The sequence below is a fragment of the Triticum urartu genome, chromosome 1A (assembly GCF_056163025.1).
Source record: "Triticum urartu cultivar PI428250 chromosome 1A, HENAU_Tu73, whole genome shotgun sequence".
NCBI lineage: Eukaryota > Viridiplantae > Streptophyta > Magnoliopsida > Poales > Poaceae > Triticum > Triticum urartu.
The window spans coordinates 146,153,154-146,225,242 of record NC_141873.1 but is presented as its reverse complement, the minus strand read 5'-3'; the positions used below and the strand labels follow the sequence as shown (position 1 = coordinate 146,225,242).

Below are 72,089 nucleotides of genomic sequence, written 5' to 3'. Positions count from 1 at the left end.
GACAGCGGGAGGGCAAAAAGAACGCCTAGGCGAGGTGCGAGTAGCAAAAGGCACCAAGAGAACATCTTGGTGCCAGGGAAGGAGCCGGAAGATGAGCCAGCGGGCCGGCAACACGCGGCGAAGGCATCGGTGCCCGCATACTCCGATTTGACGGCCGCCACTCGCCTTCTTCGCCTCCTCCGGCCCTCCTACGCCAGCCGCCTAAGGATACAACGGGGAGCACCCCGATGGAGAGCTTGACGGGGAAGGCCCTCGGCAGGCCGCACGACATGGGGCGAGGCAATGCGGTCAGCCGGAGACGAGGTCGACGTGACCCCGCTCGACTCTCTCGTCATCGTTGTCTCTGCCCTCCTCATCGCTCCCGCTTGAAGAGGAATCTTCATCATCGGGGGATCTTTCCACGCAGCACTTCAGGCGAGTTCCCAAATCTTCAAAGACCTTGATGGAGAGAAGGCTGCCCTCCGTTAACTTGAAGTAGAGGAGAAGCACCGCCGTCAAGCTATGGATGCGAGTGAACGTCTTCCATCCGCGACGGAGGTACATGACGTGAGGAGCGGGGAAGTCGACATCGACCCGCGTGCCGCCGCTCGCGCAGCCCTTCATGTGCAACCAGAGAGTCTGGGGTGGATCGAACTCCATCTCCCAAGCGAATGCAGTAAGGAGACGGAGGTGGCGATGCGGTGGCCGACGCAGCCTGATGAAGAACTCGTGGGGCTGGTCCCCGACGTGGCGCTCCATCGGGGGAGGCGTCGCTGGCGGAGGCGAGGCGATGCGCCGCCCCGTCCTCCTCTCCCCCGAGCTCCATGACGACCTCGGCCTCGCCCCCTCCCTCTTCCTCTCGTGGTCGCTCTGCCGCCACGAGCTCTTGGGGAGGAGGGACGCGCTGACGAGCGGTAACCCTCGCCACCACCGTCGAAAGGCCAGCACCTCCTCTCGCCATAGTGGGTGGAAGAAAGAAGTGGAGGTGGAAGGAGACAGAGGATGGAAGAGTGTGGAATGCCGACCCCCTCCCCTCCTTATAAAGGGGCAGAGTTGGGGCTCAGCCGCCCCACTCGAACAATCCGGTCATTGGGGGCGCAGGGAATCAGGACCGGCCCGCTGCCCCAATCAGCGGCGGCCCGGTTTCCCGCCTCCACCTCCTCCCATCTGCATGAGGAACACATGGCGAGCGAGCAGCATTAAAGGGATGGGCGAAGCGGCCGCTCCCCACCCCGTGGTCATGGGGCGCGGGCGCCTTGAAGACCACGGCCCGAGTCCATCCAAGTAAATGGGTCGTGCCTCTACGCCTCCCTCCTTTATGGGGAAGGCGTGAGCTGCCTCCTCTCCCATTAACCACGATGTGACGCATGCGTGTGGAAACCGCCCCACGCATGACCCCCATGTCACGCACGACCCTCCACATCGCACATTCAATGCGGGTCGTGGGAAAGCGCGGCAGACGAGAAGTTACTGCGGTAAAATCCGCCCCACCTGCCCGCGCACCGTTCTGGGCCTAGCCCAACAACGCGTCGTGCTTATGTATGGCCCAGGCCCGAGGGCTCCTGTCGGTGTACAAAAGTAGGGGCTCTCCTTTTGACCCCTTTACTTGTGCGCGGGCGGTCAGAGCCAAGCGTCGCGGCCACACTCAGCAGGGCAGAGGAGGGGAGCCAGAGAGAAGCCGAAGCACCAAGGCAAACAAGACAACGCCAAGGCCGAGAGCACAAAGAGCAGAGGGACGAAGCAGGTTCCCCCGGCAAGACCCTTGTCGGGGCAGCCTCAGCGGCCCCAACAAGACCCTTTCCGGGGTGGCTCGCCCAACACCAGCGGAGGGCGCCACCCTTGAGCCCACGGTCTCCAACACCATCAACCACGTTGGGACAGGGCTCGGGAGGCACCTCCATGGTGGCATGCAGATCTTTGTGAAGACAGAGAATACTCAATATCAGATGAGGACCAGAAGAAAGCAACCCTCGGCGGGATCCTAGCCGAGGAAGTCCACAAGGCCCCCGGCAAGACCCTTGCCGGGATGACAGCAAGGCCCCGGCAAGACCCTTGTCGGGGATGACGGCAACGCCACGGCAGAGACCCTTGCCGGGCCCCCGGCAAGACCCTTGCCGAGGGCATCAGCAGGGCCACTGCCAAACCCGTACCAGCCAAGGCTACCACCACCGTTCGCATGGAGCTGACAACCCAACCAGCTGGGCAGGCACCTGCGTGGCAACATGCGACTTCCAGGACAAATCAGCAGGCACCTGCGTGATGGTGTGCGGACCTTCATGAAGGCCCTACCACCATGCCACCTCAGCTGCCTGCCTGTGTACATAACACTGCATGCATCGCTAGCCTGGGCGTGTGTCGAAGCGAGGAGGAGCGGCAACGGACGGGACAGGCCTTGTTCCCGCCCCCGATAAAGCTAAGGGACACCTAAGCGATGCATTAAATGTGTCTTGTCCTGTAATACGGGCGATAAGCTCGCAGTACTATAGGCCTTTCCACCTCCTGTGTGCCACTGTGGCAGCCCCTTTCGACTATAAAAGGAGGCCTATGGTGTACTGGATGGGGGTTCGGCTCTTTTGAACGACACAGCCACCATAGCTAGTTCGAGAGCCCAAGAACACTCAATACATCCACCAAAGCAAGACTAGGGTTTTACGCATCCTCGTGGCCCGAACCTGGGTAAACGATCTTTGTGCTGACTGCTAATCCTGCTCTTCTCACGACCCCGTGCCCCGGCAACTGTAGTAGGGATTCTTGTGATCCCATAGGTGTCGTTTCCCACCGACACGCGGTGTTAGTAGTAATACAAGTAAAGCAGAACTTAATAAAAATAGGTTTACTCCACATCCACATATGCATAGAAAATTCATGCAAAATACATGATAAGGCATATTCCATGTAGCCCACATAGGCTTTAAACAAACAAAAATATCATAAGAAAATTCCACTCAGGTCAGGCTTGATATTGTCTAGGCTTAGAGTCAACAAAATATGCACCATAAAAATCATCAAGATTGTATCAGAAAGCTTCAGTCCATTACGCTACACGCGGGCACCACATTTGTGCTACACGGTGATAGTAGTAATGTGATGATGCAAAACTTCACATACATTCGTGCTACCAAAACCAAATATATCACAAAAGATGCTCAAAAGAAAACATACACATATCCTATGTGCCAAGCATAGGATAAAACCATGTCTAGCCAAGATCAACCTTCATTGTACATATAAATGAGATTGAACACGAACAAATTGTTGCATGCTAGGAAAATATATTCCCAAACATCACACATGAAATCGTGGAGGAGTATTTCCATGAAACCAAACTTCAAGTTGACCAAGAAGGAGTTCATCGTCGACCACAAAGAGGATCTCTCTTGTAGAATATTTTAATAGGCATGTGATGTAATCCTATGTAATAGATATGTTGGAATTCTTAATCAGGGGTTTTCTCTTCAGAGATGTAATTAACAGCCCTTTATGTAAATGTAAGATAATAGATATGTTGGAATTCTTAATCAGGGGTTTTCTCTTCGGAGATGTAATTAACAGCCCTTTATGTAAATGTAAGAGTTCTGGAAATAAAGTACCTGCAATGTTTGATCTCTATTTTATTTATGCATTTATGCACTTAAATTTATTAACTCTGTATCAATGATGTGGACGCGTGTTTCACGCTCATCATTTTCCCGTCATCAGATTCTGGAACGCCCGGTGGGAAATATTTCTCCCCTCATCTTCGAATTCCAACATAGGATTGCAACACATGAATTTCCATAGTACATGAAACAGAAAGTATTATGTACGTATACACGAAAAAAAGATGAAGAAAACTAATATATGGTTTTCTTTCGTTTGAAGGTATGGAACGTCGGGTGCCGCAGTCAATGAGACTCCACATTGGAGACATTTGGCTAGATGTGCCAGTTGGTCCATGTGCGACTTGAACAAATCAGCATCTGGATATTATGACTGCATCACCAACTGAACATGACCAAGGAATGGAAGTGTTCTCTCCACTCAAGTTTGGGGAAAGTATGAGGGTAGACAAAGAAGGAAAAGGGAAGACAATGCATAAACTCAACTATGAGCAACCTATGCATGGGGGCGATACCTCCTCGTTGTTTCTGCATGGAAAGGCGTCAAAGGTTCAAAATAAAGTTCAAGTTGATGCTTCAAAGCCTATTCTTTCGCTAGCCAATAAATCCATTGGAGAATGCTTTGAGATGGTTCTCAAGTTTCCCCTTGAATGCAAGAAAAAGCACCCCAATTCCCATGGCTACGAAACATGTCATGTGAATCCAACATCAATATTGTCAAGTCCCTTGTCGTCATCAACACCTATCGCATATGATTCCTCTCTGACTTCGTTTGAGTAGATGTGTCATCAACCTCAGCGAAGAAATGTTCGCCATGTCAACCTTCACAATATTAAGGTCGGCAAAGTCCGTGTCCAATTCCCCAAGAGTGTGGACAATAATCATCCAGACTGCCTTTTTCATATCAGCAAGGGTGGTATTAGAATTCATACTGCGGTGACTAGCAACCCTTCAACAGTTGTTGCCTTCATCAGGTTCATCTGGAAAAAGTATCTTAATCACACCAAGTGGTGAGTTGTTGGCCTTGACTGTGAATACACTAGATATGTCCACAGCAAAGAGCGTAAGAAGCTTTCACTTGAGCAACAAGTTGCTCTCTCCAATCAAGAGCCACAACGCGCTGCTATCTTGCAGCTTTGTGTCGGCACGCATTGCCTAATTTACCAGTTGTACCAGGCTCAAGCTAGGATTTTTATCCCTCCACTTCTCTGTGGCTTCCTTGACAATGTCACAGTTGAATTTGCGGGTACCGCCATTGGCAATGACATCGCAAAACTCAATTTCTATAACTTGGGTATCAGAAAGCCCATCGATGTGCAGGGACTGGGCATCAAGGTTCATAATCAAAAAGTTGGCAACTTGGCTTAATTGGAGAAACTAGCAAAGAAGGTTGCAAACATAAGTCTTAACAAGGACAAAAGCATCACTATCAGTCAGTGGGAGAAGTCCAACCTAGACCATGGCCAGATCAAGTATGTATGCTTGGATGCCTATGCGAGCTTCGAGGTTTATAGGCAACATTCCAACATGACCGGTTATCTTAGAACCCACTGAAATGTTTGTTTTTGGGTGAAGTATGTAACTGGTTATCTTAGAGCATGTTGAAATGTTTCTTCCCAAGTGAAGTACGTAAGAAAAGGTTGTTGAGTCTTGATCAAGGAAAATATGTACACGGCCATTGTTTCTTTATATTATGGTTATGCCTATTTTGCAAGGTGCATTTTTAATATGACGATGCAGGGAAGCAAATGTTCTTGTATCATCATCATTTTGTTCTCATAGAAGACAAGTGAATCTGAATAGAAATGACTTATATTTTGCATTAATGCTCGCAATACAAATGTTGCAACATTATGTGCACTTAATTTACAGAAAATTGTGACACACAAAAAAATTACTCCAACAACTTACGAGTATAAACTGTGATGCAAAGAAAAGAAATCATCAAGCGTACTCCATACCCTCAAGAGTATAAACTGGGGCACACCACAAAAAAATAATTACTCCACCAACTTACGAGTATAAACTGTGATGCAAAGAGAAGAAATCATCAAGCGTACTCCATACCCTTAAGAGTATAAACTGAGGCACATAAAGAAAAAAATACTCCACACCCTCATGAGTATAAACTGAGGCGCAATTTTTTACTCCAATGACTTATGAGTATAAACTGATGCAGAAAAAAAATCAAACATACTCCATACCTCATGAGTATAAACTGGGGCACAAAAAAAACTCCAACGACTTACGAGTATAAACTGTGATGAAAAAAAATCACCAAAAGAAATATATATATATATATATATATATATATATATATAACTCCATACCCTCATGAGTATAAATTGGGGCACCCAAAAACATACACTCCAATAAACTTACGAGTCTAAACTGTGATAGAAAAAAACTCCATACCCTCATGAGTATAAACTGGGGCACACAAAAAAATATTTCAACGACTTATGAGTATAAACTATGATGCAAAAAAATCATCAAACATACTCCATACCCTCATGAGTATAAACTGGGGCACAAAAAATGTATTACTCCAAAAACTTACGAGTATAAACTGTGATGCAAAAAAATCATCAAACATACTCCATACCCTCATGAGTATAAACTGGGGCTCACAGAAAAATACACTCCATACCCTCACGAGTCTAAACTGGGGCACCATAAAAAAACATATACTCCAATAAACTTACGAGTCTAAACTGTGGCATAAAAAACATATACTCCAACAAACATACGAGTATAAACTGTGATATAAAACACATAGTACTCCAATAAACTTACGAGTATAAAATGTGATATAAAACATATAGTACACCAATAAACTTACGAGTCTAAACTATGGCATAAAAACATATACTCCAATAACTTACGAGTCTAAACTGTGGATTATAACAAAAATACTCCAACAACATACGAGTCTAAATTGTGATGCAAAAAAGAAACACAAATCAAAAACTTACACCAGTACCTCACGAGTATAAACCGTGGCATAAAAAAACATATACTCCAACAAACTTATGCGTATAAACTGTGATTTAAAACATATAGTACTTCAATAAACTTACGAGTATAAAATGTGATATAAAACATATATTACTCCAATAACTTATGAGTATAAACTGTGATGCCAAAGAAAATATCATCAAACGTACTCCATGTCCGCACGAGTCTAAACTGGGGCACCCGATATATATATATATATATATATAGAGAGAGAGAGAGAGAGAGAGAGAACGGCTTTGCTACCATCACTAGCAGCAGAGAGTGCTATCGGCACCCTTGGTTTGCATCAAGATCCGAACTTCTAGTTGGATAAGGTTCTAAATTGTTGCATTATTGGAGCTCGCATTTACAAAAGAGGAAAGCATGTGAGGAGGCTTTACTGGACTGTGGATGGAAATGGCAAGCTAGAGTCTGAAAAGTCAGATTTATAAGTGGAATGGGAGCAGCTACTTTCCAGCATTGATCAGCTAGTGTGCTCTATTTATAGAAGGCCTACTGTCTAGCTTTTGTTGCTTTGCTAGTAGTGAAAGGTTCCATACATCTCGGTTTATTTATAATAGCTTTTAGTATGAAGGTGTAACGCCCTCGATGCGGCTATATCTCCCACGTGTCGAAGCACGACTTAGAGGCATAACCGCATTGAAAGCAATGTTGCAAGTGAGGTAATATTCGCAAACAACCCATGTAATATCATAAGGGAAAAGATACATAGTTGGCTTACAATCGCCACTTCACACAAATACATGAATAAAGCATTACAACATCCAAATACAATCAAGGTCCGACTACCGAACCAAAATAAAAGAAGAACCCCAAATGCGACAAGGTCCCCGATCGACCCCAACTGGGATCCACTACTGATCAACTAGAACGAAACAACACAAAGGACAAGATCTTCATCGAGCTCCTCCTTGAGCTTGGTTGCGTCACCTGCACGGTTCAACGGCACCTGCAAGCTGGTTTTGGAAGTATCTGTGAGTCACGGGGACTCAGCAATCTCACACCCTCGCGATCAAGACTATTTAAGCTTATGGGTAAGGTAAAGGTATGAGGTGGAGCTGCAGCAAGCGACTAGCATATATGGTGGCTAACCTATTCGCAAAAGAGAGCGAGAAGAGAAGGCAAAAGCACGGTCGAACAACTATGATCCATAAGTGATCCTAGAACAACCTACGTCAAGCATAACTCCAACACCGTGTTCACTTCCCGGACTCCGCCGGAAAGAGACCATCACGGTAACACATGCGGTTGATTCATTTTAATTAAGTTAAGGTTCAAGTTATCTACAACCGGACATTAACAAAATCCCATCTGCCCATAACCGCGGGCACGGCTTTCAAAAATTCAAATCCCTGCAGGGGTGTCCCAACTTAGCCCATCACAAGCTCTCACGGTCAACGAAGGATATTCCTTCTAGCGGGAAAACCCGATCAGACTCGGAATCCCGGTTACAAGACATTTCGACAATGATAAAACAAATCCAGCAACACCGCCCGAATGTGCCGACAAATCCCGATAGGAGCTGCACATATCTCATTCTCAGGGCACACTCGGATGAGACTAGCTATGAGTAAAACCAAACCTCAAGTTGCCCCGAGGTGGCCCCGCAGGCAGCTCAGTTCGGACCAACACTCAGAGGAGCACTGGCCTGGGGGGGTTAAAATAATGATGACCCTCAGGAGTGCGACTCCCAAGGGAAAAGAAAAGGCTAGGTGGAGAATGGTAAAACCAATGTTGGGCATTGCTGGAGGAGTTTTATTCAAGGAGAACTGTCAAGGGGTTCCCATTATAACCCAACCGCGTAAGGAACGCAAAATCCGGGAACATAACACCGATATGACGGAAACTAGGGCAGCAAGAGTGGAACAAAACACCAGGCATAAGGCCGAGCCTTCCACCCTTTATCAAGTATATAGATGCATTAATTAAAATAATAGATATTGTGATATCCCAACAAATAAACATGTTCCAACCAGGAACAACATCTCCATGTTCCAATAAGGAACAAACTTCAATCTTCACCTGCAACTAACAATGCTATAAGAGGGGCTGAGCAAAGCGGTAACATAGCCAATCAACGGTTTGCTAGGACAAGGTGGGCTAGAGGCTTGGTTCAATAATATGGGAGGCATGATAAGCAAGTGGTAGGTATCGCAGCATAGGCATAGCAAAAGAGCGAGCAACTAGCAAGCAAATATAGAAGTGATTTCGAGGGTATGGTCATCTTGCCTGAGATCCCGCAAGGGAGAAGAACGAGTCCAAGAAGAAGACAAACGGGCGTAGTCGAACGGGTCCTCACAAAAGCGACGTTATCGGGACCAACCCGAAGAAGCAACACCGGAAAGAAGCACACAACATAGTAAACAACTATCACATGATCATGGCATGATGCACAATCAAGTATGATGCATGTCCGGTTTAATGAAGCATGGCATGGCAACATGCACAAACAGTCCTACAAATTAAGTGGAGCTCAATATGCAACGAGTTGCATATTGACAAAACACCACGTGACTTATTTAGTTCGATCTTGTTTATGTACCCAACAATATTAAATGTTGTTAAACATGGCAAGAGGGTGAAACATAATAAAACTACCTATCTAGGCAAACTTAAATGAGGCCGGAAGCAACCAACAACAATTCCGGTAAATCCCCATATGCATATATTAGGTTTGGTACTGTTCTGCCCTAAACACAATTTTGGAGTTGTTAAACATGCAAAGTGATGCCACCATGTTAAACTAGGCATTTTTCCACCCCATTTACATATAAAGTTTATTAAATTCGGAGTTATGGTCATTTAGTTATGAAATAAAGCATTTTAACATGGCATAGGAGTAAATTTAACCAAACAGCATTTTAAACATTTTAAACATAGATGAAAGTTGCATATTATGAAACTAGACAAAATTCTGAGTAACTTTCATATTAAGTTTGATTAATTCCGATACACGGTTAATTAGTTATTAAATGCATGAATGCTGAGGGTTTTTCTGCAAAACAGGCAAACTCTGGAAATTAGAAAAATTCGCAGCGGGAAAAAAAGACACCTCGGGCCGAATCTGTTGGCCCAACAACAGGAAAAAAACAGAGGGGCTTCGGCGGGGTGGCCTCACCATGGGCTCGGCCCGGTCAGTGGAACAGGTCGGCAGATCTGGTGGCCCACGACGACGGCAAAACAGAGGAGGGCGCTGGGCCTCGAACGCGAAGAGGAAGCAGGGGAGCGATGCGGTCAACGGGTGCGGCGAGGCGCTCATCTCCCTCGCATGAACGAAGCAGGCGGGAGCGACGCAGGGACTTGGCGCAAGGAGGCCCGGCAGCGGGCACCCGAGGTGGATCCGGCGGGGTCTAGCTATGGAGGCGCTAGGTGGCTCGGCGCGGCGGTTCCAGGGACTTGGCGGGGCTCCAGAATGGTGCGGCGGCGGGTCCGGGCAGTCGAGGCGTGGCGGCGCTGCAGTTCGCGAGGCAGGCGCACGGGCGGAGCTGGAGGCCATGGCGGCGGCGACCGGAGCACCAACGGCGGCGAGGACGAAGCAGGGGAGTACCGAGGTCGCAGGTGATCCGGGCGGTGCAAGGGCTTGCGGCTCGGCGCGGGGCTCACCCATCCATGGCGGCGGCGTCCTGGTGGCTTCCTGTAGAGAGAGGCGAGAGGGAGTAGATGGTGAGGAGTGAGGATGGGGAAGAACAGAAAGGAGGGAGCACGGGGAGCAGGGAGAGGGCAACGGCCTGGCGGTGGTGCTGGTCTCCTGCGGCGCACGGGGAAGCCGATGCACGGAGCTTGGTGGCGAGGACGATGCAGGGGGTGCGCGCGAGGTGCTCGCATTCCATTCGGGATCATGCCGAGGAGGGAGAGGAGGCACGGAGGCAGATCGGGAGGAGGGAGTGGCTGGTTGGTGGGTGGAGGAAAAACAAGGAGGGGGATCCCGAGGTGGATCTGGTCTGGTGGCGGGGTGGAGGGATTTTAGGGAGTTGGTCTAGGGTTTGTCCAAATAGACATGTGGGTGGACTATTTATATAGGGAAAGGAGAGAGTTTGGACCTTCTGAACAAAAACACACAGACGAGAATAAATAGTCTAGGGAGTCCAATAAATAAAACAATGATATTTTGTAGATGTTTGGGGATGTTCCGGACCCAGCGGTAACGACTATCCGGGTCGGGTTCGGGACAATTTTTTGGACGCGTGCGCGAGGTTGGTTTGATGCACTAAGCAGAGAGGGTTTCGGACCGTGCGATCGCATCGGACAACTCCGGAAGCGAAGAGGGGAAAGAGGATGGACTAGGTGGGCTGAGAAGAGAGAGGGGGAAAGCAACCCGACAACTATTTCCGGAGACCGGAAACGTCCGACGTTTGACCGGCTATACTGCTGCTATAGTTTAACGGTTAGGCTATCAAACGAACTCCGAACGCGATGAAACTTGGCGGGCGGTCTACTGACAACAAAACAACACCACACGCCAACTTTCATGCAATTCCGAGAACATTTTCCGGCCACTTATAAAGTAACATTTCGGACGTGCCGCGGGCGCGTGCAAGTGTGTCTGGGCTCAGAACGGATAACGGACGGAACGAGGAGACCGGGACGGATGCAAGTTTTAAAACATGATGATGCAATGCACATGATGACATGACAAGATGCAACACGCAAGCGAATGACATGGCAAAGACAGCGAATAGCTGGAAGACACCTAGCACATTGGTTTCGGGGTGTCACAAAAGGTCCCATTCATCTAATGCATAAGCTACCAAGGGTTCTGCACCTTTTCAACATACGGTGGTGGAAAGTGCTGCATTTGTTCCTGCTGTCTTGCAAACTTTGTTTGGCACTGCCCGCTATGCATCCCAAAAGGGTCATCGAATTCTCACCCAAAATAAGTTTGTATTCAAACTGATCATTTATTTTGTGTTGCTGCGCCAACCGGTTGCCATTACTGCATCATTTAGTTGGACAGCTCCAATCTCCAATATATACCGCGTGAGTCGTTCGTTGGATTTGAACAAGCTTCTTTCTCTAATATGGCAGGGCTGGGTGATGGAAAAACAACCATGGGAGGTTCATCCAGCAGCACTTGTAAGCTTGAAGATCATTTTGGAGAGGGCATCATGCCCTCTCTGTGATGTTAGTGTTGCTGGAGGAGGCAATGTTGTCCAGTGCAGCGACGTTCAGGTATAGATCATCTACATCTTTGGCATTTTGGTTGGACTTGGTACTAAACAGATGGATTAATGCAACACCTTGATCTCCCTAACAATCTTGTTCCTCTGACGGTGAAACAATTAACACCACTCACTCCTTCAACGCAATATGGAGGTGCACTGAGTCTCTATGGGATGCCTATTAGCACTTTAAGAAAAACATACACCACTAGCTTGCTCTGTTCAGTTAGAAACTGAAACTATGTATAACAATGTCGTTTCTTAATGAAGAGGCATTTTGTTGGTGTGATGCAGAATCATCGTGACTTGGACAGCGAAATTATATTTGACTTCGACGACGGTACTGGCAGGGTTAAGGCCAGGATATGGTATTCACTTGAGCTATATTTTTTCTGTGTCAAAAGATAGTAGCTTCCCTGTTCTAATCTGGTAAAAAATGTTGCTTTCAGGACAGTAGAGTCGGAGTTCATGAGTTCGATGGACACTGCTAAGTAATTTTTTTGACTGACTACAGTTTTTTTTGAGGGATACAGTTTTTGTTCTTGCTATTATCATCGATGGCACATTTACATGATTTGTTGTTTACTTTTCACAATCTCAGAGATGGTGACTATATTGTTTTGAATGGTGGTACCCACATCCAGGGTGGTACTTATGACGTGCACATACACGTATATCCCGTCAGGTACGGTTCTTTTAGTAAGTTGTGACCACTTAGGCGGTAATTCACTCAAAATGTAGTTCATTCAGCTGCTCGTGTGTAATGAAAATGATATTTCAGGATTGTCACTAACTACAACGACATCACACACCACTTCCTTTCTTGCATCTAGGTTCACTTGGATCTGAGAAAGCAGGCGAGTGTGCGTAAATGTATTTCATGTTCGACATGTTAAACCCAGTATGGATGTTTCATAATTGATTCTCTGATGTGTATTCAGGCTAGACTACGTCAAACAGATAGGGATCGGCGAGAGGCTGCTTCTGTTGTTACAGAGCACTGTATTTCAGTGCATAGTGGCGGCAACTCTCTGTTTAACTCTGTGCTTCAGGTCTTCTGTCGCCCTGGGATAATGTAGGAGTAATTGACACAAGAGCCACAGATATCCACTAATCTAATTACCGATATATTTTTTGTTTTGTTATCTGACCCCTTGGTTGCTAACAAATACAACTTCAAAACAGCGCATCGTTTTCTCTAATAAGGTCTGAAACCGGTGCCGACGAAGATCAACTTCGATACTTGCCTAATTATGTGACCATCTATTGCCGTCAATGTACCACGTCAATGTCATGACATCTGACCTCCCGTTCGGCGTAGGGCTGTCATTGGAGCTCATGTCGCTATTGGGAATCTCTTCACCACCATCGACGAAGATCACTTCAAGTGCTCATTCAACGGCTAGTGCTCCTTTCTGTCATGGCACGAGAACCATTTCCGGATCACCATGAACCGGGATTTAGTCTGTCCTTCCTATTTCGATCATTTATGTTAAGCGACTTTGCTTCTTGCTTATGAAGACGAGGAGCCGACAACTCTGTAATGATAGAATAATGTACTAGTCGCCATCCCGGCGGTCCATCTAGCCTCGTCGTAGGGCGTGTGGAGGGCAATCCCAGCGGCACGCCTTCTACTCGCTCAAGTGGTCATAGCAGTCGCTTTTTGATCTATGCATATGGATGTAACGTTCACTTCTCGTGTTCTTTTAACTGCCTTCACTATCAATGAATAGACGGATCTTTTCTCGTAATATCAAAAATAAAACAATGCAAATGGTTGTTTGTTTGCTATTTTCGTAGGGAAATGGGGCGGATACTACAACGGAGGAAGTGTTTGGCGTTGATTGTGCTTATTAATGGGTTAGTGCATATTTTTGCACATCTCAAAAAATAAATCACGATTGAAATGTTATACATCATTCAGTCATGAAATCTCGCATTACAAATATTCCATTAAAAAAAGTACATGGTAAAAAAGCTTAATTCCTGCTAAATAGTTCCTAAGGTTGAACATTAATTAGATAGCATTACAAGTCGAGAAGAAAAATAATTAATTCTGAATGATAACAGACAATAAGAAAGTGCATAACTTGATAAAGCACATGTCACCCCCTGATTCTACCTCTCCATGAAGTGACGTGCATGCTGATGACAAACTCGTTTCTTGCGCTTGTATGTTGTTTGCCCCCCGCATGTTGTTTCATAGTGACCTCCAAGCTTACATTTTGTGCATGTAACCTCTTTAGGTGGGATCAATCGCCCAGAACCACCGACCAGCGAGCTCTGAAGGTTGTCATCCACTGCTCGGAGAGTTACGGGGCGTTCCTCTCGCGTCGCTTTCCCCGTGGGCGATTCGGGAGGGCTCAGCTGCCGCCGCCGCCGCCTAGTCCCTCAAGCGCCCTTCTCCCCCTCCGCCGCTGTCGATGGTCGGCGCCAGGCAAGCCCGTGCGTGCGACGGCGGCGGCGGAGGGTCTCTCCTCCCGTTCCCGGATCCACAGCGGTGCGGGCGTCCTGATCCGCGGGGTGCGGCCCTCCCGACGGTATGGCGAATCTCGGAGACGGCGGAGTCGCGGCGGTGCACGGGTGCCTAGATCCATGGGTGTAGGACTCCCAGCAGCGTACAGGCTCCTGGCGGCGGCGGGATCGATCAACGGCGGGCTTGGGCAATGGTGTCGGCCGCGCGGTGCCGGATCTCGTCGCTCGTGGCGGATCTCGCCACTCCGGCCTTCATGGAGGAACCTGAACCAAGGGCGGCGGCGCCGTTAGGCGCGGGGGGTGGATGGACGATGTCTTGACCGCGTGGGCGGTGAGTCGCCGATGGATCTCCTCCGCGCTGCAAGCTCTCTCCCGCTGCACTTGGTGGCTTACGATCGCGGTCGTCGGCCTCGGTGCGTTCGCGGGGGCTAGTAGAGGTGACATCGGATCGGAGGAAACTCTGGGTGACTCGTTCATCCTAACGGTGGCGACGACCAGGGTCGTCATTCTCCTCCTTGCAGGCGCCGTCGAGGTCTCTGCCCTCCACCCCGACCTCATCCCAGGTGAAAACCCTAAACCTTAGATTGGGCGGTGGCGGCACTGCGTGTGTCGTACCCTTCTTGGAGGTGCCGCCTGGGGCTTTTGGGTGCTCGGTTTGAGGAACTGCAGACAGGGGGGATGGGACCAGTGGCAGCAGGTGGTGTTTCACGTCGGAGGAGCGGCGTGGCATCTGGCACGTCGACAACGGCGGGTCTCAGCAGCATGGAGCAGGGGGGGTCTCGCCGGTGGGCGTGTGATGATGGACGAGCGCAGGATGGTGGCGTTGTCTGGCGTCGTGGTGGCGTCGACGGCAGCTGGACCGGGTAAGGTAGATGCAGTAGTACATCGCTGAAGATGGATTGGTGGCAGGTGGCTGTGGCGGCCTCATACCCGGCAACCGTCCTGGTTGAAGAGTGCGCCGGACTGGTGGGTGCCCCATACCCGGCAGGCGTCCTGGTTGGGACCTTAGGTCTTAGATGTTAGGTTTGGCTGCGAGGTCTGTTTGGTATTAGGCCCAGACTATCAACATCCCTACATCAACTGGATAGGAGTAGCGACAGATGTTGCCTAGACGGTGGCTTTAGTCTTATTACTGTATGACTTTATAAGGTCTTGTATGAATAATTAATAAAGTGGATGCATGCATCGTCCAGATGCATGCAGAGGCCGAGGGTCCTCCTTTCTTTCTAAAAAAATGTAACCTCTTTAGATGGCTTCTTGGTACCATCATATGTTGGGCATGTGCTCTTGTAGTGGCCGGATAGCCCACAGTTCTTGCAGCTTTGTGTAGCAGACGGTGGTTTGGGTTCACCGGGGGGTTGTTTTCTTGTCTTGCTTGGCCTTGGTGTATGCTCAATTTCCCCTACGGTGTCAATGACAGCTTGAAGTGTAGTATCTTCATCTTGAAGAGTCTGCGCTTCCCTGCCATACATCATGTCCGGAGTGTTTGAATCCATTGGGTCAGCTGCTCCAACTTCCATACACCGGCATGATTAAGTGGCATGGGTGTCAGACCCACATATAGAGAACTTCCTTTTATTCCTCTCTATAGCAGATGTCAATCGTTTTGTTTTTGGCCTCCCCTTAGATATCTTAGGTTCAGGAGGTAACACATCGGTTTCCTTGTCCTACATAAAGATGACAAATGAACATGGCATAGCAAGGAAATATATTTTGTCAACCTGATTAAGAGGAATTCGAAATTGGTGCTAACCTCGCAGCAATAGAGAATGTCTTGCTTTGATTTGTAATTCTGATCGTTGACGTATTTGTTTCCCCACCTGATGCCGAATTGAATCTCCCATGAATATGTGTTGTAAAAATCAAAGATACTGCTACAGAAAAGGACGCTTGAATAATGACCATCTATCTGGTTAATGTTATTACTTTAGTACAAATCTGTAGCATCATACTAGTTCTTTTATATATAGCCGTGATTAGGATGAAGGAAATCAGAGCAAAAACTGACATGTAAAATCGCTGTATATTCTTGTATTGAGAGGGTCACCTCTGAGTCTGGCTTGTCATGCTCTGCCACCACTTATACCTGCCAAAGTTGTTAAAAGTCTCAATACTTCTTTCTGTAAGGTACCAACAAAGGACACCACTGAGGAGCTTCTATCTAACAAGCCCAAGAAAATCAAGAGCTCCCAAGCTGCCAAAGTAGCCACTAAGGAGAAGGAGGCTGATAAAGGAAGCAAAGCTACGTCCTAGAATTTCACATCTAGACTTTGAATTACAGCTTTTGTAAACAGGGTAGTTTAGCACTTCTGTGTTTCAGTTTTTCAGAGATTTGTATCCATGGGAATGACTTGTATGCGCACGTTACTAAGTATCCTGAATGTTCTGCTGGTGTGTGATGATGCAACTTGTCTGGTTAATGCCACTTATGTCCCTTTTAGTGGATCAGCTGTCAGATTTTACTTGTCGTTTTGCATGAGTTTTGACAGAGCCCTGATAGATGGGGCACAGTATGAGATGCTAAAAGTACATCCATTAGATCATGGCTAGGGAATGGACAATACTTAATTGGAATATTAAAGGATTGAATGATCCTAAGAAATGGACTGCCATCAAGAATAAAATAGAGGAATCACAATGTGCAGTTCTCTGTCTCCAAGAAACCAAGAGAGAGAATTTTGACAGTAGGTACTTGCTTAACTTTTGTCCTAAGAAACTCAATAAATTTGAATATCTACCCTTAGTTGGGGCCTCTAGTGGTCTGCTCATTGCTTGGAATGACCAAATTTTCTCTGGGCAATTATATCACAGGAACAGTTATGCCCTTTCTGTTACTTTCACTTCCAAACATAATGGTGACTCATGGATACTGTCCAATATCTATGGACCCAGCCAAGGTGAGGATAGAAGCAATTTCATGGAATGGTTCAGAAACTTTCAAATTCTAGATGAGCACAACTGGTTGGTGATGGGTGATTTTAATCACATCAGATATCCTCATAACAGGAGTAATGAGGGTGGCAACATCAATGATATGTTTGCCTTTAATGAAGCCATTAGTAATCTGGTTTTAGTGGAAATCCCCCTTAAGGGTAGGAATTTTACTTGGAGTAATATGCAAGATCAACCTTTGCTGGAAAAATTGGACTGGTGCTTTACCTCTGAAGCTTGGACCCTTAACTTCCCTCACACCATGGCTTATCCTTTGGCCAAAACCACCTCTGATCATGTCCCCTTCATGGTCAAGATTGGTACCACTATCCCCAAATCCAATATATTCAGATTTGAAAACTATTGGATTGAACACAGTGATTTTCATGAGGTAGTTAAGAAGATTTGGACTCAAGATGTTGTTGATACAGATAGTGCCAAGATTATTGCCTCTAAATTCAAAAGGTTAAGGAAGGGGCTCAAGATCTGGTCTAGAAATATCTCCAACCTCAAGCAGATTATTGAGAACACTAACTTCATGATTCTATGCTATGATCAGTTTGAGGACAGCAGACCTCTATGCACTATGGAGGATAATGGGAGACAGATCCTTAAGATGCATCTGGCAGAAATACTTAAGCAATAGTGTATCTATTGGAAGCAAAGATCCACCATCAGAAATATTAAGGTTGGGGAAGCAAATACCAAATACTTTCAGGCAAAAGCAACTATTAAGCACAGACATAATTGCATTGTTATGCTTAGAGATGAGTTCAACCAGGAACATCACACCCATCATGCCAAAGCTCTATTCTCCTCAGAGCATTCAAAGAGAGATTGGGCACTATTGTCTCATCTCACAACCCTTTATTACTTCATCACCTCATCCAAGCAGAGACTAACCTGGCTGAGCTTGAAGTTCCTTTCACTAGAGCAGAGATAGATTCTATGGTGCATCATATGCCTCCTGACAAAGCACCTGGCCCAGATGGCTTCAATGCTACATTCCTCAAAGCCTGCTGGACAATCATTGCCCCAGATTTCTATAGATTAATTGATGACTTTCACTCAGGGACTATTAATCTACAAAGCATCAATTATTCTTTCATTACTCTGATTCCCAAGAATGACTCTGCGGCCACTCCTGCTGAGTTCAGACCCATCTCACTACTCAATTGCATCCTGAAAATCCTAACTAAGTTGTTGACTAACAGATTATAGAAGATTATTTTAAAACTGGTTCACAGGAATTAGTATGGCTTTCTCAATAACAGATGCATTCAAGACTGCCTGGCTTGGTCCTATGAATATATCCATCAATGCCATCAATCCAAAAAAGAGATTATCCTTTTGAAACCGGATTTTGAGAAAGCATTTGATTTGCTCAACCATGAAACCACTATTGAGATTCTGCAAGCTAAGGGTTTTGGGAGTAGATGGATTCAATGGATCAAAATGATTTATGGTACTGGTTTCTCATCTGTCCTTCTTAATGGTGTCCCAGGGAAACAGTTTTTATGCAAGAAGGGTGTTAGACAAGGTGATCCTTTATCTCCCCTCATCTTTGTCCTGGCTGCTGATATGTTACAAACCATGTTCAATGAGGCAATGACAAATTCAATGATTTCCTCTCCTTTGCTACACCAATCATGTCCTGATTATCCAATCATCCAATATGCAGATGATACCATTTTGGTTGTTAATGCTGATCCTCTTCAACTGAACCACATCAAGAATCTCCTACTGCATTATGCTGCCTACACTAGACTTAAAGTAAATTATGGGAAATCTACTATGATCTCTATCAACACTCCTCCTCAGAAGATGGATGCCCTATCAACTCTGCTTGGCTGTAAGATTGGTACCCTTCCTCACACATATCTGGGTCTGCCACTTTGCCTCATCAAACCCAAAATAGTGGACTTCATGCCTATGATGAGAAAGATTGAAAACAGATTGCTGAGCTGCTCAACCATGCTTTCTAGTGGAGACAAACTCACTCTCATCAAATCTGTGTTTGCAAGTATTCCCATCTACTTCATGTGCTCACTTACCTTACCTAAAGGTGTGATCCAACAAATCATTTGCTACCTAAGGAATTGTTTCTGGAGAAAGTATGGTACATTGGAATCTGGCCCTGCCCTCATTGCTTGGGATTCCATCTGTAAACCTAAAGCACATGGTGGATTGGGCATTTTGGATATCTCTATCCACAACAAAGCCCTTCTGATGAAATTCCTCCACAAATTTTTCAATAAGGAAGATGTCCCATGGGTTAATATCATTTGGGAAACTCAGTATCCAGACTCACTCCCAAGTGACAGAATGATTGGTTCATTCTGGTGGAAATCGATGCTTAAGTTGCTTCATCTTTATAAAAGTAAAGCAATATGTACTCCTGGCTCCGGTGATACAATTACTTTTTGGTCTGATAATTGGGCTGGGCAACCATTGCAAGAGAAATTCCCTGAACTTTGCTCTTATGCACGCAACAAGGCCACTTCCATGGTTGAAGTCACAAACCAACAAGATCTCAGCGTGTCATTCCATCCACCATTATCTTCTCAAGCATTCCACCAATTCAATGAGCTTTCTGCAATGCTAGCCTCCAGAGAGATCTCCACAGATAGGGACATTTGGAAATATACTTGGTCCACTCAGCACTACTCCTCTATGAAGATGTACAAGAATATAATGGGACCCAGTTTTGAGCATGGTGTTTTTTCAAAACTTTGGAAAACTACCTATCGACTCAGATATCAGATATTTTTCTGGCTTCTACTTCATGATAAGATCAACACCAGGAATATGATATCCAGAAGAAATATGCATCTACCAGACTATTCCTGTGTTCTCTGCTCTGAGGTAGTTGAAGAAACTCTGGGTCACCTTTTCTGGGATTGCTCATTTGCACTCTCATGTTGGGACTTTATTGCCCCTGCCAGACAAAGGGGCATTTCCACTTTTGATGAGATCTCAAACATCTCCAGACATCTACCACAAGACATTGCGTTGGATATCATTCTATCAAGCTGCTGGGGCATTTGGACTGTAAGAAATGACAAAATATTTCGAACCACTCCAGCATGTCTAGATACCTGGAAGTACTATGTGAAAGAAAGACTCTGGGAAGCACAACTTCGAGCAAAAGCTAGGAAAGCAGAGCACCTCAAGTCCTGGTCAGAACTCCATTTGTAATATGATTGTTATTTAGTGTCCTAGAGAGGGTGTTGGCTGAAGGTGACTTCATGCCTGATGTATTTTATTTACTCTTTTTTATGTACTCACTTTAATTTAATGAAAATACCGTAGAACGATTGTTCTACGGTCAAGGTTTCAAAAAAAAACCTCTGACGTCTTATCCATCCAGCGGCCGGCAGCGTCGGCGGCACAGGGCCTTCCGCTGGTTTGCTGTCATTCTCTTCTTCGACCAGATCAACGTTGATTGGGTTTTGAAACGAGGGTATCTAACTCGTGTTTGTGGAAAAGATATGATCCATGGGGACTTCACCTATCATTGGATCTATCACTGAAAATACGGCAAGGAAATTGTTACATGATTCGAAGAGACAGGGAAGAAGGACATTAGCGGGCGTGCGCGTGAGTAACTCACCTGTGTGGTGGACGACACCATCGGGTGCGCTGTGCCATCATTCTCCTAAATTTTTGCTACCGGACACTGGTTGTAAAGATTGAGATGAAGGGGAACTGTGAGTCTGTGTTGGGTGGGGGTTACCAGGGAAGATGGTATGGTCATGGGGCTGTTCACGTCCGGCCAGCACGGCTGTCCTTATCTCTGAATGACCTGCAGACCATGGTCACGAGTGTAGATGTTTTATTTCTTTGACTTTTTTTTGGAATGTTTTCTTTCTTTGACTTTTTTCCTGTGGCACGTTCTAACTTGTGGACGCTTCATCCGATTGCAGCATGGAGCTGACGGACCGGTTGCCTGCCAGGATGTCTTTGCCGGCAGAAAACATGGAGCATGCATACAACAAGGTGTGGACAAAAAATGCAGTGTCGCACACGGGGATACATATTATCTTAATCTCTTTGACAAAAGAAACAAATCCTATTAGCCCCTAATGAAAATTTTAACTAAAATTTCATTGTATATTTGTATTAACATTTTATGGCAATTTATTTTTTGCTGCAGACACCTTTGACTTTATGGGTTAGTATCGTTCGTGTTGGCACCTATAAAACACACAAAAATGAGATAAATATATAGATAGATAGATAGATAGATAGATAGATAGATAGAGAGACAGAGAGAGATCGGGAACACCCGATAATGCAAGGTGCTACTCCGATGGGTACAACAATCATGAAAGAGAAAGGTGCCCGGTCTAATTAAAAAGAGTACACTCATACGAGTATGTGGGGTTTGCGTAATGGATAATGAAGGTTCTCCTCTCATTGTGACGATACATCGATACAAGAACACCATGAGGGGTGTGACGCATGTTTTCAATTACAAATGTCCGTTCATTCTTGTTGTTCCCTCGTGACCTTAACCATGTCAAGTGTTGGCACCTTTAGTCACACAAAAAAGGGGGGAGGGAGAGAGAGAGAGGAGAGAGATCGGGATCACCAGATGAATCAGGGTGCTACTCCGATTGGTACAACATTCATGTAAGAGAAAGGTGTCAAGTCCAAAGAGTGCACTCATAGGAGTGTGTAGGGTTTGTGTAATGGAAAATGAAGGTTTTCCTGTCATTATGAAGGTACAGTGATACGGCGATGGGAAAAAGGAATCAGGGTGCTACTCTGATGTGTACAACGTTCATGGTAATAAAAGGAGCCCAATCCAATTAAAAAGAGTGCACTCATACGAGTGTATAGGGTTTGTTCCATGGAAAATGAAGGTTCCCATGTCATTACGATGATACGGCGATACAAAAACACCAGGAAGGGTGTGACTTGCATTTTTTCAATCAAAATTGTCCATTCATTATTGTTGTTTTCTCTTAAGTGAGCTTAAACGCGTCAAGTGTTGGCGCCTATAAACACACACAAAAATTGGGAGTGTGTGTGTGTGGTTGAGAGAGAGAGAGAGAACACTAGATAAAGAAGGGTGTTGCTCCGATGGGTACACCGTTCAAGCAAAAAAAGGTGCTCGTGTCTTTAAGACGATACGTCGAGAACACTGTGAGGGGTGTCACTTGCATGTTTTCAATTACAATTATCCATCCATTATTGTTGTTTCCTCTTTATGACAATACATCGATACCAGAACACCACAAGAGGTGCCACTTGCATGTTTACAATAACAATTGTCCGTTCATTAGTGTTTATTCCTCTTAAGAAAGCTTAAACATGTCTAGGTGTTTGGCACCTAGACAGATAAAAAAAGGTGTGAGAGAGAGGGGTCGTATCACCGAAGGAAACATGGTGCTAGTATGACGGGGTCCGATTAGAAAGAGTTCTCTTATACTAGTGTGAAAGGTTTGTGCAATGGAAGATGAAGTTTCCCGTGTCATTATGACCATACGGCGATACAAGAACATCATGAGGGGGGTGACTTGCATGTTTTCAACTACAATTGTCCGTTCATGATTGTTGTTTCCTCTTAAGTGACCTTAACCACGTCAAGTGTTGGTGCCTATAGTCACACAAAAAGATGAGTGAGTGAGAGAGAGAGAGATAGAGATCAGGATCACCAAAGGGATCGGGGTGCTACTCCGCTAGGTACAACATTCATCGAAGGGAAAGGTAACTGGTCCAGTTATAAAGAGTGCACTCATACGAGTGTGTAGGGTTTATGTAATGGAAAATGTTGGTTCTCCTGTCATTATGATGATACATCAATAAAAGAACACCATGAGGGGGGTGACTTGCATCTTTTCAAATACAATTGCATGTTCATGTATGGTTGTTTCCTCTTAAATGACCTTAACCACGTCAATTGTTAGCACCGATAGTCACACAAAAGAGGTGTGTGTGGGGGGGGGGGGGGGTGATAGAGATCTAGATCACCGGAGGAATCAAGGTGCTACTCCGATAGGTACAACATTCATGGAAAATGAAGGTTCTCCTGTCATTCATGAAAAAAGGTGCCCGGTCCAATTGAAAAGAGTGCACCCATATGAGAGTGTAGGGTTTGTGTAATGGAAAATGAAGGTTCTCCTGTCATTATGACGATACATCGATGCAAGGACACCATGAGGGGTGTGACTTGCATGTTTTCAAATACAATTGTTCGTTCAATATTGTTGTTTCCTCTTAAGTGAGCTTAAACATGTCTAGTCTTGGTGCCTATAGACACACAAAAAAGGTGTGTGTGTGTGTGAGAGAGAGAGAGAGAGAGGATCACATGAGGAAACAAGGTGCTACTCTGGAGGTTACAACGTTCATGGCAGAAAAGGGTGCTCGGTCCAATTACAAAGAGTGCACTCATACGAGTGTGTAGGGTTGGTGGAATAGCAAATGAAGGTTCCCGTTTTATTATGATGATACGGCAATACAAGAACACCATGAGGGGTATGTCTTGCATGTTGTGAATTTCAAATGTCGGTTGATTATCATTTTCTCCTTTCAAGTGAGCTTAACCACGTCAAGTGTTGGCGCCTATGTTTGCAATTCTCCGTTCACCGATATATACGACAAAGGCAAAAATAAAAAATGATTGTTCTCTAGACACATGAAAAAAATAAAGGGGTCACAAGTTAATCAACATTGTTCACACACAAGAATGTAGTATAATAGAACTTAAGTCGAAGTGAATTTATAGTTTGTACTAGCAGTGCTTGAAAATTACAACACAATCTTATTAAACTAGACAGGAATAATGTTGGCAAGAATATTTTGCGGCCATGTCACGGTTTCAGGCACCTCCTTGCATACATAAGTGCTCTTAGAGCATCTACAACCGGACCCTTTAAACCCGTCTCAAACGCCCAGGCAGGCCGCCCGGTCATGATTTTTTGACCCAGACGGGCCTCTCAAACGACCCTCGAACGCCCGGTCTGACCGGCACCCCCCATATCCAGCCCAAATATATATGGACGGATATGGGGGCGCCCGGGCGCACCCGTGCACGCCCGCCATGTCGGCCTGACGGTGTGGCCCCATACGAGTGTGTAGGGTTTGTGTAATGGAAAATGTAGGTTCTCCTGTCATTATGATGATACATCGATAAAAGAACACCATGAGGGGGGTGACTTGCATCTTTTCAAATACAATTGCCCGTTCATTTATGGTTGTTTCCTCTTAAATGACCTTAACCACGTCAATTGTTAGCGCCGATAGTCACACAAAAGAGGTGTGTGTGTGTGTGTGTGTGAGAGAGAGAGAGAGAGATCTGGATCACCGGAGGAATCAAGGTGCTACTCTGATAGGTACAACGTTCATGGAAGATAAAGGTGCCCGGTCCAATTGAAAAGAGTGCACTCATATGAGTGTGTAGGGTTTGTGTAATGGAAAATGAAGGTTCTCCTGTCATTATGACGATACATCGATGCAAGGACACCGTGAGGGGTGTGACTTGCATGTTTTCAAATACAACTGTTCGTTCAATATTGTTGTTTCCTTTTAAGTGAGCTTAAACATGTCTAGTCTTCGTGCCTATAGACATACCAAAAAGGTGAGAGAGAGAGAGAGAGAGAGAGGATCACATGAGGAAACAAGGTGCTACTCAAGAGGTTACAACGTTCATGGCAGAAAAGGGTGCCCGGTCCAATTACGAAGAGTGCACTCATACAAGTGTGTAGGGTTTGTGGAATGGCAAATGAAGGTTGCCGTTTTATTATGACGATACGGCGATACAAGAACACCATGAGGGGTATGTCTTGCATGTTGTGAATTACAATGTCAGTTGATTATCGTTTTCTCCTTTCAAGTGAGCTTAACCACGTCAAGTGTTGGCGCCTATGTTTGTAATTGTCCATTCACCGATATATACGACAAAGGCAAAAATAAAAAATGATTGTTCTCCAGACACATGAAACAAAATAAAGGGGTCACAAGTTAATCACCATTGTTCACACACAAGAATGTAGTAGAATAGAACTTAAGTCGAAGTGAATTTATAATTTGTACTAGCAGTGCTTGAAAATTACAACACAATCTTATTGAACTAGACATGAATAATGTTGCCAAGAATCTTTGGCGGCCATGTCACGGTTTCGGGCACCACCTTGCATACATAAGTGCTCTTAGAGCATCTACAACCGGACCCTTTAAACCCGTCTCAAACGCACAGGCAGGCTGCCCGGTCATGATTTTTTGACCCAGATGGGCCTCTTAAACGACCCTCAAATGTCCGGTCTGACCGGCACCCCCCATATCCAGCCCAAATATATATATGGGGCGGATATGGGGATGCCCAGGCGCACTCGTGCACGCCCGCCACGTCGGCCTGATGGCGCGGCCCCACACGGAAACACCCGGAAACCTAGCGATACGACGTACGCCGCGTCCATCGGTGTGGTGGGAATGCCGCGGGGCGCCGCTCCAGCTCGCCGTGCAAGACAACATTTGGCTATTTAAGCCGGCCGGCGTCCTGCAACCCTAACCAATCCCCCTTCCCCTCTCCACGCTGCCAGTCTGAGCCCTTCCACCTCCTTCCTCTCCCGCTCCGGCACTCTGGCCATGCTCCGACACTCCATCATGGTCTGGAGCAAGATCACCTACTATGCCATGCTGACGCCGGAGCGCCGCTACGAGATCCAGTAGCAAATCCGGGCGAGGGAAGCCGCGTTGGCCGCCCACATAGTTGTCGGGCTGCCTCCGGACTCGCCGAAGCCGCAGGAGGAGGAGGAGGAGCAGAGGGGGAGGAGATGACTCCGATGGAGGTGGAGGAGCCGGACCAGCAGGTGCCGCCCTTCAACATGGAGCACGCGGAGGTGGAGTTTGTTGTCGCCCAGTCCGACGTGATGGTCGAGCAACACGTCATCCTGGAGTACATCCAGGATGAGGCCTATGTGGAGGCCAACCGGGCATTCCTCTAGTGGGAGCAGGCGGAGACCGACGCGCTCTTCGCCGAGCTCGGCGCTGAGATAGAGGTGGAGGACGCTGGAACGGAGCAGTCGGAGGCGCCAAAGGAGCCGGAGCTGCAGCTATCGCCAATGTTGTCGGAGCCGAGCACGGAGATCGTCGCAATCTCCGACGAGGAGTAGCTAGGATCGACGTAGTATGTAGGTTATATTTTCTTTTTCATGTCTTTGTATGGATATAAGAATCGAGTATGAGATGTCCGAATGCAACAAATGAAATTTGAGGTGTGCCCGGTAACTGCCCGTTGACGCGCCCGGGCGCGTCCGCGGTCGTTTGAGGGGCCGGATTTGCCTTATGTGGCTGTAGATGCTCTTAGGATATCTAGCTCACTCTCTCTTTCCCGTCCTCTCCTCTCCCTCTGCGATTCCAATCCCATCCATTCCAATGTCTAGCTCCGGCAGCGTCTCCGGCTCCAACCTCGACTACATGGAGGAGATGGCCCTCCGCATTGCGCAGTGCGGTCGAAGGTGGGCACCGGCGGCAATCCCGGATCTGGAGCGTCGCCGCAGCTCCCACTGGCGCAGCGCGGATGCCGTAGCTGGACCCTCCCGGCCCGCTGTCAGCTCCCCCAGGACCGCGTAGTCCGCACTGCCCCCACGGCGTCTCCTTCCCGCATCGGGCACTCCTCCACGCGGGTTGCGGTGGGGGCTGGTGCCCGCGCTGCCAGCCCGCACGCGTACCCCGAAAACGAAGGCGCGCGCCGCGTGCCATGATAGGCAGCGGGCACGGGATTGGGACTCGGCGGAGCAGTCCGTGCGCCGCCGCCGCGGGATGCAGGATAGAGTCCAACGAGGACGAGCGGCTCCTCGCATGGGTCTACCGCCGGTCCCTTACAACGGCAGGGACGGACGCTCGCCGCCTCCGACGGAAGAGCGCCAAGGTGTTCCTGCTTGCTATTGAGCAGTCGGAGTACGAGGCGAATGTGGCAATGCCGGAGGCGGCTCGGGTCGCCAAGTTAAAGCAGGAGCAGGACAGGGCACTCCGTCAGATGAAGGGGCTCATCGTCCACTCCAACTCCAACTCCGAGGATGGCGATAGCTGCATCTCCTTGTCCTCGGACTCCGACGATGATGGTCATTCTAGCTGTGAATTGCTGCCTTCATTTTTTTCTTTTTTTATTTAGTATGTCTGTTTCTGGAGCATAGTATGAAACCCGTTTTTACCGAAAAAGGATCATAACCAGAAAGTGAGGATCTGACCACGCCAAGTTCGAGGGAAGGCAAAGTGAGGATCTGACCATGCCATCTAGGTAGGTCACAGGTCCGGCAGAGTGAGGACTGCGGCATGCATGAAAATAGCGGGTCCATCGGCTGCGTGCTAGACATGGCTCAGGTTAGTAGCTGTGGTAGTGGTAGAGTGAGGCGCCTTTTCATTGCATGCATGCCATCAGGTTACAACCTTGACTTCTGGACACCGAAATTGCCCTCGAAAGTAGAGTGCTTTGTGACCGGCTTCTCTCCATGCAAATACTCATGGGAGTGCTTCCGCATGCGTCCGGCCGGATGCTGACGAAAACACGAGACCAGCATCTCCATTCAGCGCTCAACACACCTACTCTGCCACGGCCACAAATCTGGGCCTATGGGACGTCCTGGCTGCACTACAAGCAGACCCAAACGTACTTCAGAAAAATCAGTCTTTAATACATCCAAATTCAGACGTACTGAGCAGTTGCATTAGCCCGTGTTGAGAAAAATGTGTATGTTGTACTGACGCAATGCATCTATCTTCTGCCTTTTATTTCCTTGTACTACTTCATGTTTATAAACTAGGATGGCTGCTGGTGTGTTCCATAAATATTTGGCAATTAAACCAATAAGCTTGTAACATAAGTTGTATAGCTATAACTGATATGTCTCCAAACTGATGAAATATGATGAAGCTTGACAATGTTGTGTGTCTAGTAGTGAAAAGATGCCGACCAACTTAAAATTACTTGAAAAACATATATCTTGCTTGCTATTCTTTTGATAATCCACTGACGATTTTTTTTAAACGTTATACTGCACGTATCTTTGTTGGAATAATTTCTTTAGTGGTTTTAACGCCATATATGTACACCGCCCACCAATAAGCATGACAACCTAGTTTTTTTATAGCGCGGCATGACAAGCTTGGACATCAACTTCCAGTTATACCGGCCCATTAGAGTATGCAGTAAGGTTCTAACCCAATCGCCATGTACTTGCTATTGACGGGCCGTCGTGTTCCAGTCTTACAGGCCCATCCGGGTTGTGACGCAAACAATCACCCACAATGGAAGCACACCCGACGAGGCACGAGCCAGATCAGGCTCGTGTCCTGGCGGTGGTATGTGTGGTACACACATTAAGCAACATAAAAAACTATTGGAAAGTATTGATAAAAAAGACATATACTCGGAAAAAGGAGACGAACGAACAAGAAAAAAACTCAGAACCTTTACTGGGCGTAGAACCGAGCGGAGGGAAGAGCACCTTTCGTGGGCTCAGAACCTTACCCGCACGCCCCGAGGGCTGCAGCGTGCAGGCCTACAAAGCTGGGCCTATGGCCTATGCACATGTGCATGCGGTCCAACTTCAGCTCAAAGAGGAAATAAAGTTTAAACATAAAAAATGACGAAAATGCAAAGAGGGAAAGGGGGTGGACCAGATCCCAATGCTTTCATGTGGCTCAGATAGCAACCTCTGGTAAGAAACACATTAGCCATGCTTTTATATATATATATATATATATAGGTAAAATAGATGGGGCACCACCTTGATTGTTTTGGAAACCGTGATATATTTAATTAGTTTTCTATTCATTCTTCATGCAAGACTTTCCATACTTATGATTTATTTTTGTTTCCTAATTATTAGGCATGCAAGACTTGCCATATAATAAATCGTATTAATGTTTTTTTATTTAAACTGCCATGGTTATCTAATGCGCGTATTTTTGTTTCCTAAATATCTAATACATACCAACTCGTATATACTCAATATTTTTTGAACTCTTACATATCATTTTTGGTTCCTAACTATCTAATATGGGCATCGAATACCTACTAATGAAATTATTTACATACGTGATATGTATATACCCAATAGTGTATTTCCTAACTATCTAATACTTGTATCCGGTACCTACTGACGATGTACATACACGGTACGTATATTCCAGGTCACGTAAAATATGGCTACATATATACCTTGCTATGTAAAATATACCCAATGAACTTCTACTGTACCTTTGTAGCAAAAAAAACTCCTAGTATACCCACATAGTTTATACGACTTGGTCACATAAATCTTCTAGTATATACCCAACGAACATAAATAAAACAGTATACCCAATGTGTCTGCACACGTATATACCTGGCTATATGAAAAAGTGTAGAAACTGTTAGGTATCATGTCAACGTATATATAGTAAAATATGGCTACGTATATACCCGACTACATGAATTATGGCATCCATAGGTATCTGAATACCTGGGTACAAATCTCACATCTGGGGGGTATGCAAAAAAATATGATGGGTATGCACATACCAAAAAAATATCCATTTTGAAAAAAGCTTGAAGACGTACATGTGTATTTTCCCATGGAGGCAAAAGATAACTATATCTTCTGTTCCCAAGACGATCATATACATACGTATCTAATTATGTATATGACTTCCTATTTTTATGTAAAAAAGAAAGAAGTGCGTGTATAAGAAATAAAGTTAGGGACGTACCATGGAGCATGCATGACCGGACCATTAATTGCTATTTTTTCCCTATATTGTTTAATCTGGGCATTAAGTGTCCATATGAAGCAATAATTTGCAATAATTCTTTCCTAATAAAGAGCTAACATGGTTGATCCAATACTGCTAATACTAATTACACATGCACACATCTCAATGTAATCCAACGGTTTGTAGGCAAGGTGCTTGGGCACCTAGGTGTCCCAAACTGGATACACTGCGGCTCACAAAAAAAATAACTCCATACCCTCACGAGTCTAAACTGGGGCACCCAAAAAAATATACATTCCAATAAACTTACGAGTCTAAACTGTGATAGAAAAAAAATATTGCTCCATACCCTCATGAGTATAAAGTGGGGCTCAAAAAAATCACTCCATACCCTTACGAGTCTAAACTGGGACACCCAAAAAATACACTCCAATGAAACTTAGGAGTCTAAACTATATACATATAAAAGGCTCCACCCTCATGAGCTTAAACTGTGGTAAAAAACTAGCACATAAGAAAAATAAAATAAAGAAATAAAGTGGTGCAGCCTAAATAATGAGATTTGCAAATGAACAAAAAAATAGAATAGGCCAAATGCTCGAGCGCTCTGCCAACACATAATGTGAGTGTAAAACACTCCCAGGCTAGATGAGTATAAACTAGTAGCCTCATTTGATTAAGATGTATAAATATAATACTCCCAGGCTATACGAGTATAAGCTTTTAGCCTCATGAAAAAAAACCTAACACTCCAAGCTATGTGAGAATGAACTATTAGTTTCATATATTCGGAAAATTAATGCTCTAAGCTATGAGCACAAATCATTTGCCTCATGAGAATAAACTAAAACCTCATACTGCTCCAATGCTATATGAGCCTAAACTATAAGCATCATGTGAAACATTTTTACGCACATACAAAATGCACTAATGTTATATGATGCTAAACTATAAGCACATTTTAATAATGTTAAATTTGATCCAACCTTCATGAGTTTAAACTCCTAAGTGTTAAACTATGCGCTCCAAAAAAAGTTCCGAGCCTAAATTAAAATTAAAAAATGCATTGTGTGGATAAAACTGCACAACCACGTAGCTGGCACACAATCGAGTAAAAAATCACGAGCCCATATACTCACGGGTAGTGCTATAAACACAAGAAATATGTATAATCAAGTTTCGAGCTCTGGGCCCGAGTCAAAAATAATATTCTCTTCGAACCCAGACTTTGAGGGGCATCTGTTGACATGGATGACCAAGATAAATAAAATGCATAACCACATAAAATATAAACACAAAATGGCAAAAATCCATTTTACAATGAAAAATAATCAATTATAATCAACCGCTCTAATTGATGACCGAGAAAAAAGTAGGCCTATGATATATTTTCGAATGTCGATTATGCACGCATTAAACTAACAATTATAAAATATGATGAAACAAATAAACAGTCTTCAAGTTTTCTCCTATGGAAAAATGGAGGACACATGGTTTATATGTACGTGCACCGACACTGACAAAAAAAATATAGGCAAAATATAGAGGACATGTGGCTCGCCTACATATACGCCATCACCAGCGGGGGAATTCTAATGTTCATATAAATTTAAATTTTCATAAGCAGTATTGATATTACTAATATATTGAATCATGGAGTAAAATTGGACATTATTCCAGCACTGTTAACGAAATATCACACGACACATAGAAAAAGGAAAAAATGTCCCGTGCGACGACATATAAAAAGGTCAGACTGTTATCGAAATACTGGCATATAATTTTGATTGAAAGAATATATTTTCATTCATTTATTTTGTGTCACGCTAAGGAGGTAAAAGCCTTAGTGAGCCATTTCAACTAATTAGCCTTAGCCTTCTAAAACAAATTGGCCACGTACTTCACTTACACACGTACATATGCATGTGTAACCTCAGCCATCAGCCCACTCACACATACAAGTAAATGGGCCTAAAACATAGCCTAATTAAGCCCATACAGGTGATGGGACGTTGTCGGTTAATTAGCAATAAAGAAATAGAGAAAAGGAAAGGAGCAGCGCCACGCTTGCACGATCGCACGATCACAGAACGTGGGCGCGCACATGCAGCCACATCTCTTCGCTGCTCTCCCTCGCTATAAATACATGGTCACCAAGTGCACAAAGGGGTTGGATCAATTTTGCTGCAGAGTTGTTTGGTCTTCTTCCACCTCTAGTAGCAATATTCTAACACACCATAAATCATATAAAAGCACATAGAGAAAGAAGAGGCAGGCGTGGTGCTTGCTCGAAGGTTGAAGGTGAGATTCATGGCTCTCCTCTAGTCCTTGGTTTGGCCATTGTGGTACAAACCAGGGAGCTTTCTTCTTCCTCCTCTCTCAAAACTCTAGCCATTGATTCGGCCATCATGGTACAAATCAAGGAATATGTTTCATCTCTGAAAAATTCTCACCCTTAGTCCGACCATTGCGGTACAGACTAAGGTGCATGTTTAATCTATCTCAAAATTTCATCTTTGGTTCAACCATTTTGGTATGGACTAAGGAGTGTGTTACATTCATCTCAAATTTTTGTCCTTGGTTCGATCATCGCGGTACAAACCAAGGGACATGTTATATACAACCCAAATTGTTGCCTTCGGTTCGGCCATCATGGTACAAATCAAGGAGCATGTTATATCTACCATAAACTTTCGCCTTCGATTCGGCCATCGCGGTACGAGCCAAGGAGCATGCATGTTCCTTCTGCATGTTGTGTATGCTTCGTCCGAATGATCTCCTTGGTTCGGTCCCGTTAGCGATACAAGCCAGGATGAACGCCTCGTTCCTCGGTTTGGTCCCTATACGCAGATACAAATCAAGTGAGTGTCATAGGTACGAAAACCTCATAAAAATTGCCTTAATTTGGTCATCACAAAAAAATGGATATGACTAAGTTGGAATGAAATTACGAAAGGGCTAAACTGGACTCATGATAAACTCTTGTTTGGTTGCGCTATGGGCATTATGTGTCACGCTAGTTGTAATACAAACAAGAGCATAAAAATGTATTCCCTCACTTGGTTCCGCTGCACGCGGGCATTATCTTAATGTCAGGCGATGTTAGTAGTAATACAAAAAGTTGGCAGAACTTAACTAAAAATGTGTTCATGTTACACACCCACAAACCAAAATCATGCAAGATGAATTATAAAACATGTTGCATCATAAAAACCAATCTTACCTAGTTACACTACACGCGGGCATCATCTTAATGCTACGCGGTGTTAGTAGTAATACAAGTGAGAGAAAATTAAACAAAACATCCGGGCCACATATTTTGGCCAAAGTCAAATAAAATATGTCATGAAATGCTCCAATGCTATAAGAGCCTAAACTATTAGCATCGTCATAAATGGATATCACAAACTAACTTTACTTGGGTTATGCTACACACGAGTGTCAACAAAATGATGCTACGTGGAGTTAGTGCTAATACCATGTAAGGTATAAACGTAAACAAAAATGATAGATAAAATATGTCTCATGCAATACTGTAATTGCTCCACAAACCCTTTGCTTGGTTACACTGCACGCGGACATTATCTTAGTGCCACGCGGTGTTAGTAGTAATACAAGTAAAGCAGAACTTAATAAAAATAGGTTTACTCCACATCCACATATGCATAGAAAATTCATGCAAAATACATGATAAGGCATATTCCATGTAGCCCACATAGGCTTTAAACAAACAAAAATATCATAAGCAAAAATCCACTTAGGTCAGGCTTGATATTTTCTGGGCTCAGAGTCAACAAAATATGCACCATAAAAATCATCAAGATTGTATTAGAAAGCTTCAGTCCATTACGCTACACGCGGGCACCGCATATGTGCTACACGATGATAGTAGTAATGTGATGATGCAAAACTTATTAAAGTTAGCATGTCACATACATTCGTGCTACCAAAACCAAATATATCACAAAAGATGCTCAAAAGAAAACATACACGTATCCTATGTGCCAAACGTAGGATAAAACCATGTCTAGCCAAGATCAACCTTCATTCTACATATAAATGAGGTTGAACACGAACAAATTGTTGCATGCTAGGAAAATATATTCCCAAACATCACACATGAAATTGTGGAGGAGTATTTGCATGAAACCAAACTTCAAGTTCACCAAGAAGGAGTTCCTCATCGACCACAAAGAGGATCTCTCTTGTAGAATATTGTAATAGGCATGTTATGTAATCCTATGTAATAGATATGTGAAAGCACAAGTGCTTCCCGGGTGATTTTGGTAATTAATGTCAACATATCTCTTGTTGGACTAATACTATCATCTAGCATATTTCAGATAAGTCCAACAGTGGAGTGGCATGGACTAGAGGATGTGGGACCCCTTCAAGATGATGAAGACAAATGATTGGCTCAAGCTCAAAGCTCAGGACTCGACATTTTTCATTTTAGTGATCCAAGATCACATTGAGTCCATAGAAAGCCAATACTATTAAGAGGGGATGAGGTGTTGCTTAATGAGGTTCTTGCTCAAAGTGCTTAGTGATATACTCCACAACCCACAACCACTTTCTCATATCCAAATATGTCCCAAACCGAAAGTCAAACTCGGCCCCACCGAAATTTCCTATCCGGCGCCACCGAGTTCTCTTGACATAACTACTGCCAGAAACCCTAATCAATTCGGTCTCACCGATGGAATCTCGGTCTCACCGAGATGGGCTTGCAAACTCTCTGTTGCCTATTGGATTAATTTCGGTCTCACCGAAACATGACATCGGTCTCACCAAGTTTGCTTGGCCAACTCTCTGTTTAGCTTATTACCGAAATCGGTCCAACCGAATTTGTGTCATCGGTCCAACCGAGATGAGGCTTTACCCTAACCCTAGCACATCGGTCCCATTGTGTTGATCAAGTCGGTCCCACCGAAAACCCTAACGATCACATTATGAACTAAATCGGCCTGACCGAGTTGTATGATTTGGTCCCACCGAGTTTGGTGATTTGTGTGTAACAGTTAGATTTTGTGTGGAGGCTATATATACCCCTCCACCCACTCTTCATTCGTAGAGAGAGCCATCAGAACATGCCTACACTTCCAACATACATTTTCTGAGAGAGAACCACCTACACTTCTGTTGAGGTCAAGATACTTCATTCCAACCACATAATCTTGATCTCTAGCCTTCCCCAAGTTGCTTTCCACTCAAATCATCTTTCCACCAAATTCTATCCTATGAGAGAGAGTTGAGTGTTGGGGAGACTATCATTTGAAGCACAAGAGCAAGGAGTTCATCATCAACACACCATTTGTTACCTCTTGGAGAGTGGTGTCTCCTAGATTGGTTTGGTGTCACTTGGGAGCCTCCGTCAAGATTGTGGAGTTGAACCAAGGAGTTTGTATGGGCAAGGAGATCGCCTACTTCGTGAAGATCTACCCTAGTGAGGCAAGTCCTTCGTGGGCGATGGACATGGTGGGATAGACAAGGTTGCTTCTTCGTGGACCCTTTGTGGGTGGAGCCCTCCGTGGACTCGCGCAACTGTTACCCTTTGTGGGTTGAAGTCTCTATCAACGTGGATGTACGATAGCACCACCTATCGGAACCACGCCAAAAATCTCCATGTCTCCAATTGGGTTTGCACACTCCAATCCCATCCTTTACATTCTTGCAACTTGCATGATTTACTTTCTGCTGCTCATATACACTTGTCATGCTTGCTTGATATGTATTGTGAATGTTCAAACTTGTGTCAAAACTCCACTTCAACTTAAAGAAATTAAAAGCTGCAACTTGTCTTGCTAAGAGTCTATTCACCCCCCTCTAGACACCTCTTCTCGATCCTACAATATGTTGGAATTCTTAATCAGGGGTTTACTCTTTGGTGATGTAATTAACAGACCTTTTATGTAAATGTAAGAGTTCTAGAAATAAAGTACCTGCAATGTTTGATATCTATTTTATTTATGCATTTATGCACTTAAATTTATTAACTCTATATCAATGACGTGGACGCGTGTTTCACGCCCACCATTTTCCCGTCATCAGTCCCTGCCCCAGGTGTGTTGAAAAGGTTCCTCGCATCATACGCTAGAGGTAAGCGACTCTGGTGCCTCCTTCTCATGATGGCATTTGAAGCGTTTTGATCCAAGGTAAGCCAAAAAGATTCTGCATGAATCGATTGTGCCTAAGCATCCAAAGCAGCTCGCTCCATGGCCATCCCGGCGTTCTCAGCCGCGAGCTCTTCCTTGGCTTGAGCTATCTCATCTCGTAGCTTCGCAACATCCACTTTATGTTGTTCTTGAGGGTCCGGGGTCACCTCCGTCCCCATTAAAGCTGCCAAAGCATCCAGCAGTTCGGTCAGAACCTGAGCCGGCGGGCACGCAGAGCCACTAGCCCCAGCCGTCAGTGCAGCCGACGAGCTGGAGGTCATAGTTGCGGCGGTCGTCGAACCGATCACCGACTGTGTACTGGCCACGAAGATTGCAAATCTGTTCGGTGGCTCATGGGGGTCCGTAATACTCTCGCCATCGGAACAGCCTCCTAGCCGGTCGTTCTGCAGTTGATACATTGAATTGGTCTCACCGGTTGACGACTCACCATCAAAGCAGATGGCTGTCTCACCACTAGACACATATCCTTCCTCAAATTCCACACCATGGATGAAACCGAAAAAGGCATGCTTTGATGACCCACAAGTGTAGGGGATCTATCGTAGCCTTTTCGATAAGTAAGGGTGTCGAACCCAACGAGGAGCAGAAGGAAATGATAAGCGGTTTTCAACAAGGTATTTTCTGCAAGCACTGAAAGTATCGATAACAGATAGCTTTGTGATAAGGTAATTGGTAACGGGTAACAAATAGTAAAAGTAAATAAGGTGCAGCAAGATGGCCCAATCCTTTTTGTAGCAAAGGACAAGCCTGGACAAACTCTTATATAAAGGAAAGCGCTCCCGAGGACACACGGGAATTATCGTCAAGCTAGTTTTCATCACGTTCATATGATTCACGTTTGGTACTTTGATAATTTGATATGTGGGTGGACCGGTGCTTGGGTACTGTCCTTCCTTGGACAAGCATCCCACTTATGATTAACCCCTTATTGCAAGCATCCGCAACTACAACAGAAGTATTAAGGTAAACCTAACCATAGCATGAAACATATGGATCCAAATCAACCCCTTACGAAGCAACGCATAAACTAGGGTTTAAGCTTCTGTCACTCTAGCAACCCATCATCTACTTATTACTTCCCAATGCCCTCCTCTAGGCCCAAACAATGGTGAAGTGTCATGTAGTCGACGTTCACATGATACCACTAGAGGAAAGACAACATACATCTCATCAAAATATCGAACAAATACCAAATTCACATGACTACTTATAGCAAGACTTCTCCCATGTCCTCAGGAGCAAACTTAACTACTCACAAAAGCATATTCATGTTCATAATCAAAGGGGTATTAATATGCATAATGGATCTGAACATATGATCTTCCACCAAGTAAACCAACTAGCATCAACTACAAGGAGTAATCAACACTACTAGCAACCCACAGGTACCAATCCGTGGCTTTGGGACAAATATGGATACAAGAGATGAATTAGGATTTGAGATGAGATGGTGCTAGTGAAGATGTTGATGGAGATTAACCCCCTCCCGATGAGAGGATCGTTGGTGATGACGATGGTGATGATTTCCCCCTCCCGGAGGGAAGTTTCCCCGGCAGAACAGCACCGCTGGAGCCCTAGATTGGTTCTCCCAAGGTTCCGCCTCGTGGCGGCAGAGTTTCGTCCCGTGAGCTTGCTTATGATTTTTTTTCCTCAACGAAAGACTCCATATAGCCAAACATGGGCATCAGAGGGCCACCAGGGGGCCCACGAGGCAGGGGGCGCGCCCAGGGGGTAGGGCGCGCCCCCTAATAACCCACAAGTATAGGGGATCGCAACAGTTTTCGAGGGTAGAGTATTCAACCCAAATTTATTGATTTGACACAAGGGGAGCCAAAGAATATTCTCAAGTATTAGCAGTTGAGTTATCAATTCAACCACACCTGGAAACTTAATATCTGCAGCAAAGTATTTAGTACCAAAGTAATATGATAGTAGTGGTAACGGTAGCAAAAGGTAACGATAGCAAAAGTAATGTTTTTGGTATTTTTGTAGTGCTGATAGCAATAGCAACGGAAAAGTAAATAAGCGAAGAACAATATATGGAAAGCTCGTAGGCAATGGATCGGTGATGGAGAATTATGCCAGATTCGGTTCATCATGTAACAATCATAACATAGGGTGACACAGAACTAACTCCAATTCATCAATGTAATGTAGGCATGTATTCTGAATATAGTCATACGTGCTTATGGAAAAGAACTTGCATGACATCTTTTGTCCTACCCTCCCGTGGTAGCGGGGCCCTAATGGACACTAAGGGATATTAAGGCCTCCTTTTAATTGAGTACCGGAACAAAGCATTAGCACATAGTGAATACATGAGCTCCTCAAACTATGGTCATCACCGGTAAGTATCCCGATTATTGTCACTTCGGGGTTAACGGATCCTAACACATAATAGGTGACTATAGACTTGCAAGATAGGATCAAGAACTCTCATATATTGATGAAAACATAATAGGTTCAGATCTGAAATCATGGCACTCGGGCCTGATGACCCACAAGTATAGGGGATCTATCGTAGTCCTTTCGATAAGTAAGAGTGTCGAACCCAACGAGGAGCAGAAGGAAATGATAAACGGTTTTCAGCAAGGTATTCTCTGCAAGTACTGAAATAAGTGGTAACAGATGGTTTTGTAATGAGATAATTTGTAACGAGCAACAAGTAACAAAAGTAAATAAAGTGCAGCAAGGTGGCCCAATCCTTTTTTAGCAAAGGACAAGCCTGGACAAACTCTTATATAAGGAAAAGTGCTTCCGAGGACACATGGGAATATCGTCAAGCTAGTTTTCATCACGTTCATATGATTCACGTTCGGTACTTTGATAATTTGATATGTGGGTGGACAGGTGCTTGGGTGCTGTTCTTACTTGAACAAGCATCCCACTTATGATTAACCTCTATTGCAAGCATCCGCAACTACAACAAAAGTATTAAGGTAAACCTAACCATAGCATGAAACATATGGATCCAAATCAGCCCCTTACAAAGCAACGCATAAACTAGGGTTTAAGCTTCTGTCACTCTAGCAACCCATCATCTACTTATTACTTCCCAATGCCTTCCTCTAGGCCCAAATAATGGTGAAGTATTATGTAGTTGACGTTCACATAACACCACTAGAGGCTAGACAACATACATCTCATCAAAATATCGAACGAATACCAAATTCACATGACTACTAATAGCAAGACTTCTCCCTTGTCCTCAGGAACAAACGTAACTACTCACAAAGCATATTCATGTTCATAATCAGAGGGGTATTAATATGCATAAAGGATCTGAACATATGATCTTCCACCAATTAAACCAACTAGCATCAACTACAAGGAGTAATTAACACTACTAGCAACCTACTAGCACCAATCCCGGACTTGGAGACAAGAATTGGATACAAGAGATAAACTAGGGTTTTGAGATGAGATGGTTTTGATGAAGATGTTGATGGAGATTGCCCTCCCGATGAGAGGAGCGTTGGTGATGACGATGGCGATGATTTCCCCCTCCGGGAGGGAAATTTCCCCGGCAGAACAGCTCTGCCGGAGCTCTAGATTGGATCCGCCAAGGTTCCGCCTCGTGGCGGCGGAGTTTTGTCCTGAAAGGTTGCTTCCTCTTTTTTTCTCAATGAAAGACTTCATATAGGAGAAGATGGTCATCGGAGAGCCACCAGGGGGCCCACGAGGCAGGGGGCGCGCCCCCACCCTCGTGAGAAGGGTGTGGGCCCCCTGGCCTTCATCTTTGGCGAGGATTTTTCATTATTCATTATAAGGTGTTCCGTGGAGTTTCAGGACTTTTGGAGTTGTGCAGAATAAGTCTCTAATATTTGCTCCTTTTCCAGCCCAGAATTCCGGCTGTCGGCATTCTCCCTCCTTATGTAAACCTTGTAAAATAAGAGAGAATAGCCATAAGTATTGTGACATAATGTGAAATAACAGCCCATAATGCAATAAATATTGATATAAAAGCATGATGCAAAATGGACGTATCAACTCCCCCAAGCTTAGACCTCGCTTGTCCTCAAGCGAAAAGCCGAAATCGAAAAATATGTACACATGTTTAGAGATGAAGGTGTCGATAAAAATAAAATACGGACATGAGGGCATCATGATCATTCTTATAACAGCAGCTTATATAATTTTTGTCATATGATCTCTAATGCTAGAGTAATAATTCAATCACAATCAGGTATGAATCGTAAACTTCATTGAAAACTAACAAACTACAATCTCGGTCATTGAAGAAATTGCAATTTATCATAATATAGGAAAGAGTCAATGTATAAGAGTTTTTCAGCAAGTCCACATACTCAACTATCATATAATATTTCACAATTGCTGACACTCACGCAATACTTATGGGTGTGGAGTTTTAATCGGACACAGAGAAACATAGGGGCTTATAGTCTTGCCTCCCAACGTTTTACCTCAAGGATAATGTCAACAGTAATAGTTCATGAAAACTCACATCCAATTAGCCATATATACCAGGATCTTTCCAACATACTGTGCTTGCCAAAGGATAAAGTGTAAAAAGGAAGGGTGAAAATCACCATGACTCTTGCATAAGGTAGAAGATAATGATAAAAGATAGGCCCTTCGCAGAGGGAAGCAGAGGTTGCCATGCACTTTTATAGTTGGATGCACAAAATCTTAATGCGAAAGAACGTCACTTTATATTGCCCCTTGTGATATGAACCTTTATTATGCAGTCCGTTGCTTTTATTACTTCCACATCACAAGATCGTATAAAGCTTATTTCTCCCACACCAATCAATCATACATATTTAGAGAGCAATTTTTATTGCTTTGCACCGATGACAACTTACCTGAAGGATCTTATTCAATCCATAGGTAGATATGGTGGACTCTCATGGCAAAACTGGTTTAAGGGTATTTGGAAGCACAAGTAGTATCTCTACTTGGTGCAATGAATTTGGCTAGCATGAGGGGGAAAAGCAAGCTCAACATGTTGGAAGATCCAAGGCAATATAATTTATCTCAGATGTAAGAAAACATCACCCATTACGTTGTCTTCCTTGTCTAATGTCAACTCTTTAGCATGTCATATTTTAGTGAGTCCTCACAATCATAAAAGATGTCCAAGATAGTATATCTATATGTGAAGACCTCTCTTTATTTATTACTTCCTATTAATTGCAACGATGACCAAAACTATGATTGTCAACTCTCAACAACTTTTATTCATCATACTTTTTCTATGTGAGCTCATTACTCTCCATGAGATCCATATGATCTCTTTGTTTCTTTTTATTTCTTTCTCTTTTCTTTTATTCACTTAGGATCATGGCAAAACAATCAAGCCCTTGACTCAACACTAATATTTATTATATAGCTCATGGACTCGATTACATAGAAGGATAATAAAGCAAAACTCACAACTAGATCATGCCACAAACTTTATTCTACTAGATCAAAATACTACTAATAAGATCGAACTAAGGAAAACGGTGAAGATAGGAGTTGTGATACGATACCGGGGCACCTCCCCCAAGCTTGGCGGTTGCCAAGGGGAGTGCTCATACCCATGTTATTATATCTCCTTGGTTGGTGAAGAAGGTGGAGGTGTTTTTGATGATGGATAGTCGCACATCGAGCGTAGCAGGTCTTCTAACTTGCGGATAATGCCCTTGAGTGTGAGGATATGCTCCTTCAACAAAATATTTTCACGTGTGAGATACTTATTTTGTATACGAGCCAACTCAATCATCTTGAAAGCTTCTATTTCTGTAGGGGTAAGAAGATTATGATCCAGTTGAAGGGTGTCTTCTGTTGCTGGAACTTGGTCCTCCACGGCCTTCTTGATCCCTTCATCCTTATTGATCTCCATAGGTTCTTCTCTCTTGAGCTCTATCTTCATTAGACAACCATCATTTCCCTCATGGTTGGAGGAGGAGGGAGACAACATAGTACCTGGTCTTGAAAACCCTGACAGAAAACAGCTCGAAACAAAGACAGGAGATTTTTGCGTGATACGGGAGTCAAAACCCCCGGGAGATTATATAATGAATTTTTACCGACCAAAATACGTATCGTGCAAGAAAACGGAGTCCGGAAGGCACACGAGGTGCTCACGAGGTAGGGGGCGCGCCCTAGGGGGGCGCCCTCCACCCTCATGAGGCCCTCGTGTCCTTCCCGGACTGGTACTTAATTTTCTATTTGTCTAAATATTCCAAAACGGATAAATATTGCCTTAAAAATTGTTTTGGAGTCGGTGTACTTACCGTACCACATACCTATTCCTTTTCGGAGTCTGAAACGCTCTGGAAAGTGTCCCTTATGTATTCCTCCGGGGTTACGGTTTCAATAATATTGGTTTCAACATTTATGGGATTACCTGAGATATAATGTTTGATTCTTTGACCGTTTACCACCTTCGGATTTGTGCCTTCGAAGTTGTTGATTTTTATGGCACCGGAACGATAAACCTCCTCGATAACATAGGGGCCTTCCCATTTAGAGAGAAGTTTCCCTGCAAAAAATCTTAAACAAGAGTTGTATAGCAATACATAATCACCTACATTAAACTCACGCTTTTGTATCCTTTTGTCATGCCATCTTTTAACCTTTTCTTTAAACAACTTGGCATTTTCATAAGCTTGGGTTCTCCATTCATCAAGTGAGCTAATATCAAATAACCTCTTTTCACCAGTAAGTTTGAAATCATAGTTGAGCTCTTTAATAGCCCAATATGCCTTATGTTCTAGTTCGAGAGGTAAGTGACATGCTTTCCCATATAGCATTTTATACAGAGACATACCCATAGGATTTTTATATGCAGTTCTATAGGCCCATAATGCATCATCAAGTTTCTTGGACCAATTCTTTCTAGACCTATTGACAGTCTTTTGCAAAATTAATTTGAGTCCTTTATTACTCAATTCTACTTGACCACTAGACTGTGGGTGATACGGAGATGCAATTCTATGATTGACGTCATATTTAGCAAGCATTTTACGGAAAGCACCATGAATAAAATGTGAACCACCATCAGTCATTAAATATCTAGGGACTCCAAACCTCGGAAAAATAACTTCTTTAAGCATTTTAATAGAAGTGTTATGATCATCACTACTAGTTGGAATAGCTTCTATCCACTTAGTAACGTAATCAACACCAACTAAAATATGTGTATATCCATTAGAGGCAGGAAAAGGTCCCATATAATTAAAGCCCCAAACATCAAATGGTTCAATAACAAGTGAATAATTCATAGGCATTTCTTGACATCTACTAATATTACCAATTCTTTGACATTCATCACAAGATAGGACAAACTTACGGGCATCCTTGAAGAAAGTAGGCCAATAAAAACCGGATTGCAATACCTTATGTGTAGTTCTATCTCCCGCGTGGTGTCCTCCATAAGTTTCGGAGTGGCACTTGCGTAGGATCTGTTCATGTTCATGCTTAGGTACACAACGTCTAATAATACCATCTACTCCTTCTTTATAAAGATGTGGGTCATCCCAAAATTAATGTCTCAAATCATAGAAGAACTTTTTCTTTTGCTGGTATGTGAAGCTAGGTGGTATAAATTTAGCAACTATGTAATTAGCATAATCAACATACCAAGGGGTACTACGAGAAGTACTTATGACATTTAATTATTCATCAGGAAAACTACCATCAATAGATAGTGGGTCATCAAGAACATTCTCTAACCTAGATAAGTTGTCTGCAACGGGGTTCTCAGCCCCTTTTCTATCAACAATATGCAAATCAAATTCTTGTAGCAAGAGAACCCATCTAATAAGTCTAGGTTTAGCATCTTTCTTCTCCATAAGATATTTAATAGCAGCATGATCAGTGTGGATAGTTACTTTAGAATCAACAATATAAGGTCTGAACTTATCACAAGCAAATACAACTGCTAAAAGTTCTTTTTTAGTAGTAGTATAATTTCTTTGAGCATTGTCTAGAGTCTTACTAGCATAATGGATAACATTTAATTTCTTATCAACTCTTTGCCCTAGAACAGCACCTACAGCATAATCGCTAGCATCACACATAATTTCAAAGGGTAAATTCCAATCAGGTGGCTGAACAATAGGAGCAGAGACTAATGCTTTCTTAAGTATTTCAAATACTTCTACACAATCATCAACAAAGACAAATGGTATATATTTTTGTAATAAATTAGTCAGAGGCCGAGAAATTTTTGAGAAGTCCTTGATGAACCTCCTACAAAATCCAGCGTGACCAAGGAAACTTCTTATACCTTTGATGTCCTTGGGACATGGCATCTTTTCAATAGCATCAACCTTGGCTTTATCAACTTCAATACCTCTTTCAGTAACTTTATGCCCCAAGACAATACCTTCATTAACCATAAAGTGGCACTTTTCCCAATTCAAGACAAGATTAGTTTCTTCACATCTCTGCAAAACTTGATCAAGATTGCTCAAGCAATCATCAAAAGAAGATCCATAGACGGAAAAGTCATCCATGAAAACCTCACAAATCTTTTCACAAAAGTCAGAGAATATAGCCATCATGCATCTTTGAAAGGTAGCAGGTGCATTACATAAACCAAAAGGCATACGTCTATAAGCAAAAGTACCAAAAGGGCATGTAAAAGTAGTCTTTGATTGATCTTTAGCCGACACAGGTATTTGAGAGAAACCAGAATAACCATCTAGAAAGCAGTAATGTGTATGTTTGCATAATCTTTCTAGCATTTGATCGATAAAAGGTAAGGGGTAATGATCTTTTTAGTAGCCTTATTTAATTTGCGGAAATCAATTACCATCCTATAACCGGTAATAATTATTTGTGGAATCAATTCATTTTTATCATTAGGAACAACAGTAATACCTCCCTTCTTAGGGACACAATGAACAACACTTACCCACTGACTATCAGCAACGGGATAAATTATACCTACCTCCAGAAGCTTTAGTATTTCTTTTCTTACCACTTCTTTCATTTTAGGATTCAGACGTCGTTGAGGATCACGAACTGGTTTGGCATCTGCTTCCAAATTTATTTTATGTTGACATAGAATGGGACTAATGCCCTTAAGATCATCAAGAGTATATCCAATAGCAGTACGGTTCTTCTTCAGAGTTTTCAATAATCTTTCTTCTTCATGCTCTGAAAGGTTAGCACTAATAATAACATGATATATCTTCTTTTCATCAATATAAGCATATTTAAGATTATCTGGCAACGATTTAAGCTCAAACACGGGATCACCCTTAGGTGGAGGAGGATCCCCTAGGATTTCAACAGGCAAATTGTGTTTTAGCATAGGTTCTTGTTTAAAGAATACTTCATCTATTTCCCTTCTTTCATTCATAAACATATCATTCTCATGGTCTAGCAAATATTGTTCTAAAGGATCATTAGGAGGTACGGCAATAGAAGCAAGACCAAAAATTTCATCCTTACTAGGCAATTCTTCTTCACGGTGTTGTTTACTAAATTTAGAGAAATTAAACTCATGAGTCATATCATCCAAGCCAATAGTAACAACATTATTTTCGCAGTCTATCCTAGCATTAACTGTATTCAAGAAGGGTCTACCAAATATAATGGGACAAAAGCTATCTTGTGGAGAACTAAGAACAAGAAAATCAGCAGGATATTTAGTTTTCCCGCACAAGACTTCAACATCCCTAACAATTCCCATTGCTAAAATAGTATCTCTATTAGCAAGTTTAGTTGTGACATCAATATCTTCTAACTCAGCAGGTGCAATTTCATGCTTGATTTCTTTATACAAGTCATAAGGTATAACACTAGCACTAGCACCCATATCACATAAGCCATGATAACAATGATCTCCTATTTTAACAGAAATAACAGGCGCGCCTACCACAGGTCTATGTTTATCTTTAGCACAAGGTTTAGCAATTCTAGCAGTTTCACCGCAGAACTGAATAACATGCCCATCAATATTATCAGACAAGAGCTCTTTAACAATAGCATATTATGTTCAACTTTAACTTGCTCAGGAGGTTTATATGTTTTAATATTGCTTTTACGAACTACAGTTGAAGCTTTAGCATGATCCTTTATCCTAACAAGGAAAGGTGGTTTCTCAACATAAGAAGTAGGAATAATAGGATCATTATAAGTGGCAGTCTTTTCTTCAACTTTAATAGGTGCAACTACTTTTACTTCTATCGGAGGATGATATTTAAACCACTTCTCCTTAGGGAGATCAACGTAAGTAGCAAAAGATTCATAGAAAGAAGCGACTATCTCAGAATCAAGTCCATATTTAGTGCTAAACTTACGGAAAACATCGGTATCCATGAAAGATTTAACACAATCAAACTTAGGTGTCATACCTCACTCCTTACCATTGTCGAGGTCCCAATATTCAGAGTTGCGTTTAATTCTATCCAATAAATCCCATTTGAATTCAATAGTCTTCATCATAAAAGAGCCAGCACAAGAAGTATCAAGCATGGTGCGATTGTTATCAGAAAGCCGAGCATAATTTTTTTGAAGAATTGTTTCTCTTGGAAGCTCATGATTGGGGCATGAATATAACATTGATTTAAACCTCCCCCAAGCTTGAGTGATGCTTTCTCCTTCGCGGGGCCAAAAATTATATATAATTGCGATCACGATGAACAAGATGCATAGGGTAATACTTTTGATGAAATTCCAATTTGAATCTTCTATAGTTCCATGATCTCATATCATCACATAGCCTATACCATGTCAATGCGTCTCCCTTCAAAGATAAAGGGAAGACCTTCTTCTTAGCAACATCATTGGAAATACCTGCAAGCTTAAATAATCCACAAACTTCATCCACATATATTAGGTGTTCATCAGGATGCTTTGTTCCATCTCCTGTAAAAGGATTAGCTAGCAGTTTTTCTATTATACTCGAAGGATACTCATAAGGAATTTCATTTTCAATAGGTTCAGTAGGTTGAGGAGAAACTCTTTGCTCTACTGGTCGAGTTGAAGATACCCCGAACAGGCCCCTCAGAGGATTACTTTCCATAGTAACAAGTGACAGTAAATTTCAGCACACTATATAAATTTTTCCTTACCAAATTCCACCTACCAAAGGCGCTTCACTCCCTAGCAATGGCGCCAGAAAAGAGTCTTGATGACCCACAAGTATAGGGGATCTATCGTAGTCCTTTCGATAAGTAAGAGTGTCGAACCCAACGAGGAGCAGAAGGAAATGATAAACGTTTTCAGCAAGGTATTCTCTGCAAGTACTGAAATAAGTGGTAACAGATGGTTTTGTAATGAGATAATTTGTAACGAGCAACAAGTAACAAAAGTAAATAAAGTGCAGCAAGGTGGCCCAATCCTTTTTTAGAGCAAAGGACAAGCCTGGACAAACTCTTATATAAGGAAAAGCACTCCCGAGGACACATGGGAATATCGTCAAGCTAGTCTTCATCACGTTCATATGATTCGCGTTCGGTACTTTGATAATTTGATATGTGTGTGGACCGGTGCTTGGGTGTTGTTCTTACTTGAACAAGCATCCCAATTATGATTAACCTCTATTGCAAGCATCCGCAACTACAAAAAAAGTATTAAGGTAAGCCTAACCATAGCATGAAACATATGGATCCAAATCAGCCCCTTACTAAGCAACGCATAAACTAGGGTTTAAGCTTCTGTCACTCTAGCAACCCATCATCTACTTATTACTTCCCAATGCCTTCCTCTAGGCCCAAATAATGGTGAAGTGTTATGTAGTCGACGTTCACATAACACCACTAGAGGCTAGACAACATACATCTCATCAAAATATCGAACGAATACCAAATTCACATGACTACTAATAGCAAGACTTCTCCCTTGTCCTCAGGAACAAACGTAACTACTCACAAAGCATATTCATGTTCATAATCAGAGGGGTATTAATATGCATAAAGGCTCTGAGCATATGATCTTCCACCAATTAAACCAACTAGCATCAACTACAAGGAGTAATTAACACTACTAGCAACCTACTAGCACCAATCCCGGACTTGGAGACAAGAATTGGATACAAGAGATGAACTAGGGTTTTGAGATGAGATGGTGCTAATGAAGATGTTGATGGAGATTGCCCTCTCTCGATGAGAGGAGCGTTGGTGATGACGATGGCGATGATTTCCCCCTCTAGGAGGGAAGTTTCCCCGGCAGAACAGCTCTGCCGAAGCTCTAGATTGGATCCGCCAAGGTTCCGCCTCGTGGCGGCGGAGTTTCGTCCCGAAAGGTTGCTTCCTCTTTTTTTCTCGATGAAAGACTTCATATAGGAGAAGATGGTCATCGGAGAGCCACCAGGGGGCCCACGAGGCAGGGGGCGCGCCCCCCACCCTTGTGAGAGGGGTGTGCCCCCTGGCCTTCATCTTTGGTGAGGATTTTTCATTATTTATTATAAGGTGTTCCGTGGAGTTTCAGGACTTTTGGAGTTGTGCAGAATAAGTCTCTAATATTTGCTCCTTTTCCAGCCCAGAATTCCAGCTGCCGGCATTCTCCCTCCTTACGTAAACCTTGTAAAATAAGAGAGAATAGCCATAAGTATTGTGACATAATGTGAAATAACAGCCCATAATGCAATAAATATCGATATAAAAGCATGATGCAAAATGGACATATCAGGGCCCTAGTGACAAGCATTAAGCATAGCAAAGTCATAGGAACATCAATCTCAGAACATAGTGGATACTAGGGATCAAACCCTGACAAAACTAACTCGATTACATGATAGATCTCATCCAACCCATCATCGTTCAGCAAGCCTATGATGGAATTACTCACGCACGGCAGTGAGCATCATGAAATTGGTGATGGAGGATGGTTGATGATGACGATGGCAACGGATTCCCCTCTCCGGAGCCCCGAACGGACTCCAGATCATCCCTCCCGAGAGGTTTTAGGGCTTAGCGGCGGCTCTGTATCGTAAAACGCGATGAATCCTTCTCTCTGATTTTTTTTCTCCCTGAAACCAAATACATAGAGTTGGAATTGAGGTCGGAGGAGCTCTAGGGGGCCCACGAGGTAGGGGGTGCGCCCTAGGGTGGAGCCGCACGCCCCACCCTCGTGGACACGTGGTGGGCCCCCTGGTCTTCATCTTTTGCAAGGATTTTTTTATTATTTCCAAAAAGATGTTCCGTGAAGTTTCAGGTCATTCCAAGAACTTTTGTTTCTGCACATAAATAACACCGTGGTAATTCTGCTGAAAACAGTGTCAGTCCGGGTTAGTTCCATTCAAATCATGCAAGTTAGAGTCCAAAATAAGGGCAAAAGTGTTTGGAAAACTAGATACGATGGAGACGTATCAACTCCCCCAAGCTTAAACCTTTGCTTGTCCTCAAGCAATTCAGTTGATAAACTGAAAGTGATAAAGAAAAACTTTTACAAACTCAGTTTGCTCTTGTTGTTGTAAATATGTAAAGCCAGCATTCAAGTTTTCAGCAAAGATTATGACTAACCACATTCACAATAACGCTTAGGTCTCAAATTTACTCATATCAATGGCATAATCGACTAGCGAGCAATAATAATAAATCTTGGATGACAACACTTTCTCAAAACAATCATAATATGATATAACAAGATGGTATCTCGCTAGCCCTTTATGAGACCGCAAAACATAAATGCAGAGCACCTTTAAAGATCAAGGACTGACTAGACATTGTAATTCATGGTAAAAGAGATCCAGTCAAGACATACTCAATGTAAACTAACAGTAATGAATGCAAATGACAGCGGTGCTCTCCAACTGGTGCTTTTTAATAAGAAGATAATGACTCAACATGAAAGTAAATAGATAGGCCCTTCGCAGAGGGAAGCAGTGATTTGTAGAGGTGCCAAAGCTCGGTTTTGAAATAGAGATGAATAATATTTTGAGCGGTATACTTTCATTGTCAACATAACAACCAAGAGATGGCAATATCTTCCATGCTACACACATTATAGGCGGTTCCCAAACAGAATGGTAAATTTTATACTCCCCCTCCACCAACAAGCATCAATCCATGGCTTGCTCGAAACAACGAGTGCCTCCAACTAACAAGAGTCCCAGGGGAGTTTTGTTTGCAATTATTTTGATTTGATTTGCATAAAGCATGGGACTGGGCATCCCGGTGACCAGCCACTTTCTCGTGAGTGAGGAGCGGAGTCCACTCCTCTTGAGAATAACCCGCCTAACATGGAAGATACGGACAGCCCTAGTTGATACATGAGCTATTCGAGCATACAAAACAGGATATTTATTTGAAGGTTTAGAGTTTGGCACATACAAATTTACTTGGAACGGCAGGTAGATACCATATATAGGTAGGTATGGTGGACTCATATGGAATAACTTTGGGGTTTATGGAGTTGGATGCACAAGCAGTATTCCTGCTTAGTACAGGTGAAGGCTAGCAAAACATTGGGAAGCGGCCAGCTAGAGAGCGACAATAGTCATGAACATGCATTAAAATTAATCAACACCGAATGCAAGTATGAGTAGGATATAATCCACCATGAACATAAATATCGTGAAGGCTATGTTGATTTTGTTTCAACTACATGCGTGAACATGCGCCAAGTCAAGTCACTTAAATCATTCAGAGGAGGATACCACCCTATCATACCACATCACAACCATTTTAATAGCATGTTCGCACGCAAGGTAAACCATTATAAGCTCCTAGCTAATCAAGCATGGCACAAGAAACTATGATCTCTAGTTGTCATTATAAACATGTTTATTCATAATAGGCCGAATCAGGAACGATGAACTAATCATATTTACAAAAACAAGAGAGGTCGAGTTCATACCAGCTTTTCTCATCTCAGTTAGTCCATCATATATCGTCATAATTGCCTTTCACTTGCACGACCGAATAGTGTGAATAATAATAATAGTACACGTGCATTGGACTAAGCTGGAATCTGCAAGCATTCAATAAACAGGAGAGGAGAAGGCAATACATGCTCTTTTGTCAGATCAACAATAATGCATATAAGAGCTACTTCAACAATTTAATCATGGTCTTCTCCTATCGACCCCCAAAGAAAAAAAAAGAAAAAAAACTATTTACATGAGAAAGCTCCCAACAAGCAAAAGAAGAACAGGAAATCTTTTTGGGTTTTCTTTTTAATTACTACTACAAGCATGGAAAGTAAACTAATTAAAAGCTACAACTAATTTGTTTGGTTTTTCTTAAGGTTTATTAAACACACAAGAAGAAAGCATAGGAGGAAAATAAATTAGCATGGATGACACAATGAAAAAGTATGAGCATCGATATCTGGTAATGAGTGTGTGAACATGAATATAATGTCGGTGAGAAATACGTACTCCCCCAAGCTTAGGCTTTTGGCCTAAGTTGGTCTATGGCCACGGTTGGCCTGACGGATATCCATAATAATAGTTGGGTTCGTACTGCGATGAAGAAGACTCTGATTGCCACTGGTTGGAAATCATCTCCGGATCCCAATGGTAATTAGACTGTCATGGAGGATCAACTTGTGGTTCCGACTCTGGCTCTGTGGCTGATGTAGGATTCCGGTAGGCGTGAATAGCCTCTAACGGAACAAGGTACTGGCCTGCAGATAAATCAAACAAGGAAGGAGCAGGCAGGGTAATAGTCTCAGGATGATGTTTATGAAAGAACAATTTGTATTTAAGCTCCCCTTCCCTATTCTTAACAATAAAGTCATGTGCCACCATACTCTTATAATCTAAATAAACAGTGGGCAGCAAAATGAGCTTGGACTTGGGTAAAAACTGGATATTCATGTTTGTGGGAGGAAGAAGAAGTGTGTAGGTGCAGGAATAAGTGGAGGAGGGCCACCGTGGGCCCACGAGGCAGGGGGGCGCCCAGGGGGGTAGGGCGCGCCCCTGACCCTCGTGGCCAGGTGCCAGCTCCTCCTGCTGTGTTCTCAGTGCCAAATATTCTCAAATATTCCAGAAAAAATCATATTTAAATTTCAGGGCATTTGGAGAACTTTTATTTTTGGGGTATTTTTATATTGCACGGATAATCAGATAACAGACAGAAAAAAACTTATTTTTATTTTATTTATTATAAATAACAGAAAGTAAAAGGAGGGTACAGAAGGTCGTGCCTTCTAGTTTCATCCACATCATGATCATCAAAAGGAATCCACTAACAAGGTTGATCAAGTCTTGTTAACGAACTCATTCCAAATAACATGGAACCGGAGAAATTTCGAATAACACTATGTTACCTCAACGGGGTGCACATCCCCAATAATAAGAATATCATATTTCTTCTTGACAGTAGGAAGAGGAAATTCAAAACCTCCAAATATAATCGATGGAATTTTTCCAATAGAGTTGATACTATGAACTTGAGGTTGTTTCCTCGGAAAGTGTACCGTATGCTCATTGCCATTAACATGAGAAGTGACATTGCCTTTAGTGCAATCAATAACAGCCCCTGCAGTATTCAAAAAGGGTCTTCCAAGAATAATAGACATACTATCGTCCTTGGGAATATCGAGAATAACAAAGTCCGTTAAAATAGTAACGTTTGCAACTACAACAGGCACATCCTCACAAATACCGACAGGTATAGCAGTTGATTTATCAGCCATTTGCAAAGATATTTAAGTAGGTGTCAACTTATTCAAATCAAGTCTACGATATAAAGAGAGAGGCATAACACTAATACCGGCTCCAAGATCACATAAAGTAGTTTTAACATAGTTTCTTTTAATGGAGCATGGTATAGTGGGTACTCCTGGATCTTCAAGTTTCTTTGGTATTCCACCCTTAAAAGTATAATTAGCAAGCATGGTGGAAATTTCAGCTTCCGGTATCTTTCTCTTATTTGTGACAATATCTTTCATGTACTTAGCATAAGGATTCATTTTGAGCATATCAGTTAATCGCATACGCAAAAAGATAGGTCTAATCATTTCAGCAAAGCGCTCAAAATCCTCATCATCCTTTTTCTTGGATGGTTTGGGAGGAAAAGGCATGGGTTTCTGAACCCATGGTTCTCTTTCTTTACCATGTTTCCTAGCAACAAAGTCTTTCTTATCATAACGTTGATTCTTTGATTGTGGGTTATCAAGATCAACAGCAGGTTCAATTTCTATATCCTTGTCATTGCTAGGTTGAGCATCATCATGAACATTATCATTAACATTATCACTAGTTTCAGGTTCATTATCAGATTGTGTTTCAACATCAGAAATAGGAATATCATTTGGATTCTCAGGTGGTTGAGCAATAGGTTCACTAGAAGCATGCAAAGTCCTATCATTTTTATTTTTCTTCCTTTTAGAAGGACTATGTGCATCTATATTATTTCTCTGAGAATCTTGCTCAATTCTCTTAGGGTGGCCTTCAGGATACAAAGGTTCCTGAGTCATTCTACCAGTTCTAGTAGCCACTCTAACAGCATAATCATTATTCTTACTATTCAATTCATTAAGCAAATCATTTTGAGCTTTAAGTACTTGTTCTACTTGAGTGGTAACCGTAGAAGCATGTTTACTAATAAGTTTAAGTTCACCTTTGACATTAGCCATATAATCGCCCAAGTGTTCAAGCATATTGGAATTGTATTTCAATTGTCTACCAAAATAAGTATTAAAATCTTCTTGCTTAGCCATAAATTTATCAAAGTCATCTAAGTATGGGCTAGCAAACTTAGTAAATGGAATTTCAGCTTTATCATATCTATAGAGAGAATTTACCTTTACTACCTGTGTCGGGTTATCAAGACCATGTATTTCTTCAATAGGTAATGGATTAAGATCATATGTTTCTTCAACGGGCGGTAAATTAAGACCGTGTATTTCTTCAATAGGAGGTAAATTCTTAACATCTTCAGCTTTAATACCTTTTTCTTTCATAGATTTCTTTGGTTTAGGAATAGGCTCAAGAGCTGACTCAGGAAGTGTCCAATTATATTCATTGGTCAACATATTATTCAATAGAATTTCAGCTTCATTCGGCGTTATTTCCCTGAATACAGAACCAACACAACTATCCAAGTAATCTCTGAAAGCATCGGTTAGTCCATTATAAGAGATATCAAGTATTTCATTTTTCTAAAGAGGATGATCAGGCAAAGCATTAAGTAATTAGAGAAGCCTCCCCCAAGCTTGTGGGAGACTATCTTCTTCAATTTGCACAAAATTATAAATATCTCTTAAAGCAGCTTGTTTCTTATGAGCAGGAAAATATTTAGCAGTGAAGTAGCAAAAGCAGGGTCAGGTTTCATACTAGCATTTGGAGATTGCTTATTCCATTTAGCTAATAACCTCTTAAGTTCATAACTATCTTTACAAGCTAAAATAGCTAAAGAAGCTTCTTTATCAAAAACACAACCCTTAGGAATAACGGGCAAGTCTTCATCATCATTTTCATCAATATTATCAGATTCAATATTTTCACTCTCTAATCCTAGCAAGTTGTTCATCAAGAAATTCACCAAGTGGCACAGTAGTATCAAGCATAGAAGTAGTTTCGTCATAAGTATCATGCATAGCAGAAGTGGCATCATCATTAACATGCGACATATCAGAACGGATAGCAGAAGCAGATTTAGGTGTCGCAAGCTTACTCAAAACAGAAGGTGAATCAAGTGCAGAGCTAGATGGTAGTTCCTTACCTCCCCTCGTAGTTGAGGGATAAATCTTGATTTTTGGATCTCTCAAGTTCTTCATAATGATAAGCAGGTATAAATCCCAAGTGACTCAAAGAATAGAGCTATGCTCCCCGGCAAAGGCGCCAGAAAATAGTCTTGATAACCCACAAGTATAGGGGATCACAACAGTTTTCGAGGGTAGAGTATTCAACCCAAATTTATTGATTCGACACAAGAGGAGCCAAAGAATATTCTCAAGTATTAGCAGTTGAGTTGTCAATTTAACCACACCTGGAAACTTAATATCTACAACAAAGTATTTAGTAGCAAAGTAATATGATAGTAGTGGTAACGGTAGCAAAGGGTAACGATAGCAAAAGTAATGTTTTTGGTATTTTGTAGTGATGATAGCAATAGCAACGGAAAAGTAAATAAGCGAAGAACAATATATGGAAAGCTCGTAGGCAATGGGTCGGTGATGGAGAATTATGCCGGATGCGGTTCATCATGTAATAATCATAACATAGGGTGACACAGAACTAGCTCCAATTCATTAATGTAATGTAGGCATGTATTCCGAATATAGTCATACGTGCTTATGGAAAAGAACTTGCATGACATCTTTTGTCCTACCCTCCCGTGGCAGCGGGGTCCTAATGGAAACTAAGGGATATTAAGGCCTCCTTTTAATAGAGTACTGGAACAAAGCATTAGCACATAGTGAATACATGAACTCCTCAAACTATGGTCATCACCGGTAAGTATCCCGATTATTGTCACTTCGGGGTTAATGGATCATAACACATAATAGGTGACTATAGACTTGCAAGATAGGACCAAGAACTCTCATATATTGATGAAACCATAATAGGTTCAGATCTGAAATCATGGCACTCGGGCCCTAGTGACAAGCATTAAGCATAGCAAAGTCATAGCAACATCAATCTCAGAACATAGTGGATACTAGGGATCAAACCCTAACAAAACTAAATCGATTACATGATAGATCTCATCCAACCCATCACCGTCCAGCAAGCCTATGATGTAATTACTCACGCACGGCGGTGAGCATCATGAAATTGGTGATGGAGGATGGTTGATGATGACGATGGCGACGGATTCCCCTCTCCGGAGCCCTGAACGGACTCCAGATCAGCCCTTCCGAGAGGTTTTAGGGCTTGGCGGCGGCTCCGTATCGTAAAACGCGATGAATCCTTCTCTCTGGTTTTTTTCTCCCCGAAACCAAATATATAGAGTTGGAGTTGAGGTCGGAGGAGCTCCAGGGGGCACACGAGGTAGGGGCGCGCCCTAGGGGGCATGCGCGCGCCCCACCCTCGTGGACAGATGGTGGGCCCCCTGGTCTTCATCTTTTGCAAGGATTTTTTTATTATTTCTGAAAAGATGTTCCGTGAAGTTTCAGGTCATTCCGAGAACTTTTGTTTCTGCACATAAATAACACCATGGTAATTCTGCTGAAAACAGTGTCAGTCCGGGTTAGTTCCATTCAAATCATGCAAGTTAGAGTCCAAAACAATGGCAAAAGTGTTTGGAAAAGTAGATACGACGGAGACGTATCACCCCCACCCTCGTGGACAGTGGGTGGCCCCCCTCTGGTACTTCTTTCGCCCAATATTTTTTATATATTCTGAAACATGCTCCCGTGAAGTTTCAGGACTTTTGGAGTTGTGCAAATTAGGTCTCTAATATTTGCTCCTCTTTCAGCCCAGAATTCCAGCTGTCGGCATTCTCCCTCTTCATGTAAACCTTGTAAAATAAGTGATAATAGGCATAAGTATTGTGACATGATGTGTAATAACAACCCATAATGCAATAAATATCAATATAAAAGCATGATGCAAAATGAACGTATCAACTCCACCAAGATTAGACCTTGCTTGTCCTCAAGCGAAAGACAAAATCAAAAATATGTCCACATGTTTAGAGATAGAGGTGTCGATAAAAATAAAATACAGACATAAGGGCATCATGATCATTCTTAGAAGAGAAAATGGCTTCTATACCACTGAGACAAGCATCAATTGCTCATTTGCCATCGAACAAAGCTCCAGTGCTCATATACCAGACACAAACGAATTCTAGTGCTTATTTGCCATCGCCGTTAGTCCATCGTCAGAATCTCTACGTTTTCCTGTCAGTCAATCTGAGAATTCCAATTTTACCCTCGTCTTATCTCTTCTCTTAGAATAGAAAAAAAAAAGAAAAATCAACGCACACCACACCACCCGACCAGTTCACGCACGCACACAGCAGCAGCCATGGCGGAACCGTCGCCGCCGCCGCTCCCCCAGCGCATACCCCTCCTCCCCCTCCCGCTCCCTCAGGCTAATTACTCCTCGAAGGATCCGCCGCTCCCCCAGCCTTTGCCGACGCCGAAGGTTCCGCCGCTCCCCGAGCCCCAGCCTATGGAGGCACCGCCGACGGCGCCGCTCCCCCAGCCCCGGCCTCCGCCGCCTCCCGTCGTGGCCCTGCTTCCCTCCCTCCCGACCTCCGCGGCTTCAACTGCCTTAGCCCAACTAGCAGCGCCGACCTCTCCCCGCGACCATGTCGCGCAGAACCCTAGAATCGGGGATTCCAGCGATGTGGAGAGCGGGTCAGGGATGTCCACGGTCGAGGCCCTCCAAGAGATCATTCCGTACGTGGGCACACTCGCTGCAGCTCCTCTGCCCCAAGTTTCCAAGCTCCATGAGGAGGACGGCGTGGCTGACGAATGCGGCTCCACCTCTCTCTCTCATATTTGTGCTAGGTAATTTTTCAGTCTATCTATTTTTGCTAAAGTTTTAGATAGGAGCATACAAATATTGACATGGTTTCATCATCCACAGGATGATCCAATCATGTACTTACACGGTAGAGGTGAAGATTTGTGGCGGTGGAACCGAAATCTGTGGGGATTCTACATTTACTTGGGATATTGTTGAGGGTAGTAGCTCAAGATTGAAGGATCTAGTGGCTTCCATTGCTGGAACTTTTCCACTATTTTCAGTGGAGAATATAATTCTTGAGTACGTTGACTCTATTAGTGGCAACAATATTTGTGTGTCAAATGATGAAGAATGCCTGAAAATGTAGTCTTTTCATCAAAATAGAAGCGGTAATCTGATCATCAAACAATCTGACCCAAGTGATAGTGTTGATGTGCATTTTACTCCATTGAATCAAACACCATCTATAGCACTGCCTAGTCAAGCAAGTAATGTAAATGATGAAGCTAAAGTATGCCTTATGGATACATATCTTGCAAATCCACATGAAGAATATGAACATGTTGGTGTAGATGAGAGGACCAATACTCAATTGATAGTGCTGGTTCAGATAGTGATGATGAGCTCGGAGAAAAAAAAGATATACCAAATAGTGAGCATGTAGAGGATAGCAGCGATGACGAGGAGTGGGTTACGGAAGATGCTAGACCAGATGTTATTCCAGAAATAGTGTATGATAAAGAAAACCCACCAATGCATGTTGGTGCAAAGTATCCTAATATTGAAGAGTTTAGGTTGGCAATTGCTACATATGCCATAAAGAAAGAGTTTGATTTTCAAGTTGACAAAAGTGAGCCTACACGATTCAGGGCTCATTGTCGCGAGTCTAAAGATTGCACATGGAGAATTCATGTTGGGAGGTTGGATGATGGAGAAACTATGGAGGTATATATTTTAGTTAGTTGCATACTCTAGCTGTTATTAAATGGAGTTGACTCTATTTTCTTACCCATTACAATTTACTGCAGGTCAAGGTTCATTTGGAGAAGCACACATGTGCTAGTACAAAGAAAAAAAAGGAGCAGCATAATGCTTCAAAGGCATGGGTGTGTGAGAAAGTCATGGACTGGATAAAAGAAGATCCTAGTGTTCGCCCAAAGGAGTTACAGAGGAGGCTACATGACAAGTACAAGATCGAGATCAATTATACAAAAGTATTCAGGGGCAAAGGACTAGCAATGGCTAAGTTGTTTGGTGATTGGGATGAGTCTTTTGACAAGCTGTATGCCTGGAAAGCGGAGGTTGAGAAGAGGTCTCCTGGAAGCATAGTTGCGATTGACCACATGGAGTATGATCAGAAAAAGTATTTTATACGGATGTTTGTTGGATTGAAGCCTCTCTGCGATGGATTCTTGGCTGGATGCAGACCTTACTTGGCGATAGACAGCACTCATTTGACAGGCAAGTATAGAGGCCAGTTAGCTACTGCTTGTGCTATTGATGGGCACAATTGGCTATACCCTGTAGCATATGGAGTTATTGATGCGGAAACTACTGAAAGTTGGGTGTGGTTTATGGAGAAGCTTCGTGAGGCTATTGGCTCTCCCCCTGGCCTAGCCATATGTTCAGATGCAGGTAAAGGGATTGACACTGCAATTGAAAAGGTGTTTGAGTATGCAGAACATAGGGAATGCATGCGACACTTGGTTGTGAACTTCAAAAAAAAGTTTCATGGCAAAGTTTTTGATGATCATTTGTGGCCAGCTGCTTTTTCATGGACTCCTCGCGCTTTTGACTATCACATGGCAGCCATAGAGCAGAAAAGGGCTGCTGCAATTACATACTTAAAGAAGTACCACAGCAGGCTATGGTCAAGGAGCAAATATTCATGTTCCTCAAAAGTGGATTATGTGACAAATAATTTGGCCGAGTGTTTCAACAACTGGATCCACAAGCACAAAGGTTTAATGTTGTTTCAGCTCATGGACAAGATCAGGAGGAAGATTACCGTTAAGCATGAGAAGAGGAGAAGGGTTGCTAGGAAATTGCAAGGTCGACGTATACTTCCAAGTGTCATGAATGAGCTGAATGAAAAAAGTAGGGGGCTAGACATTGAATATGAGAGAATAGATGACATGATTGCAGAGGTTGCCGAGTGTGCTGTGCTGGGTGGCAAGCGCCACATTACTGATCTATCAAATAGGACATGCACATGCCGGGCATTTCAAGTCTCTGGGAAGCCTTGCAAACATGCAATCAACTTTATGACTGGAATTAGGGGAGTCACCATAGCAGATTTTGTTGATGACTATTACAGCGTTGCCAAGTTCACTGCAGCTTATGCCCATGTTCTTCCTGGCCTGACCGACATGTCTCAATGGCCAAGTGTGAACAAAGATTTCATTTTGAATCCCCCAATCCTTAGGAGGGCCCCTGGGAGGCCAAAAGTACAGAGGCATAAAAGTGGTGCCGAGAATAGCAAGGGCAAGGGAAATAAAGGCCAGCACCAATGTCCAATTTGCAAGGCCTATGGACATAGATGGCAAAGCTGTAAAGATGCTGCTCCGGAAGCACTAGCTGCCTATGCTGAAGTAGCAAAGCAAAAAAGGTAGTGCTTGCTTCAATATTACTGTTTTCATCATACTCTTGTCCTAATGATGCTAATATGTGAAACTAATGCAGGGACAAAAGAAAGAAAAAACCCATTACAAAGGTTGTTCTTCCATGTTCAATTGAAACTGAAACTGCACTGCCTCTACTTCTATGTCCGAGTGATGCAATTGAAGACAATGTCGCCAAGTCGAAATCATCAAAGACTACCTCCAAATCTACAAGGTATGCAAGCTGCACAATCTTCAATGAAATGTTTCTTTTACAATGTGTAAGTTAGCAACGTATATTCTGCGAGGATCATCATAGTATGTAATCTGATGTTTTAATGTAGATCAAAGGCCATATCTGTTGCGCCTGACAGCCCTGCAATGGGCACTCGAAGCAGGAGGAGTGTTGCACCTGACAGCCCTGCAATGAGCACTCGAAGCAAGAAGAAGCTGAAACTGTGATATTCAGCAAAATTTCACATATTATTTACATATCGCAACTCTTCATGTCTAATTTATCTATAGACTTTGCTTATGTGAACAGCCTACTCTCGGTTGTGGTCTTTTGGTAGGGATGGAAACTTGAGTTTACTTATGCATGACTGAATTTGGTGTTTGCTGAATGGTTTCTAAATGATGTGAACTTTGATGAGTAATATTCTGTAGCTGAAGTATATATATGCTGATACTATTATCTGTGCACTGTTGTTTTGCTGAAATGCTGAAATTACAGGCAAAATGCTGTCAGTTTATTCCTAGATATGTTCTCCCATTGTTGCTTATTTGCCACTGAGGGCAAACAAGTCATTTTGGCCTCTGAAAACAGTGAGCTAACATTGTTCTAACAGCCAGTGGCATATGAGCACTAGAATTCGTTTGTTACTGGTATATGAGCACTGGAGCTTTGTTCGATGGCAAATGAGCAGTTGATGCTTGTCTCGGTGGTATAGAAGCCATTTTCTCTTCTTAGAACAACACACACATATGTATATATGGTGGGTCTATTATAATAACACCTTTTAAGACCTTATTCTAATAACACCTACCCTTATTCTGATAACACTCTAGACCGGCAGCCACCCGACGACGACACAAAAAGGAAAAAAAAGCCTGGTCAACCCCAGCCCGAAACCCATCCCCACTCCGTGGCTCCCACACTCATGCCCACGACACGCACCTCCTCCCACCTTCGTCCCCCCGTCTCCTTCCCCATCGAACCACCTCCCTCCACCAACGCCTACACCATACAACCTCCCTCCCTGTGCCGCCCCTCACACCTCGCACCAGACCAACCCCAATCCTCCTCACCTTCTACTGCCATCGCCGGCAGCCACCAGCGCACCGACCAGGCACCCTCCACTGACTAGCCTTCCACCCACACCTACCCCTGCCGACGTCACCCATCCTTCTCCTCCGAAGAACCCCACCTCCTTCCCACCGCGCCGCCCCTCCCTGGCTACCAACCTCCTGCCCAGATGGTGCTGGTCTACTGGAGACTATGCGCCCTCCCGCGCCGCCCTAGCCCTCCCCCGCACCGGATCCGAGGCGGCCACGACCTCCCGCGCCGCCCCCGCCCTCCCCTACGCCGGATCTGAGGCTACCCCTCGCCGCCCCGCCGACGCGCAGTCCGCCGCGCCTCTCCACACCGCCGCCCACCGTGCCGTCTCGGCAAACTGGCGCCGCTGTCGATCCCCTGCTGGATCCGGCGACCCGCTCTACTCCGGCGCCCCCAGCGCCCTTTCCTCCGCCTCGAATACCGTTGGTCCGGCATCCCCATGCCGCCTCCGTAGCCCAATCGTCCATCTCTAACGCCATCCCCGTGGATCCCTCTAATTCTGCATCGAGCGTGAGGACCTCTTTGCCATGGATCCATGGAGGGACAGATGGAGAGCGTGCAGATGGCGGCGACGCAACTCTGCCATGGATCCATGGTCAGGTAGCACGGCCATGCAGTCCAGCATGCGCGCGCGTGCAGTACTGTTGTGGCGGCGAGGCAGCTCGTGTACGCCCATGGCACGACGATTTCCTCGTCATGGTTGCCATTGCGGAGGAACCCCGTCGCTATCTCCGGGCTGCACCATCTCCGCCCGTCGCCGTCCCCAGCACGCGGTCGCCCCCGAAACCCTGCCTCCTCCCCGCCTTTTCCTGCCGCTCTGAGTGAGCATTCTGTTCCTGCAGGGCTCCAGCCCGCCGTGCACAGCTCGGGCGGACGCATGATGCGGTTCTGTGCTACTGTACTTGCAGTTTTTTTTGCGTGCAACTGCAGTCAGTTTCGACTCCGCGTGTAGTGAAGTTTCGGGCGAGCCGTGTTGGCAGAAAAGGAAGGAAATTATGAGGGTGAGTTCACTTCTGTGGAAAAGGAAGAAAATTAAAACCCCACTTGCCGACGAGACAACAATCTGCAAGCATCATGTGCATGCAGTTCCTTTTGTATATGCGTGCAATGCTGTGTGTGTATGTGTGCAGTACACCCCCATCGGTCATTTGTGTATTCTTTGAGAAAGCAATTTGTATTGTCGCATGTGGCGATTTCCCTTGTTTTTGGTATGCTTGCAATGTGGTGTATGTATGCGTGCAGTTCACTCCTCTGGTTCCTTTTGAAAAATCAACAAAAAAACATCACAAAAGAAGTTCATTTCTTTTTTGATGTAGTCCACTACTTTCTGCCCTGCCGTTCACTTTCACCAACTGAAAAAAATGCAGTTCTCTGGTCTTAGCCACGTGGTTCACTTACTTTGACCATGTGGTCCACTTGCCTGGTCTACGCGTGTACAAGAAAAGAATATGAAAAAAAGACAACAAAGAATGTCATGCGGTTCACTTTTAGTAGTGTCGTGGTTCACTTCTGGTAGTGTCGCATGTTCACTTAATTCCAACGTGAAGTGCAGAAAAGTTATGGAAACGACAAAAAAAATTATTGCGGTTTATTTCTCGATAGTGTTGTGGTACACTTACGCCCGATGTGAAGTGTGATTCACTTCCTCGCTAGAGAAAAATTACACCCGACAAAAAGAAAATGACGAAGTTCACCCGATTGTCTGATGCAATGCGGTTTTCATTCTGTAGCAGTGCGGTCGACTATATGATGTTGTTCATCCCGTAAGTGCAAAAAAAATGTTACGGAAGCGGAAAACACTAATGTGGTTCACTTCTTGATAGTATTGTGGTTCATTTACACCCGATGTGAAGTGCACTCTACTTTCTTTGTAACGCCCTCGATGCGGCTATAGCTCCCACGTGTCGAGGCACGACTTAGAGACATAACCGCATTGAAAGCAATGTCGCAAGTCAGGCAATCATTACAACATCCCATGTAATATATAATAAAAGAGGGAGATACATAGTTGGCTTACACTCGCCACGTCACATCAGAGTACATAAATAACATACATCATCCAAAACACTCATGGCCCGACTACGGCGCCAAAATAGAAGAAAACCCAACATGCGACAACGGTCCCAATCACCCCCAACTGGGCACCACTACTGATCATCGGGAAAGGAAACATAATAACGCCGAGAGTCCTCGTCGAACTCCCACTTGAGCTCGTACTCGTCACCTGGAGCGGAATCACCTGGACCTGCATCTGGAGTTATAGTATCTGTGAGCCACAGGGACTCAGCAATCTCGCACCCTCGCGATCAAGACTATTTAAGCTTATAGGAAGGGGTAAGGCAAATATATGTGGAGCTGCAGCAAGCGACTAGCATATGTGGTGGCTATCTTATTCGCAAAAGAGAGCGAGAAAAGGAGGCAAAGCACGAGCGAGAAACTAGAGGAACAACCTATGCAAGCATTACTCCAACACCGTGTCCACTTCCCGGACTCCGCCGAGAAGAGGCCATCACGGTAACACACTCAGTTGATTCATTTTAATTAATTAAGGTTTCAAGTTATCTACAACCGGACATTAACAAATTCCCATCTGCCCATAACCGCGGGCACTGTTTTCGAAAGTTCAATCCCTGCAGGGGAGTCCCAACTTAGCCCATGACAAGCTCTCACGGTCAACGAAGGAATAGACCTCCTCCCAAGACGTTCCGATCAGACTCGGTATCTCGGTAACTCAAGACACTTCGACAGGTTAAAACAAGACCAACAACACCGCCCGAATGTGCCGACAAATCCCGATAGGAGCTGCACATATCTCTTTCTCAGGGTACACTCAGATAAGCAATCCGTACAACTAAAACCAGCCCTCGAGTTTCCCCAAGGTGGCGCTGCAAGGGGCTCTAGTTCGGACCAGCACTTAGAGGAGCACTGGCCCGGGGGGGGGGGTAAAATAAGATGACCCTTGAGTCTGCAGAACCCAAGGGAAAGAAAAGGCTAGGTGGCAAAAGGTAAAACCAATGTTGGGCATTGCTGGACAAGCTTTAATCAAGGCGAAATATCAAGGGGTTCCCATTATAACCCAACCGCGTAAGGGACGCAAAATCCGGGAACATAACACCGATATGACGGAAACTAGGGCGGCAAGAGTGGAACAAAACACTAGGCGAGAGGCCGAGCCTTCCACCCTTAACCAACTATATAGATGCATTAAGATAACATACCAACATAATGATATCCCAACAAGTAAATAAAAGATGTTCCAACAAGGAACGGCCTCCAATCTTCACCTGCAACTAGCAACGCTATAAGAGGGGCTGAGCAAAGCGGTAACATAGCCAATCAACGGTTTGCTAGGACATGGTGGGTTAGAGGTTTGACATGGCAATTGGGAGGCTGACAAGCAAAAGGTAGGCATCGTAGCATTGGCATAGCAAGAGCGAGCAAACTAGCATAGCAAAGATAGTAGTGATTTCGGGGGTATGATCATCTTGCCTGCACAGTTGTCAGAGTTGACTGGATCCTCACAAGCAAACTCAACGGGCTCCTCGGTAGCGAACTCGCCTCCCGGATCTACCCAAACAAGACAAACAAGCAACAAGGATACAATCAACCACGTGCAAGAACAAACAATATGACGAAATGATGATATGCTATGCGGGATGCGATGCGGGATGCAAAATGCAAGATATGACAGGGAATACATGAACCTGGCCTCAACTTGGAATTCCAAGGGTGCCACTGGAAATATGAGATGAAATCGCTTGAAAACGATATAAAGATCATCGGAATCGGAGTTACGGTTTGGAAATGGCAAGCGTTTTAAGAATGACACCGGTCTGCGATTTACAGCAAGTAGGCATCTAAATGCAACGAAATGAACATGCTACAGCCACCAAACATGACAACAATATACATGGAAGGGATGCACACAAGATGCTTAACAAAAGACTAGCACTGAGCTACAGCCAATTAATCCATTAAGAGGTTCAAACAAGCATGGCAAAAACGCAAATGCAAAACAGATTTCAGACTTAGTGAAATTAACACTTGTCTGAAATTTCAGATCACGAAGCCCTCTTCGGAGCAGCAAAACAACATGATACATGACCTGATTAGGACAAGTAAGAACATGGCATGGAGCTACTCAAAAAGCTTAACAAAAGTCCCAAAGTTACCTGGGGCCAAAAGGGATCACAAAATATACTAACGGGCACACGAACATAGCTAAAACACAATCAGTTTTCAGACTTAGTGAAAACTGAGACATGCTGAAATATAACTCGCGAAGGCATGTAAACGAGCTCGATGCACTCACTATGGTGCAAGTCATGGCAAGGCAAGCATACATCCATTAAGAAGGCACAAAATTCTAGCTAGACATGGCAAGAACAATGGCATAGCATGCACGGATCAACTACAATAACATCGGCAAAATCGCAAACGAGTTGACGATCTGCCCGGATTCACCATGAAGCAAAAGTAGAGCTCGATTGACTCAAGCTAGGTTACTCCAAAATTGCAAACAAAGACATGGATGGATAGATCATAACATGATTAACAACACTCCTTTACTGATCATCCTTAAAAGAGGCACGGATCACTAGGAAACAAGCTGAACATATGGCATCATGAACTAAATAATCCCAGACTTAGTGAAAACAACTAAGTCCCTGAAAACAGATTTCCCGGGTGCCTCACTTTGCAAGCTTGCACAAGTCACCACACACATCCTAAAAATTCATGGGTTGCACCTCTGGAAAGAAGACAAAATCTTTAACAAAACATATGAAGGACTCACAGGCATAGCATGCACACAATAATCATGGCAAAAATGACAAAAGTCTAAGATGAACTAGCAGATCTGACAATTAACTCACGAAGCCTCCTTCTAACAGCATTTTGGGCATAAAGATGAGCTCAAATGAAAATGATGCAATGGGATGAAATGATGTACTCGTCGAGGCGAACATTTTGATATATTATATGCCCAATACGGAGCTACGGATGCGGAGATACGGCCGGTCAAAGTATGCATAAAAATGAGGGTTTCGGGAGGAGAAAGTCAACCGTCCAATTTCCAGATCTAGATCCAGATCGGGCACGGGAACCGAGGTTGCCGGATTTACTGTAGCTGCTCGCCGGATCCGACGGGGAAGAAGGCCGGGGTCGGTGGAGAGGACCGGGCGCCGGTGGAGCTTGCTCCGCCCGGCGGAGGGGGTGGCCCGCGGCGGCGCGGCGTGCTCCGGGCGGCGGCGGTGGGGCGGCGCCGGCCCGGCGAGGCGGCGAGCGGTGGCGGGGCGGCGGCCGGCGTCGGAGGAGAAGGGCGGCGGTGCGGGTGTCTCCTCTGGCCCGCGGAGGCGGCGTCGGGGGCCGGCTACGGGCCTTCGGGCCCGGCGACGGCGGGTGTGGTCGGTGCCACGTGGCAGCGTCCGGTTGGGCGCGGGGCTGCGGCGGACGTGTCCGGCTAGGCTCCGGACATGTCCGTCGGTGCGGAGATGTTTTTTTTTGGGTTGGACGAGGAGAGATCCGAGATCCGAAAACGGGGGGGGGGGGGGGGCTATTTATAGGCATAAGTGGAGCTAGGAGAGTCCAAATGAGGTGCGGTTTTCGGCCACGCGATCGTGATCGAACGCTCTAGGACATGGAGCAGAGTTTGGTGGGTTTTGGGCCAAACTGGAGGGGTGTTGCCTTTTCGGTCCCTCGGTTAACCGTTGGAGTATCAAACGAAGTCCAAATGATACGAAACTTGACAGGCGGTCTACCAGTAGTAAACCAAGGCCGCTTGGCAAGTCTCGGTCCAATCCGGAAATGTTTAATCCCCACACACGAAAGAAAGCTAGAAATGACCACCGGAGGAGAACGAAGCGCCGGAATGCAAAACGGACAACGGGGAAAAGCTCGAATGCATGAGACGAACACGCATGCAAGTGCAATGCACATGATGACATGCTATGAGATGCATGACAACGACAACAACACATGGAGACAAAAACCCAAACCCGAGAAATAAATATAACTTAATGCCAGAAACGGCAAGAGTTGGAGTACAAATTGGGAAAGTTACATCCGGGGTGTTACAACACTCCACCACTATGAAAAGATCTCGTGCCAAGATCTAGGACTGAAAGAACTCCGGGTACTCAGAACGGAGGTGATCCTCGCGTTCCCAGGTAGCTTCACGGTCGGAATGGTGTGACCACTTGACTTTGAGAAATTTGATTGACTTGTTGCGAGTCTTGCGTTCAGTCTCTTCAAGAATAGCAACTGGGTGCTCACGATAAGAGAGATCTTCTTGGAGCTCAATGTCTTCGAAGTTGGCGGTGTGGTCAGGAGTCTTGAAGCACTTTCGAAGCTGAGGGACATGGAACACGTCATGAACATTTGCAAAGTTTGAAGGAAGCTCGAGTTGATAGGCGAGGTCGCCTCTCTTGCTGACAATCTTGAAAGGTCCCACGTATCTAGGGGCAAGCTTCCCTTTGATACCGAAGCGACGAGTACCTTTCATAGGAGAGACACGGAGGTAAACATGATCTCCGATCTCGAAAGCCAAATCACGGTGCTTACTATCATAGTTGCTCTTCTGGCAGGATTGGGCTGCTTTGAGGTTATCACGAATGACTTTGCACATTTCTTCTGCCTCTGTGATTAAGTCATTACCCAAAAGCTGACGTTCACCGCTTTCAGACCAGTTGAGAGGGGTACGGCACTTCCTGCCATACAGAATTTCAAAAGGGGCCTTGCCCGAACTTGCTTGAAAACTATTATTGTAGGAGAATTCAGCATAAGGAAGACAATCCTCCCACTTCATGCCGAAGGAGATCACACAAGCCCTGAGCATATCTTCAAGAATCTGGTTGACACGCTCGACTTGACCGCTTGTTTGAGGATGGAAAGCTATGCTGAAGCGGATGTTGGTGCCCATGGCCTTCTGGAAAGAATCCCAAAACTTGGAGGTAAAGATGCTGCCACGGTCTGAAGAGATCACTTGAGGAATACCGTGCAGAGAGATAATGCGAGAGGTATAGAGTTCCGCCAATTGAGCTGCAGTGGTCGACTCTTTGATAGGCAGAAAATGAGCCACTTTGGTGAGCTTGTCGATGACAACGAATATAGCATCATTGCCACGCTTGGACTTTGGAAACCCAGTCACGAAGTCCATTTCAATGTGGTCAAACTTCCATTCTGGAATGGCAAGAGGTTGAAGGAGACCTGCTGGCCTTTGGTGTTCTGCCTTCACCCTTCTGCAGACATCACATTCATTCACGAATTGAGCGATATCGCGCTTCATTCGACTCCACCAATAAGCTTGCTTGAGGTCCTGATACATCTTCGTGCTACCAGGGTGGATGGACAGGAGAGAATTGTGAGCCTCGTTCATGATCACTTTACGAAGTTCACCTTTGGGCACAACAATACGATCCTCAAAGAAGAGAGTATCATTGTCATCAAGGCGGTAGCACTTGTACTTGGACTGACTCTTGGCAATCCCAATCTTCACCTTTTTCACCATAGCATCAAGAAGCTGGGCTTGGCGAATCTGGTCTTCTAAGGTAGGAGAGACTTGAAGGTTGGCGAGGAAACCTTGAGGGACAACTTGCAGATTAAGTTTGCGGAAAGCTTCACAAAGCTCGGGTTGATAAGGCTTGAGAATCAGACTGTTGCAGTAGGCCTTTCTGCTCAAAGCGTCAGCAATCACATTGGCCTTGCCTGGAGTATACTCGATACTCGGATTATACTCTTGAATCATTTCGACCCATCGGGTTTGCCTGAGGTTGAGATTAGGCTGAGTGAAGATGTACTTGAGACTCTTGTGATCAGTGAAAATGTCCACTTTTCTTCCCAATAGAAGATGTCTCCAAGTCAAAAGAGCATGCACAACTGCCGCCAACTCGAGATCATGAGTGGGGTAGTTCTTCTCATTAGGCTTCAACTGGCGAGATGTATAAGCAACAACTTTCTTCTCTTGCATCAATACTGCGCCAAGACCTTGGAGAGAGGCATCACAAAAGACCTCGTACGGCTTGGATTCATAAGGTGGAGTCAAGACTGGAGTAGTGATCAATTTCTCTTTCAAAGTGTTGAAAGCAATATCACACTCCGGAGACCAAACGTACTTGACATGCTTCTGAAGAAGATTTGAGAGAGGCTTCGCGATCTTAGAAAAGTTTTCAACGAATCTTCGGCAATAGCTTGCGAGACCGAGAAAACTGCGGAGTTGCTTCACGTTCTGAGGAGGTTCCCAATTCACAATTGCAGACACCTTCTCAGGATTCACGGAAATGCCCTTGGCAGAGATGATATGACCAAGATAAAGAACCTCATCGAGCCAAAATTCACACTTGGAGAACTTGGCGTAGAACTGATGTTCCCTGAGCTTATCGAGAACCAAACGCAAGTGCTTGGCATGATCTTCCTTGTTCTCCGAGAAAACCAGAATGTCGTCGAGATATACCAAAACGAAGTCATTGGTGTAGGCGTTGAAGATAAAATTCATCATGCGAGAGAACGTCGGAGGAGCGTTGGCGAGACCAAAAGACATGACAGTGTATTCATATGAACCAAAGCTTGTTCTGAATGCTGTCTTGGGAATATCTTCTTCACGAATGCGAATCTGGTGATAACCCATATGGAGATCAAGCTTGGAGAATACTTGGGCACCTTTTAGTTGTTCGAACAGCTCATTGATGTTGGGAAGTGGGTATTTGTTCTTGATGGTCTTCTTGTTCACTGGACGGTAATTAACACAAAGTCAGTTCGTTCCATCCTTCTTCTTCACAAAAAGAACACCACAACCCCACGGAGAAGAACTAGGCCGGATGAGACCCATTCTTTCTTGCTCATCGAGTTGCGTCTTCAGCTCCTTCAACTCTTCAGGTCCGAGCTTGTAAGGACGTTTGCACACAGGTTCCGTGCCAGGCTCAAGTTCAATAACGAATTCAACTGGACGGTGCGGAGGCATTCCTGGGAGCTCTTCTGGAAAGACGTCTTGATATTCGCAAACGACTGGAATTTGAGAGATGGCATCCAATTCACCCTTCTCATTGAGAGAAAACAGATGGATAGAATCATCCCGAGCGGCAAAGACAATTACATCCTCAGACGAATGAGTCAATTGAATCTGCCTGGCTGCACAATCAAGCTGAGCCTTGTGCTTAGAAAGCCAATCCATTCCGAGAATAAGATCAATATCCGAGTCACCAAGAACATTTGGAGAGGACAAGAACTTATAGTCACCCAAAGTGATAGTAACATCCGGAACGCAAACTCGAGATGTCATTTGACGGGCCGGAGAGACGATAGCCAACGGCTTCGGCAACACTTGAGTAACAAAATCATGCTTAGATGCAAAAGGTCTCGACATGAAACAATGCGATGCACCAGTGTCAAAAAGAACTTTTGCAGGAATATCATTAACAGGAAGGTTACCCATGATCACATCCGATGAGTCCTCTGCCTGAGCTGCATTCATCATATTGACCTTGGCGAACTTGGGGTTATGCTTGACCATAGCTGTACTTGCCGATCTCACAGGAGGAGGAGGAGGAAGACGCCTCTGGTTGAGACACTTGTTGGCATAGTGACCCTTCTGTTGGCACTTGTTGCATGTAACCTCTGAAAGCGGACGGTGATACGGATCACTCGATCTTGGAGCTTGAGACGAAGCCTTGTTCTGAAAGCGAGGGTTGGGTGGGTGGGAAGAACCACTGCCACCTTTGCTCTTCTGCTGATACGGCTGACGGAACGGAGGAGGAGGAAGCCAAAACTTCTGCTGCTTGGCCACTTGAGTAGAGGAAGAAGGAGTAACATCTCTGACTCGCTTCCTGGAAGCATCACACCTCAACTGAGCAGCCTCTTGCTTCAGTGCCATGTTGTAGAACTCATCGTACCTCAATGGCTCGAAGAGGACAAGAGCGAGCTGAATATCTTCTCTGAGACCACCCCTGAACTGATATATCATGCTCTTCTCATCAGGCACGTCCTGCTTGGCAAAGCGGGCTAGCTTCTGGAACAATTTGTTGTAGTCATAGACAGACAAAGAGCCTTGCTTCAGATTGCGGAATTCCTCACGCTTGCTTTCAACCATGCTCTGCGGAATATGATGAGCTCGGAAATCTCGACGGAAATCATCCCAAGTGATAACACGTCCACCTCTGGAATCCCTGTACTGCTGGAACCATTCTGCAGCTTGATCTTTGAGTTGGAAGGAAGCGAACTTCACAAAGTCCTCAGTCCTGACGTTACTGCACTCGAAATGCTTACATAGATCCACAAGCCAATCGTCAGCATCGGTTGCCTCAACACAATTGCTGAAAGTCTTTGGCCCGTTAGCAAGGAACTGGTTGAGTGTAGCAAAGTGACTCTGATTGCTGCCTTGATTCCCTTGACTGCCTTGATTGCGCTCTTGGAAAATTTGCATGATCAGCTGAGTGTTTGCATTGGTTGCGGCCATCACAGCTTGCCATGCCTCTGGAGGAGGTGGAGGTGGTGGCGGATCTTAATTCTGGTTCTGACTGGTGCTCTTAGCGGGAGCCATCCTGAAGAGGTTGACCACCGTTAGCACATTGACAGATAAATATTGAAGCCATCTACCTCAACCTTCGAAAAGCATCCGTTATACAAGTTATGGTTATACTCCCGAACTCCCGCCCCAGTACTGGATGGCGTCGAGGTTATCTCACCAACGAACTACATAAAAGAGATTTTCGATGTCGGCGAACATATCTCAAGTATTCCAGAATTGCAACGATAAAATTATGATGACAACACCTCAGAGCTCAACTCCCCGGGACACTTCCACTAAACCCCTGACAGGAGGCACCAAGACAATGTTCTCACCATA

The 72,089-nt window shown here is 44.2% G+C and overlaps 1 protein-coding gene across 3 annotated transcripts; it reads left to right on the top strand.

The window, feature by feature from the left end:
- The first annotated feature begins 56,599 nt into the window (after nucleotides 1-56,599).
- Nucleotides 56,600-60,874, top strand: LOC147990406 (uncharacterized). 3 transcript variants are annotated; one of them, XM_087516118.1, is made up of 5 exons: nucleotides 56,600-57,357; nucleotides 58,186-58,261; nucleotides 58,345-59,924; nucleotides 59,999-60,151; nucleotides 60,261-60,874. In XM_087516118.1, exons 1-5 carry the CDS (start codon nucleotides 56,870-56,872, stop codon nucleotides 60,376-60,378), a joined length of 2,415 nt encoding a protein of 804 aa, XP_087372244.1. In that variant the 5' UTR covers nucleotides 56,600-56,869; the 3' UTR covers nucleotides 60,379-60,874. The 3 variants fall into 3 exon arrangements, with proteins under 3 accessions (XP_087372244.1, XP_087372249.1, XP_087372242.1); XM_087516123.1 differs by lacking the exon at nucleotides 60,261-60,874 and having other exon boundaries at nucleotides 58,345-60,170; XM_087516116.1 differs by lacking the exons at nucleotides 56,600-57,357; nucleotides 58,186-58,261 and having other exon boundaries at nucleotides 58,997-59,924.
- The last annotated feature ends 11,215 nt before the right edge of the window (nucleotides 60,875-72,089 follow it).

Coding starts and splice junctions, on each gene's coding strand:
- LOC147990406 (XM_087516118.1), top strand. CDS start 56,870: ATGGCGGAACCGTCGCCGCCGCCGCTCCCCCAGCGCATACCCCTCCTC. Junction 58,262..58,344: donor ATGATGGAGAAACTATGGAG/GTATATATTTTA, acceptor AATTTACTGCAG/GTCAAGGTTCATTTGGAGAA. Junction 60,152..60,260: donor ACTACCTCCAAATCTACAAG/GTATGCAAGCTG, acceptor GTTTTAATGTAG/ATCAAAGGCCATATCTGTTG.